Below are 71,145 nucleotides of genomic sequence, written 5' to 3' on the forward strand. Positions count from 1 at the left end.
TCTGAGAGTCGCCTCCTCTGGTCTTAGTTGCCTTGGATGTGAACAGGCAGTGATTAGGGGGTGTCACCTGAGCCCTGAGGTGGGGCCTGGGGTCTGTACTCGAATTCACAGCGCCCTGATGCCAAGTTTTAACTCTTAAAAACCTTTTCCAGCTCAAGCTACTCCTCAATATATTAATTATTGGCTGAAAAATGTCTTATTTTAATCTTGCAAATGCTAGAATTTCTGAGCTCCCTGCATTTTCCCTCAATTCTGCTGCAAGCTTGACTTTCCTTCCTGAGCTTATCTTTTTCTTGAGGTACTTTATCAAATGCAGTAGCAAAGATTATTCACTCTGGAGACATTTTGCTTGGAAAGCTTTTCGCCCAAAGCCAGGACTGCATTAGCTATGTTTCCTGCTTTCTAAGTTTTTACAGGAACCCATTTTAGTGATATTTTTTACCATTATATGTCACAAGTTGCCATTTCCCGACTTTCTAAAGTAGTTTATTCACCGCCCAATCTATCAGCCAGTGCCATATATTAATACTTTAGGTTTTATTACGTCAGCACCTACTTTTGGCACCAAATTCTCTATTGTTCAGCTATTGTTATAATAATGCTGTGTACAAATGGCCCCACCAATCCCGGTGGTTTAGAAGAAGCTGTTTGTCTCTTACACCTATGTTGGTGTGCTTCAGGCTGCAGGTGCCTCTCAGGTGTGTGGCTTGGCTCTCATTCTGAGACCTGATGGAAGAGGCAGAAGGTCCCCCTGGGGCACGTCCCAGGCCAGGCGTGCAGCAGGGCGAGGGGAAGCACATACTTACCTGTGCTCAGAACTGCACCCACTGTCCCCTGCCACACTCCAGTGGTCGCAGCAAGTCCCATGGCCAATCCATGGTGCTGGGGCTGGAAGGGAAGGAAGGACTGAGTGTACAATGCCACCTGCCACAGGAATGGCTCAAGGATGAAGGCAAAGTTAACACCAGGAGTTGCCCTGTCCCCCTGCTCCTGAAGCCCTTGGCTTTGCAGAGACGATGTGGTGCAGTGGAAAGGACGTAGTGCATGGCGGGCCAGCTCGGCCGCCCTGACACACTCTGTGGCTAGCAGGCCTCTCCTCGGTGTCCCTGGAGCTGCAGCTTTGACATGAGGGTAGAAGATGAGTGGGAGGTGGAGGGGCATTTCCAGCCAACTCTATACACCAAGAAGCACTAAAGATTAACAGGTGACTGTCTGGGAAGAGCCAGCTATGTGAGAGACACTGGCAGACACCACTTCCTGGGCCTTCGTCTTCCCTCTGGATGGATGGGTGGAGGAACAGGGACACCAAACCTGACATTGCTCCATACTGAGTGCCAGCCATGGCCCCACCTTGCACAGCCCATGCCTCAAGGGGGCCATGGCTAGCGCTGTCTGACAAGAGGATGCTGGGCAGCTGGGTGGGAGCAGAGGACTAGGTGAAGGCTGGGGCCTGTGTACCCCAGTTGAAGGGAGCTAGATTTAACCCCCTAAGACCCAAGAAGCATCCATCTGGCCACCCCAGTCTAATTGGCTGGGAATTTGGTGGTGGTACAGGTGAGAAGGTCCCTGTTCGTGGAGCTTGCAGGCTCTGGAAACAATCCCACCACATCTGTTGCAACACCTGCAGCCATCTTCTTGTGTCTTTGCTTTGTGCTGGGCACTTCCATACAGAACACTTTACAACATCCGTAGTAGGCTGAGGGTAACCCTCAAAGATATATGTCCACATCCTAATTCCCAGCGCCTGGGACTGTGACCGTATTTGGAAAAAGGGTCTTTGCAGATTTAATTACGTGAAGGGTATTGAGTTGGGGAGATCATTCCTGCCTACCTGGGGGGCTCTAATCCAGTGATAAGTATTCTTAGAAGACAGAAGACGAGGAGGCCGTGTGACCGCAGAGGCAGAGGCTGGAGTGCTGTGGCCGCAAGCCAAGAAATGCCTGCAGCCCCAGACTGGAAGGGGCAGGAAGGGCCTCCCCTGGAGTCTCTGAAGGGAGCCCTGCTGCCTGGTTTTGGACTTCCGGCCTCCTGAACTGTGCGAGAATAAATATTTATTGTTTTAAGCTGCCCATTTTGTGGTAATTTGTTAAAGGCTGCTGCAGGAAACTAACACGGCATCTTATTTATATTATGAAACCCAACATGGTAGGTATTTGATGCTCCTTTGACAGGTCACGAAACCAGGGCCTGGAGTTTGGGTCATTTGACGATAATAGTTGCTAATGGCAGAATCAGAATCCAGTCTGTGCTTCGGTCCTTGAACCAATCTACAGGCAAAGAGAAGTTCAGCGGAAGGAGCTCGCCCTGATGCGCTGGCTTTAACACAGGTGAGGGCTGGACAGCCTGCCACCTATGGGCTGCTGAAATGAAGTAGTTAGGCACCGAGCCTCTCTGCATCCGGCTGATGGTCCCTAGAGGAAGCGGAGGTCTTGGGCTGGTGCCACGTGCACCCCGGCTGATGGTCCCTAGAGGAAGCGGAGGTCTTGGGCTGGTGCCCACGTGCACTCTGGCTAATGGTCCCTAGAGGAAGTGGGGGTCTTGGGCTGGCGCCCACGTACAGTCTCAGGTAGGGCTCAGCCTTAGTATGGAGTTCCCATGCCTGGGGCTTCTCGGTGTGTAGAACTGGCTGGAAATGCCCCTCCACCTCCCACTCATCTTCAGAATGGGCCTCCCACTGAAGCCCTGTGTCTGACTAGGGAGACCCAAGTCCTTGCCCCCTCTGGCAGCTTGTGAGAGACCACAGCAGGGAGGACGGGGGCCTCGCTGGGGCTGGGGAGCCCAGAGGAACAGGCAGGGGGCCAAGGGCCTGAGATGCTGTATGCCTAGTTCATGGTTCCTGTTCCTTTCCCTTAGAAGAAAAAGGAGAGTAGTTTGGGGACAAAGAGTGGGTGAAGAGACGGGGCCTCTACCAGCGGCCGATCCGTTCTTTCAGACCCTCGTTTTGTCCTCACAGCAGCTCTCGGGGTCGGCCTCCCCAACTCCCTTTGTTGGATGAAGACGCTGAGAGTCAGGGGTTACAGAGTCAGCTTGAAGTCACAAGGTGCTGAGCGGAAGCCAGGGACTTGAGCTCAGGGCCAGGTGAATCCTGGATGTTCCTGGCAATCTGCTCCTGAAGGGTGCAGCAGGGCTCTCTGCTCCAGCTCTCCCATTTCCTGTGACCTTTGAAGTAGTGCCTGCAGGAACCCTGCGACCCTCCCAACCCCAGTATGCCTGCTCCTGGTCCCTGGGCTCAGCAGAGTCACCATCCCAGCCCCAGGACAAGTGTCCTCCTTGGTGGCAGACATGTGGTCATTGCTGGGGCGATGCAGCAAGATGTGGTCACACAGCCAGGTCCAGACCTTGGGCACCACGCTGCTCATGCCCAGGACCTCCTATGCTCCAGACTCTGCTGGGGAGCACCTGGTCCTGGTTGTGTCGGCTTTGAGTCCGTCAATTTCTGCTGTCTGGTTTCCTGTCATAGCTCCCACTTCTCAACCCTGCCTGGGTAGCTTCTCTGACATCATCAGGCAAGACCTTAGAGTTGCATGTTTATATGATGGCTTTTCTACCATCCACGTGGGTGTGCACATGTATGGTGTGTGTGTGGATGCGTTTCTCTACAAGTACAGAGCACGTGTTTGCGTGTATTCTGTGTGTGCAAAAGGCATATTTAACATATCTGGTGTATATACAGGGTATCTATAAGGTTTATGTGGTATGTGTGCATACTGTGTATGGTGTACTTGCAGGATTGTGTGCTGTGTGTGCAGTATTGTGTGTGCTGCAGCATTGTGCATGTACGTGCTGTGCTGTATGTGCATGCAGTATTGTGTGCAGAATGTGTGTGTGTGTGCACGTGTGCTGTAGTATGTCTCTGTGTACACAGTGTATTGTGTATAGTACGTATGTGTGTGCAGTGTGCATGTGTGCATATGTGCATGAATCTGTGCTCTGAAAAGAAAGCCAACACAGTGGCTGGACAACATTCTACCAGTCCCTTGAGGGTATCAAAAGCCCGTGTATTCAGTCACACAGAGGAGCGTTTGAAGACTTCAGATGAATGACTCAGGAGCCCCCCTCAGTCATCTCAGCAGAAGACAGAGGCAGGACTATCTGTGAAAGGCCTTGGGAGGACCTTCTTGTGAAATCGGGTGAATCCTGTGCATGACATACGCAGGAGACCACAACGTTCTTGAGAATGTTATATCAGCAGAAACACTGCCAACTGGGACTGAAGGGAACAGAGAAAGTATGAAATGAAAGATGAAAGAACACTCTTGGAGTCTCTGAAATTCTATCAGAAGGAAACAGGCTGATAAACCCACTCAGTGGCAAGCGCGTGCTACCTTTCATGAAAAAGGAAGGAGGACTCCAAGGGTGGAGCCATGAGCCCAGAGGTTGGATCTGGGACCTACAGAGGATTATTTTCTCCGGCCTTGAAATCTAATGTTTGCTTAGCTGGATTTTCAAAGTGCTTGGGACTGGGGACTCCTTTATTCTTTCCATTTTCTCCCTTTTTGAATGAGAATGTCTATAACTGTCAACATATGTCTGTCCTAATATTATGTTTGCGAGCAGATCATTTGTTTCTTGAGTTCTGCAGGTTTACAGGTGGAGAGGAATTACGTCTCTGGATGGATTCTACCCTAACCCTAACCCATTCCTAGTTTACATTATGAAATTGGGACGTTTGAATTGAGTAAATTTGATGAGATTTCTGGACTTTGACTTGATGCTGTAATGAGGTAGACGTTCACAGACGCTGGGGTGCAGTGGCGTCCATGTGAGTCTTTGGAAGCCAGGGACCAACTGCAGGCAGCAGGATAATGGCCCCCAAAGATGTCCACATCTCACTCCCCACTACCTTATGTGTCGAGAGGGAGTCTACAGGTGTGATTAAATTAAGGGTCTTGAGGTGGGGGATTATCCTGGATTAACCAGGTGGCCAGTGCAATCATGACAGTCCTCACAAGAAGGAAGCAAGCAGAGAAGATGTAACTTCTTCAGAGAAGATGGCACCAGAGGAGATGTAAGTACGGAAGCAAAAGTCAGAGTGATGCGTTTGCTTTGGAGGTGGAGGGAGGAGCCCAGAGGCATGGAAGATAGGAAGCCTCTAGAAGCTGGAAGAGGCACGGAAGTGTTTCCCCCCAGAGCCTCCAGAAAGAAGAGACTCTTGCTGACACCTGGTTTAGCCCAGTGAAACCCATGTGGGACTTCTGATTCCCAGAACTGTAAGATGATAAATGTGTGTTGCTTTAAGCCACTAGGTTTGTGGTAATCAGCTGTAGCAGCAATAGGAAGCGAATACAGGGATGAACATCACAAGAGCAGGCCAGGAGACAGGCGTCCCGGAAGCCGCAGGAAGAACACGCTTTCTACTGCTCCTACTGGGTGCTGCTGCTCAGCCAAGATGAGGGCTGAGGATTGACGCCAGGGTTAGCCTTTGCCGGTAACATCAGCAAAAGCATGTTTAGTGGAGTCGGGGCGGTAAAAGCTTGGTTAGAGAGGACTCAGGAAAGACTAGGAAGAGAGGAAGTGGAGACGGAAGGCTGTGTTCCTAGAGGGGCATCTTGAAAAAGAGCAGACAGGCAGCAGCTGGGGGCCCCTGGCAGGCAGGAGAGGGGACAGCACGACTGTTGTTGAGGGTGGCCCCACCGAGGGGCAACCAGAGCTCCTGGCCAGCCTGGAGTGGGGGATGGGGGCGGGTCTGGCTGGGCAGCACAGTTGGATGGGAAGATGGTGTGGTCGGAGCACGTGGACATTCTTTTCTGATTGCTTCTATTTTCTCAGTGAGATGGGAAACAATCGTCTCCTTTCTCCTAAATGTGCTGAGCAGGCTTGAGGGATGCCTGGACTTCAGCAGGAAGCAATAGTCATGCCTCGCACATGCGGCTTTCAATCCTGTTTGGTTGGAGAAATAATATACCGCCCAACTAGTTTGTTTTAAATTAGACAAACACCGCGGAGCCTGCCTGCTGCTGGAGAGGGCTCTGTTTGGAGTGGGACTCTCGGCGGTGCTGAGGTCAGCTCTGTTTGACATTCCTGATGTGTGAAGGGCGCACTTAGAACAACAGCACCAGGCCCTGGGCGTGCAGCTCCCTGGAGCTGCTCCAGAGGCCCCGCCTGAGAAGCGTTCCAGTCCTAGAAATTTCTCCCCAATCTTAAACATCTGTTGGTGCTTGTGGAAAATAAGGTTGGGATTGTTTTGCTCATGGCCCGTGAAAGCTGCCATTGCATGGTCTGTAAAGTGCTGGTGACGAACGGTTCACGCTGACAGGCTGAGCCTCGGCCCCGGCCACGTGGGTGAGGCCCCAGCTTCTGCTCAGTCTGCTGGTTCAGCTCTCCATGGAGTTAAGTCATGGCAACCGAGGAACACAGGCATTTGGGGGAACAGCTCTGTTCCCTCCGCCTTGTCCTGGGACGAGCTGCGTAGACGTCTGTTACCTTGATAAACCCAAACCTCTTGGGGCCAGGAGCCCTGTGCCTTCCTTCGTCCCTCTGTCCACCTGGCCTTCCATGAGCCTCTAGGGTGGGGCTGTCTCCTTTCTCTCCTGACTTCCCAAAGCACAACTCAAAGCCAACTCTTCCACCCACCGTGAGTCTCATTCCATGTCTCCAGTGGGCGAGACATGTCAGTGTTTTGTTTTATTTCATTTGCTTTGTTTTTTCAATCAAACCGAGGCCAGCTTGGAGTCCCATTTCCCTTGCGACGGTGGACACAGGGATCTCAGGAGTTTGGGGGTGCCCCTTCTGGTTGCAAGGGACCCTCTGGACCCTGTGCCTCCCTCCCACCAGCCTCCCCTGACATGGCCTCCGTGCTTCTCCTCTCCCGGTGGTCTCCACCCTCACTAGGGCTGAGAACCTGGAATGTTCTTTCCTGGCCTCCTGCCAGTCCCCTTCCCACCAAGCCCCCCAGTCCCTGCTGAGCGCCACTGCCTGGCTCAGCTGCTCCCCCCCCGTGCTGGTCTGAGCCCCGTCACCCACGCCACACGACAAAGGCTTCTTCACGAGAGACGGCATCGCCCCCCGCGTGGAGGCGCCCTTCAGGGCAGGAGCCTGTTTCTCGTGGAAGTGTCTTAAGCCCTACAGTGGTGCCCAGCACACAGCTGAATGAGAATCAGAGCCCTGAGAGCAAACCTTGGCCCCTCACGGTGACTACAGCCCTTCCAAAGAGGGGTCACATCAGGCTCACAGTGACCCTCTCCACGCTGGGGATCTAGGAACTGTCTGATACGTGTTCACGGTCACGTGGTAGGACTGACGCACGAACTCAGGTCTGTTGATTTCAAAGCCTGTGTTCTCAGTCACTGGGTAGCAGTTGTTGTTTGAGCCGACAGAGTCTTCACACACACATACACCCCTCACACGTCTGTCCTGTGTGTCCAGCCGTCTGCAGTCTCTGTACCTACCTCTATCTGTCCATCCGAAGTGCGGTGAGTTCACACACAACCTCCAGTCCTGGAATGCACTTGCACCTGCCTGGCCCAGGGCCTGGCTCACTCCCATATCTGCCGGAGCCCTGGCTGGGCCGCCCGTCTCTGCAGTGCCCTCCCGCTCAGCCAGGTTGCCTGGGAGAGCTCTCTGCCCAGCTGCCCCACGTTTCCTCCTCGATGGCTGGCTGGCTTCTGGATCAGGGCCTCCCTCTCAAAGGTCTTCACCTTGGTGTTCATTTCTTGCCTGACAACCCCAAGCTGTGTCAAACGCACTGACTGGAATGGCCCCTTTGCATCCCCACTGGAGGTAGCTGTTTATCTGCAGGGAGGAGGAGTGACACTCACCGAAGGGACAGGGACTCTCTCGTCTGATTCTACCCCCACGGCGATGTTGTCGAGATACAGCCGCAAGGCCAGGAGAGGGGCTTCTGGAACCCGTGGCTGCCTCCGGCACAGCCCTCTGGGAGGCCTCTGCTTCTGCCCTTGGGGAAGAGGGTGTGCAGGCCATAGACCCACACAGTGGCACCTGGTGTGAGGACCTTCTGAAGGTGACCATGGGTTGGGGGATCCTTTGGATGGATTGCAAAATGGCCAGGTGGCTTTAGTGACACCTTTAGTATAGAACAAACTTCAGAGTCAACCGTGTTCCTGGGAGACGGACGTCTTCACTTTTCTGGTGCCACAACTGCCTCTTTGTGGAAAGAAAAACTGAAGTCACTTTGCCTGTTTGTTTTCAAGGCCCTTCGGGCTCCAGGGTAAGTTTCTGGTTTGGAGGGAGCGCCTTTGCTGCTGAGTCCAGCCCTCCTTGACAAGGCCTCTGTCCAGCTTTCTCTTAGGGACCCTCAGAGGGACATGGGGTCAGGGACATCATCAAATGCTCGACGCCAGCCTGGGGCCGCCCCGAGGGCTCCGAGAGGAGGGGGGCTCCTGTGTGGTCCGGCGGGCGGGGGGTGGGACCTGGCTGGTCGGCAGTGGCTTCCCTCCAAGGTCCTGCCAGGAGCTGAATCCCACAGCCACAGCCATCAGTGGCTGATCGAAGGTTGTTCCAGGGTGGCCTGACCAAAGGCAGGCTCCCAGCCATTGCTGGAAACTGGCACAGGAGACCTAAGTACCCTCCCTCTGACCAGGTTAGGGGTACTGATGGGGAGCCCCTTGGTGGAGGCAGGGGCCACCTCCTCTCCTTACCCCAAGGGACCCAGGCCAGGGAGGAGCCCTCTCTCCCCCAGGGCCAGGGGGACCCCGGCTTGCCCCCACACTGGCACCTTGTGGCACCAGGGAGAGACCAGGCCTCCTCGGGGACATGTGCCAGGCTTACGGGGGCTTTGGTCAGAGGGGCAGCCACCCCCGCTCACCCTGAGCACGTGACCCCAGAACAGGGCATCATTTCTTCAATAGAAGAGGAGGCAAGACGAGCTCGGTGCCAGTTCCACGGAGGCACAGCGACATAACCCTCTGAACATTCTTGACCTACCACGGAGGCACAGTGACATAAACCTCCAAACATTCATGGCCAACCTCGACTAAACAGTCACACCCAGCCCCGAGTGGATTTACGAGAGACAGAACGTTCCCCACCAAGCTCCCCCACCGGGCAGATACTCAGCACTTGGCTCAAGAGTGGAGCAGACCCCACGAGCCAGTCGCAGGGCCTTGGGCAGGCAGCCGTCCGACCTCCGCCCGTGTGCATATAGGGTGGGGGAACCGTGGGTAAACTTGGGGTCCCACCTGGGGGGTCAAGCCCTCCACACACAAGTCCTGGTCAGAATCACTCAGAACTGACCCTCCCTGGTACCAGCCCCTCCCCTGTAACAGCCCCTCCCCTGTACCAGCCCCACCCCTGTACCAGCCCCTCCCCTGTACCAGCCCCTCCCCTGTACCAAACCCCTCCCCTGTACCAAACCCCTCCCCTGTACCAAGCCCATCCCCTGTACCAAACCCCTCCCCTGTACCAGTCCCAGTCCTGTACCAGCCCCTCCCCTGTACCAGCCCCTCCCCTGTACCAAGCCCATCCCCTGTACCAGCCCCTCCCCTGTACCAGCCCCTCCCATGTACCAGCCCCTCCCCTGTACCAGTCCCTCCCCTGTGCCAGCCCCTCTCCTGTACCAGCCCCTCCCCTGTACTAGCCCCTCCCCTGTACCAGCCCCTCCCCTGTGCCAGACCCTCCCCTGTAACAAGCCCCGCCCCTGTGCCAGCCCCTCCCCTGTGCCAGCCCCACCCCTGTGCCAGCCCCTCCCCTGTGCCAGCCCCTCCCCTGTGCCAGCCCCTCCCCTGTACCAGCCCCTCCCCTGTACCAAGACCCTCCCCTGTGCCAGCCCCGCCCCTGTACCAGCCCCTCCCCTGTGCCAGCCCCACCCCTGTACCAGCCCCTCCCCTGTACCAGCCCCTCCCCTGTACCAAACCCCTCCCCTGTGCCAGCCCCGCTCCTGTACCAGCCCCTCCCCTGTGCCAGCCCCGCCCCTGTACCAGCCCCTCCCCTGTGCCAAACCCCTCCCCTGTGCCAGCCCCACCCCTGTACCAGCCCCTCCCCTGTGCCAAACCCCTCCCCTGTACCAGCCCCTCCCCTGTACCAGCCCCCAGACCCTGCACAGCATTGACCACTGCATGGAGCTGCCACCCCTGGCCCTGGCCCTGGCCTGGGTGGGTGGGGGACCCCTGGGAGCACGGCACAGTGCTGGGGCCCCCATAGCAGATTCCCGGGAGACACATGCCCGGCTGTGCCTGCAGTTTCCCAGGGACACTGTCATGATGCCTGGCCCCTGACCTTGCCTGAAGCTCCTTGGTGTCTGGACATTCAGCGTGACCTGCTCTGAGGTTTGAGGCAGGCCCAGAACTCTGTGTGTCCACGTCATCAGCCCTCAGGGTGGGACTCATGCAGCCACAGGTTGAGAGTTCCAGGAGCAGCAAGTCCTGAGTCAGCGGGCACCTGCCCCCGATGCCACCTGCCCCAGGTGGAAGGAGACGCTACAGGGGACAAGCACTGTTGGTAAACGCGCATGTGTATGTGCACTCACACGTGTATGTTAAAATGCTTCAGAGGAAGAGCAGCCCAGGAATGCGGGGGGTGGATGGGAGGTGGAGGCGTGGGCTGCGCCCAGGGGTCCCTCCTGGGGCTGTGCGGGTGGGGGACTGAGGGAGAGCCTCCTTCCCGGGAGTGTGTGGGAGTGCCGTTTCTCATACTTTATTTCCTGTTTTAACACATGTGAGTGTCCTGAAATAAAAGCCGTTAGCCGCCCACAGGAATGAGCAGGTTTGCTGGATCACAGTTCCCCCACCTGGCGCCAGGCTGCCTGCCTGGGAGACTCGGGGTCCTCCCCAGTCCTGCCTCCCCACCTCCACACAAGGGTGAATCTGAATCCCCAGGCACCCAGGCCAGGGGAACGGAGGCAGAGCAGACCTCCAGTGTCCCCCGTGACCTGGCAGGTGGCAGTGGACATTCTCCTCCCGCAGACGCCCCCGTGAGTTTTCATCTCTGCCTGCTGGGTGGAGCCCCTGACTCGGCTGAGCCAAGGGTGGGGGGTTGGTGAACCGACCGGCCCCCTGGGTTTCTTGAACCCTTTCTCAGGCTCCGGGAAGGGGCTGAGGGGCCTGGCACCATCCCACCAACGCAGTGGTCCCCAACCCTTTTGACACCGGGGACAGGTTTTGTGGAAGACAATGTTTCCGTGGGTGCTGGGGAGAAGACGGGATGGTTTCCTCCTCAGATCATCAGGCATTCGATTCCTGTAAGGAGGGGACAACCTGGATCCCGCGCGTGCGCCGTTCCCATTAGGGTCCGCTCCTGTGAGAAGTTAGTGCTACTGCTGATCTGACAGGAGGCGGAGCTCAGGCGGTCATGCTCGTCCACCACTCACCTCCTGCCGTGCGGCCGGTTCCCAACAAGCCACAGCCTGGGGACCCCTGCTCTGGAGGACGGCGAGTGTCTCTCGGTCATCCCCAATGGGCCAGTGATCCTGCTGGAGGGGCTGGGGCTGCACAGGCCACAGGCTCAGTTGTGCTGCTGGCCAAAGATGTCCACTGAAGTGGCTCCAGAGTCCCTCAAGGAAGCCGACGTCCACTTCGCTTCCTCCTCCCAGCCCCACCTTCACTTCCGGGACCATGGAGCTCATGGGGCCTGCACGCCACGGAGTCCCCGACTGAGGAGCGAGGAGGGCTCTTGTGGGGGCAGATCTGGGTGAGTCAGGAGACCCTGTGAGGCTGGACTGGGCTGGGCTGGGCGTAGGGGCTGGAGCGGGGAGGGTTTCTGGGACTGGAGTGGAGACTTGAGGTGGGGTGCGGGTCAGGTCAGGGTCAACCCTGAAAGACTGAAATCAATGGGGCGCTGGCCACCTTGGGTGTGAGGAGAAAGGTCTCTGGGACTGACCAGGTGGAGACCAGTTTCCTGGATTGAGCATGAGACTGACCAGGTGGAGGCCGGTCTCCTGGGATGGGCACGAGACTGACCAGGTGGAGGCCGGTCTCCTGGGATGGGCACGAGACTGACCAGGTGGAGGCCGGTCTCCTGGGATGGGCACGAGACTGACCAGGTGGAGGCCGGTTTCCTGGGATGAGCACGAGACTGACCAGGTGGAGGCCGGTTTCCTGGGATGAGCACGAGACTGACCAGGTGGAGGCCGGTCTCCTGGGATGGGCAAGAGACTGACCAGGTGGAGGCCGGTTTCCTGGGATGGGCACCACAGGGACTCGAGCCCCGTCTTAGGCTGTGTCCCGGCGGCCTGGAAACTTGCCGGCTTATGCGTCATGGAGTCCCAGGAGTCGGTCGAGGTGCAGGAGGGGGCCTGGGTGGGGCTGAGTCAAGGGCTCCGGCCAAGCCCCTGTGGGCCAGGAGGTATTTGCTTATGCCCCGTGGCCTGGAGGAGCTGCTGCCTTGACCACATCCCACTGGGGCAGGGCGGGCACCACCCTCTGGGACAGGGAACCTGGGAGGTGCTTCAAGTGGTAATTTGGGCAAATTTGAACTCAGCTGGATTTTCAGTTTGTTGTTCTTTGATGGAATTCAGGTCTGTGCCAGCGCTGGCCGCACCACCAGGAGGCCTGGCTCGAAAGGGACGCCAGCTTGGCATCTCCCACAGGGCCGGGCGTGTTGGGAGCCGGGGGTGGCTGGGGGCTGGCCTGAGCTTGAGCCTGGCTGCCTGTGTGGAGGGAAGACCGCTGCTGCCAGCACAGGGCCGAGGCTCTCACGGCTGAGGAAAGGCTCAGGACAGGCCTAGGCTCCGGGGTCCTCAGCCCCCTCCCAGCAGGGCCTGGCCCACGCTGCCAGACCTGGGATGTGCCTCCGGACCTCCCCACCTCGGGCCTCCGCCCATCCCAGCCTCCTCCCCTAGACGCCTCGGTCTCGCCCCTGGAGGAAACCGGGAGTGTTTCTTTTGGAAATGACCCCAGTTTGTGGTTGTTCTTTGTGGACACACCCCCTGCTGGGGATGAGAGGTCCCCCTGGACCTTGGTTTGGGCGGGAAATGGGTTGTGTCCCATGTTAACCTAAATCATGTTTTCCTCTTTACATTCCAGAGTCATACTTGAGGCCAGGCTCAAATCCTGCCTGCCTTTGGTGGCTCTGATATTCAGGGCTGGCTTTTCTGAGAATACCCAAGTGAGGTGCCTTGGGATGCCCCTGACTTGGAGACACAGAGGAGGCTGGGCACCCCTTTTCCCCGACGCACTGAGCCAGGTCAGCAGAAGTGCTGGGAACCTCTTGTGGGGTGGGAATTGAATCCCCGTGCTCGGTCCTGGCACCCCTTGGCGGGTGACAGGAGGGTATCTTGAAGGCCGCTGCGCTGTGGCAGTTACGGCTTTGACTCTGAGACGGGCGCCTGGGTGAGGACCTGGTATCCTCAAAGTCCCCGTGGCTGACCCGTGGAGAAGACTCTGATGGGGGAGGGCGCTGGCTCCCAGAAGTCTCCCAAGGTCCAGGAAGGAATGGGGGGAAGAGGGGAGGAGGGTGGCCTCACAGTCACGGCGACCTCTGGTGAGCAGAGGGTCCTTCCTGAGCTACCAAATCCTCACGGGGCTTGGGTGAGGGAGCGAGGACAGGCCGGGAGCCAGAGGCTCAGGAGGGGACGGCCTCACTGTGGAAGGTGCAGGGATGGTCCAGCCTGAGCCCTCTGCCCCCCACTGCAGCTCAGCACTCCCCCCACGCATACTCCCCCAAGGGGCTGCAAAATGCCAGGGTGTTGGCTCTGGGTGGAAAAGCACCTGGAACAAATGCCATGTTTCCCAGGGAAGGGGCCACACCCTCTTCAGACCTCTGGCTGCTGCATGAAACGGGAGCCCTGCCTGGGCTGCCCACCGCGCATCACAGACGGATCCCTGCAAATTTCGCAGGCATCTGGATCGAATAACAGGCTGATAGGGCGTATAAAATCAGAGACAGAACTCTCCAGAAGGCCGGGTGCGGCTCCCTGGGATTCCACACGAGAAGGCAGGGATGCTGCTGCCCACACGGGAAGGATGGAGGCTGAGTCAGAGGGAAGACAGTGGCAAGCCCAGCCTGGAGGGGAGCGGGGGATGGGGGGTCCAGGAAAAGACCAGCAGGAGGTTGGGGTGGGACACAGGGAGCGTGCTGCCCGGGGAGGTCCCCCAGAGCAGGAGGGCCGGACCCTCCCACCCCCTCCGCAGGACCCCGTCCCTGCTTCACTCCCTCACCCCTAGTTCTGAGTTGGGCCCAGCCCGAGTCTCCACCAGGCGGACGGTAGCTCCTCGGGGCAGCTGGGTGCGGCATCTGCAGGCTGAGGCAGCCACCCAGATACTAGCAGCGTCCCTGGCCTCCAAGCCCAGCCTGGGGTGAACCTTGACAAAGGCCCTAGACCCCACCCACCACCCCACCAGGGCTCTGAGTTCTCCGTGAGGACTGGTTTCCCTGGAAGGTGAACACTTGGGAGCTGGGTCCCTTGAGGATTGTTCTTCCCAGGTCTTCACTGTCTCCAGACGTGTGCCTTAGACATCTGCATGGACATCTCTTCCCAGGGATGGGGGTCTCAGGGCAGGTGCATTTAAACTTGTGATAGAGACTCCAAATCACCTTTCAAAAGGTTGTTCCCATTTGCACCCCTGCATGCGTGTGTCAATGCATCCCTTCCTCACTGAAGCAACACTAGATTTTGTCATAAAATATTTTTCAATTTCTTATTTCTATGATTAATAGGGAGGTTGGATATTTTGTGATATTCATCAGTTTAGTTGACTATGTTTTCTGTTTTCACTCTTTACCACTTTTCTATCTCGTTTGCTTTTTTCTTGTTATTTGTGGGAGTTCTTTATATATGATGGATGTTGTGTTTACATTGCAGATATTCGTTCCCAGTCTGCTGCTTATTATTTTACCTTTTAAAGATTGTTCTTTTCATCACATTTAAGTTTTTAAATTTTAAGTAGTCAAATGGTTTCCTTTAAGGTTTTGGATTTTGCATTTTTTATACCAAAATGCTCTTGTATTTTCTTCCAAAGCTTTATAATTATTCTTTTTTTTTTTTTTTTTTTTTTTGCCTGTAATGTAAGTTCATTTTGGGTCATGGGGTGAGACAGAATAGAACCATTTTTCCACATTAAATCTTAGATATTGTGAGCCCTGGAGGACACAAATTACAGCTTAGGGGCCTGGAGCATGATTCTGGAGCCAGGCTTCCTGGGCTGGAGTCCATGCCCTGCCCACGGTGGCTGGCGATGCTTTGGGGATCCTCTCGGAGCCTCGGTTTCCTCTTTGAAAGAGTGGTTGTGCAGAGTGAGAGAGCATCTTCCTGTGGACGACTCAGCTGGTGTCTCAGCCCACAGTGAGTGAAGAACCAGGGGGTCTCACAGAGCCCTGACTCAGGCCTGGGGGGACCCCTACCTCCAAGCAATTCTACCCACCCCCCGCCCGCCGCTGCTTCTTGCCTCTTCTAGAAGAGAGGAGGGTGGCGGTACGGCTGGAGGGGGAAGAAAATCTGTTTCCCAAAGCCTCCGGGTGACTCAGCCAGAGAGAGACCAAGGGCGCTCAGTAGCCCCGCCTGCCACTCCATCTGGTGGCCTCAGGACAGACAGGCGGCTTGGGCTTTCAGCTTCCTCACCTGGGCAGTGCAGGTGAGAGCACCCCACTTCCCACTCCATGGGCAGGTAACACCTTCCTGCTCTGAAAAAGGGAAAACATCTCCACCTTCCCCAGAGGCTGCACGGCCAGAGGTCACAGTGAGGCGGCCACAAGCCCCGGGCTCTCGCTCTGAGGGGACACTGTCCCAACAAGAGGCCCCTCACAGTCTGGCCTGACCCTGGCTCTGTGGCCCCTCCTTCTCCTGATCAGGCCTCTCCCAGGTCTACCAGGAACTCTGGCTGCCCCCTGACCCCACTGCTGCAGCCCCAACCCTAGGTCTGCACAAAGACTTCGGGACGTCCAGTGAGCCCCTGGGTCCTGGACCCCTCTTCCTCCTCCAGCCCCTCCTCTCCCAGCTGCTCCTGGCTGCCCTTTAACTGCTCAGAGCCGTTCAGCAACCTGGCATGTAGCTGGTACATAAGTGGTTGTTGGTTGGAGTCGAGTGAGTGAGGAGGAGATGCTAGAAAAAGCGAAAGGTGCCATGGTGCCAGCAGGGAGCAGGTGCTGGGGTGTGAGTGCTGCGGAATGAATGTGTCCTGGGATGCTGGGAGCAGGTGTGGGGTGTGAGTGCCACTGAACGAATGTGTCCTGGGATGGGATCCTGATGCCCAGCCTCCCGCCGGGCCCCCACAACCCAGAGCACACACCAAACTTTCTACAAGTCTTTCCCAGGTCCTTGTCTGAAAGAGGAGGAAAGTGTGTGTGTCCTCAGGAGCCCCTAGCCTTAAGGACAGGCACACTGGCCCTGGCAGGCAGGTGGCCCTCGGCCCCCTCGCCACCTGGCAGCCCCGCCCACGCCCGCGGTGACTCGCTGTCGGGCAGGCGTTGCCAGGGCAGAAACCAGCTCTATGTGGTCAGTGCCCCGGAGCTGCAGGAGCAGCAGAGGTCTGAACGCCTTCCTCTGTGGGCACTGCCACGGAAATTTAAAGACCTAGTGTGCCCTTTCGCAAACCGGGCTTGTTGATTCTACAGAAGGAGGTAACTATTGTGAGTTTCTTCTTTTTCAAAATGAGTGGCATCCGAACCTGACTCATATTTCCAACTTTATTAATTTTTGCGAGACTCTGGAGGATGCTCTGTGGCGATTAATGTTGCTGAGCTGAGCACGGTTGCAACACTTTCCTGTAAAACAAACTAAAGGAGAAGTTGATAGTCTTCCTCATGCAAGAAATACATAAATCAGTTAAAAATAGTTCTCCGAGCGGATGTGATGATGTCGTGGCTGTCACAGGAAACACATGAATCAGCCTCATCCTCAGTTCCAGGGAAGTGGGGACAGTCAGTGGTCCTTGGACCCCTCTTGGGGCGCTTGGGTGAGGCAGGGTCCCTCTGGCTTTACCTCATACCTGACTGGCAAAGCTGCCCAGGAGGACAACTGAAACCATGCTTGATTCTGTGGACGTTGCTAATTGCTGGGGGTTCCTTTCTTGAATTCAGACCTTCTCATGAAGCAGAGGGGCTGGCTCAGAAGCGTGGGCCTGAACTAGTCAGTGCAGCTCAGAGACGCTTGCTGTGGGGGACGTGCCGTTTGCCTGTGGGCCGGTTGTCCACCCGTCGCTGTGACCCCACTGAGGAAGCTGTGGGTGCCGCCCAGAGAGCTTGAGTACAACACCGTCTCTGCTTTACTTGTGAAAAACCAAGACCTATGTGGTCATGGAGAATTGAAACAAATTTCACACCAGGCTACATGGTCACCGAGGCCCGGGTGTTGGCACATTTCACATCCGGGAGGTGCCATTGCCGTCACTGGCTCAGCAAAGCCAGAGCCGAGGCCACTGCGACTGCCTGAGGCCCTGTGGTGGCTGGGAGCCGATGGGTGTCACTCGGTCATCACAGGGAAGGGGACGTGGCTGGAGGCGCTTGGCGCAGGCCACAGAGAAGTGACTTTTGGGCTCGAGGTCTAGAGGGTGCGAGTCAGCACAGGTGTCTTCCCCGACACCAAGCCCTAGGACCCTGAGCGCTTCCTGACCTCAGGTTTCTGTTTCTAGGGTGGGGGGTAGAGGTGAGGGGGAGCAAAGTCGGTGTTGAATATAAAGCTCCAGGAAAACTCAGCTCAGAACTGACTAGAGGGTTGGGAACCCGAGATCCCTAAGGGGACATGTGAACCCAGGGCAGCCCTGCTGAGGGAGACTGACACGGTTTCCATGCCCCTTTCGCTGGGCTGGGGCCCTCCCTCGGGAGTCTGTGCTGGGCTGGATCTTCTTCCCTACCCAGTGGCCTCTCCTGGCTGGGTGGGGAGCTCCGGGTGAGCAGAAGGGAACTAGGCTGGGCAAGAGTCTTGTTTGGAAACACACCCTTCCCAGGAAATCCCCAAACCAAAAACCCGGGGAGAGCTCCCGAAGCTCAGAAGCAGTTTTCACATGTTGGGCGGATAAGAGTTAATTTCCCCAGTGTCAATATTTTCATGGATCCTTAGAAGCTTTCTGACCCTGTGCCCTGAGCCTTAGGGTCTGGTGGCTGAAGGAACCATGGTCCCTGCTCCCCTCTCCTGGGGAGGGGCCGTCAGAGGGAGAGAAGAGCTCGCCCCGGTTCACTCGGCCAGTCCCGAAAGAGAACCAGGAGAGAGAGCAGCATAGCCCGTGTGCACAGAAGCATATGCGCAAACGTGTGCTAGGGCAACTCACACATGTCCACATGCATGCACACCATACATGCACACTTGTGTGTGCACACAGATTCACGTGTACATACACATGTCCACATGCATGCACATACACCATAACATGCACACTTGTGCGTGCACACACAGATTCACACATGTACATTAGCATGTCCATGCATAGCACGCATGCACACATCTGGCTTCACATACATACACACGTACATGCACATAAATCACACGCATGGTTTGAATTGGAGGGGAGGGTCCTAGTTGCTCCCCTGGCCTGTCCATCTAGTAAGTGTCATGCCCCACACTGCCCCATCCTGGGCTCCTGGCCAGGGCTCTAAGATTAACTAGAGTGGCCCTGTCCCTAAGAAAAGCCATGCACTTCAGGGCAGGTAAGGTGGACAGGAAGGCCTGGTGACCTCAGCCCATCCATGTGCCTCCAGAAGCCATAACTCACCTCAAGGAGGTTTTCCTGATGGAGGGAACGATCTCTGAGCAAAGAGGCAGACTTCACGGTTCAGGCGCCCTCCTGAAGGTAAGAGGCACTGGGTTGGCCTATCACAGCCACTCTCCTGTCCCCCCAGGTTCCCCCATGTCCACCAGGGACTTGAGCTCCAAAGTCTCCTGCCCTGCTTCTAGAGAATGCAAAGGCTGCCTCTCCTCCCCCGGTGTAACCCAACCCTCCTCTGTGCCCCTTGACCACACTTGCATCCTCTAGCTCCTTCTAGCACCTTCTTTTTGACTGTTCATGGGCAGGATCTGAAGCCTGCAGAGGTGACCTTTGGTGCCTTGTGCAAGGCCGGCCAGCGAGGAAGCATGACTTTTGGCTCTGCTGCCAGCTGGGCTATTTGATTTGCACACACTTTGCTGCCTCTACCTGGAGCTAGGCGAGGCTCTCTATAGAATGGGTCCTTGTCAACAAAGTGGGCTTAGACTCCGGGCAGTAGCAGTTGAGGCAGGAGCAGTGGGAGAAGCTTGGGCTAACGCCAAGCAGCCAGTCCCCTCTATGAGCTGCGCCCTTGGCCCAGGCACTGCCATGGCCCTTCTTCTGCCTTTTAGGAGCTTTCATGAGGCCTCACACAGCCCGAAGGGGCAGAGCTTACTGTGCCAATCCCCAGCATCCTCTGCAGAGTTCTCAACACCTTGTGGCTGAAAGGCCCTTCAGCTTGTCCAGGCACCCACCCCGAAAACCAGCCCTGGCATGGGGGTGCTGACCCCTCCTGGAGCAGCGGGGTGCAGGGCTCATAAGGTGGGGTCTGCCAAACATGCTGGGGTCTTGCTCTGTGCTTACTACAAGGATGCAGCCTGGAGTGCCCCTGCTCCTGGACTTTCCCTGAGACCCCAGAGCATTATGTGGCCATCACTTCTCACATTGGCTGCTTAGGGGGCTGGCCTGAGTCAGCTAGGGCCAGCGCTCACCTTATCCTAATCACCTACTGGGGGGTTTTGTAGGCTTGACCCTCCATGCTCTGGTGTTTCCCACAGACTGTGAAGTTCTGGGCTGTCCCAGGGAGGGTAGACGAGGCTGGTGTCCTAGGATCCCTCCCTGTCAGATCCAAGGTGAGGCTGCCAGGGAATGGAATCTGGCTGTCAAGTGTGGGGGCCAGACTCGCCCTGCAGCCTCAATGTGGCCCTGAAGGCCAGGGGTGGGTGGGGTGCAGCCCAGAGCTGCCTGCAGCTGAATCACCCTCTGGGTACAGGAAGCCTGACCGCATGACTTCCAAACTGATGCAACTTGGACTTCCTACTGAATCTGCGAGCGGTTAGACTACCACTTCTGAAGTCAGAGAGGCTCAGAGGGCTCACGGAGCTTTCCTTTCAATGACGATCAATCTCTCTGGAATCCCTCCAGCGTCAGCGGGGATGGTGTCAGGGTTCTCCAAGCAAGAGGGCGTAAGGAATGGAAGAGTTGAGAAAAATGAGGGTTAGAGTGACACCGTGTCAGTGCCCTGGCTAGTCTCCGCCAGCTGGACAAGCTGGGGCCTCCTCTCCGCCTTGACTGGCCTGTACTGGGGGAGGGAGCCAAGGGCAGGACCCTTTTGCACCTCTACCCTGGCCCTGGTCCATTCTTGCTCCTGGGACCTCCCCAGAAACCTCCACAGCACACACCACCAGCGCAGAGACCCAGACCGAAGTGGCCACGTGCTCCGTGTGAGGGCTCGTCTGTAAGAAGCAAGGACGCACAAGTGGCTCCTTTCCCCTTCCTAGGGGTCCCTTGCAGGGCTGGGGACCACTCTAGGCAAGGCCTCTGGGCAAGGATGACAGTCCCTGTCTGCCTCTGGGACAGGGTAAGTTCCCGCTCCTGGTGTCAGCGCCGACTGGCGCTCCAGGGACTGCTGCGGAGGTCTGCCCCTCTGTCTTACTTTCTCATAGAGGTTTTCTGTGGGACATGGGCTCCCTGCCTGGCTAGGTTGAGGAATAAGTGGGAAGGGTGGAGGAAGGAAGGGGATGTGCCAGCTGTTGCTCTGGCCCTTTTGTGTGGATATCGATCCCTGGTGAGAGGCAGACCCTGAGGTCAGAGTGGAGCCCGCCACATTCACCCGGGAGGGTGTGTCCTGGGCTGCATGGGGGGAAAGCTGGTAGCGAGGGTCATGCCATGAATGCATGGGCAGGAGCAGGGACATTTCTCCCTGCGGACACTGGTGCTCCCCAAAGCAGGGGAGATGGCACAGAGCCATGTTGTGGACACGTTTGTGAGAAAATTTCTCTGAATGTCAGAGAACATGGAAGAGATGAAGCTACCAGTTTAGAGAAACACAGGAACACATACTTCAGACACACAGCACGCACATACCAGAGACATACCCAGACACACCATACACAGAGAACGTGCCCATCACACAGAGATTCACAAGGAACCACGTCATACACACATTTTCACCCACAGCATACCCACGTCATACCCATGTGCTGACACGAGCATGCACACACGAATGCACACCGAGAACACAGGCATCACATACATGAACTCACACCAAGAGCATACAAACGCTACACACGTTCTCACACAGAACACACCCCGTCACACGAACTCACACCAAGAACATACGAACACTACACACACGTTCTCACACTGAACACACCCCATCACACGAACTCACACAGAACATATGAACACACACGAACTCACACCAAGAACATACGAACACTACACACATGAACTCACACAGAACACACCCCGTCACACACACGAACTCACAGAACATATGAACACACGAACTCACACTGAGAACATACGAATACTACACACGAACTCACACTGAGAACATATGAACACTACACACACGAACTCACACAGAACACACCCCGTCACACACACGAACTCACACTGAGAACACGGGCATCACACATAGGGACTCACGCACAGAGAACATGCAAACACCACAGGCACGTCCTCACACAGAACACCCCACATCACGCCCACACGCTTAGACACGCACATCCTCACTCTGCATCCTTGGCCTGGTGGACGGAAGATCGAGCGCTCTGGGTGGACTTTAGGCCGCAGGACGGGCGCAGATATGCTCCTCTGAGGCCCAGTGGGCTCTGTGCTGGCCCCGGCCGCAGATGGCCTCCTGCTGCGTGTGCCCTGGGTTCTGTGGCTGACCTGGCCTCCACGTCTCACCCGTGAAACACGCATCAAAGGCTGACTAGGTTTGCTAAGTGGGACCACAGCAGAAGCATGAGCCTCAGAATGTGCACGAAGGAAGAGAAAGCTGGGGGAAGTGGTGGGCTGCGTGCTGCAGTGTGGGCCTGAGTTCCGGCCACCTCCCCAACACCCTCCCGTGGCCACAGCCATCCCTGCACCCACTGGTGTGGCCTGACCCCTCACCCTGAGCCCACCCTTCACAGCCACTCGGGAACCTCAGGAAAGGCTGGGCCCCAGTGAGTGGCCACGGTGGGGCGGGGGGGTGGGTTCTACCCGGAGCCCGCCCAGGTCTCCGCTTCTGAGCACTCCTGCAGTGCCCCCTCCTGGCCACCGGGAACCGTGTGCGCCGGCCGCCAGGCCTGGGCATCTCCCCAGGCCCTAGTTCCTCTCCTCACCCAAGGGGAGGGACTCCCCGCCTTTCCATCCACCCCTCCTTGGCTCTGCAGAGCTCCAGGAAAGGTTGGCACCAGGTCACTGCACTGAGACTCCATCGGGTTCAGACAGTGGGTCAGAGTGCGACAGGGACGTGGCCTCCAATTTCGGGAGAGCAAGAAGGGCAGAGGCAAAGGTTTGGGCCCAGGGACTGGGCTCCGTTCCCAGAATCAGTCTTGGAGGTGATGAGCAGAGGGCTGGACACTGGCCTCCATGACCAGCCACTGCCCTCCCCCCTAGCTCCCTCCCCTTGCCAGTCCCAGGGTTCAGGCTTTACCTCGATAAAGTGGGGTCCAGGAAAGGCAAAGCCTCCTCCCCTGGCCACACGAACCGCGGTGCACAGGCTCCCACTAGGTAGGGCGACCAGCTCATCCCATGGACACACCAGGGGCCCTGAGGAAGGAACAGTGGCCTGAGCCCCAGACCCAAAGGGTGGCCCTCAGCAGGACCCCCAAGGCAGGGAACAGGCTGCAGAGGGTTTGGGGGAGCATCTTGGTGCATGGAAAACACCACCATGCACCAAGGTGTTGGGAAGCTGCTGTGAGTGCGTGTGGCTCTCGGGCACATTCTGTCCTGGGTGTGCTGCTTTCCCCAGGTGGCACCATCTCTCTGCCTCTGTTCCCTCTGCCTGCCCCCCGTCCCCACCCACCTCCCGCCCAGCCCCACAGGCCCTTCCAGACCACTGCTGGGGCATTCCTGGGCCTTGCCCCCTCGGTTCTTGGGGACCACCACGCAATTCTCTATGGAAACTGACTCTCACTGAAAACAAGAGTGAGTGTAACTGTCTACTTGAGAGAATCATACGGAGTTCTCAGCCAGGTCTCCAGGACAACCAGATACACCTTGCCATTCTCTCACCCCATCACCGACTAGCTTCTCAGCCCAGCCCCAGGGGGAGGTTTTCCCCTTACTTGAAATGCCTCTTGGAGCTGAAAAATCCCAGCGTTCACCCCGGCACTGACACTTGCCTCTGTAAACTTCCGCCTGCTGCTTTGCTCTCATCGCGACCGGTTGGCACTTGGCCCCCTCTTGCCAGCGGTTCCCCAGAGACAACCATCTTGCCCACCTTGTGGAAGGCCCCGTGGCCTGCCTCACCCCTCACTCACATTTTACAGCTCTCGTGGTGCTCTGCAAGAAAAAATCTGCTTTCTAGATGAGGAAAGGACCTTGGGGCAGACAAGACAGTCCCTGTTTGACTTAATTCCTTCTCTCTTCTCCCCCAGCTCTACCGTCCCCTGCCCCACACACATGAGGGAGCAGAAAACGTGCTGTGTGCACCTGTGCCTTTAGGGGCTGTTGACATGGCCGTGCTTTCATACTGCCGGTGAGGGTGGGCAGAGGGGGTGGGAGACAGGTAGAAATAGATGAAGTAGATGATGGATGGATTGCTGTCTAGAGAGGCGGTAGATAGAGAGAGAGATGGTATACAGATGATCGATAATAGGTGACGGACAGATGACAGAAGTAGATGATAGATGGATAATTGATAGGCAAATTAGAGAATAGATAGCAGTAGATGAACTAGATGATAGATGGAAAGGTAGGTAGGTAGATATATGATAGATGGTTGATAGATAAAAATAGATGAAATAGATGACATACAGTTAGATAGGTGGGTAGGTAGATAGATGACAGAAAGACAATAGACCACTGGGGGCTGAGCCTGGCCTGAGCCAGGAAGGTGAGAAAGGGACAGAGGTGAGGACCCCACAGGTCCCTGTTCTTACCCCTATTAACCCCAGTGTTTGGCCTGAGCTCTGACTGACCCTCTTTCCAAGATGAGACTCAGGAGGAGGAAGAGGGGACCTTCCTAAGAACAGAACAGGGATTCTAGTGTCTCCTTGGGGCTGGTCGACACTGCCTGCCTCGCCTGCTGTGGCCTCTCTGCACACAACAAACGACCCCCGAAGGGCTCTGTGGGTGCCCGTGCTGCCCCCATCAGCTGACACCCCTGTGAGAAAGATCCTCCTCCTCTTCCTCCTGCCTTTCTGTCCCCCATCCTCCTCTTGATGGAATTAACTTCCCTTGGTCAGCATCTTCCTGCTTCACTCACTTCCCTAAACTCCTCCCTATCCCGTCTCAATCTGTAAGAAAAATAAAAGAAAGAATATGGTAAAGTAAAGCTTTGAGCCCATATTCAGGTCCAGTGCCGATGCCACATGCCCCAAAGCGCCGTTGAGAACATGCACGTCCATGATGTTGAGTATTGCCCGAGCTGGGGTGAGATTTGCCTCTCTATGGAGCTGCCTTCCTGCAAATCAAGAGCACTGTCTCTTTTCTGGGCCTCCTGCCTGGTGCAAGGGCCCCAGCTGAGCCTTCTCCACCTCTGACCTCTGGTGGTCCCAGGCTGCCCCAGAGGGTCTTGCCCAGGCTCTGACACTCGGCCTGGGTTGGGAGCTCCAGCAGCCACGGCCCAGCCCTGGGGAGACCTTGTGGTCTCTAAGGGGGCATGTCCACTCCCCCAACTCCAGTTCATGTTGTTCCCTCCAACTCTAAGCCTTTTTCTTCCCGTGCTATTACCCAGACACCTTACCCTGTCAACAACACTGGCCTTCAAGACCCTTTGCAGCATAACTCCTCACCTCTGCTCCTCTGATGCCCGGGACAGCTTTGACCGTGGGTAGCTCTGACCTTGGGCAGCCCTGACCCAGGGTGGCTCTGACCTCAAGTAGCTGTGACCCTGGGCAGCTCTGACCCCGGGGAGCTCCCAGCATGGGAGTTGCACGCTCCTGTTTAGACAGCTACCGTCCCCCACGCTGGCGCAGCTATCCCATGTTGGAGTGCACCATTCGGGGCTGCCTGCCTGGACTGATGCAGGGAAACTTGGTTCCAGCCCTCTGCTTCCTGTGGAGTCTGAGTCAGGGGCTCTTCCCTCGGCCAGGCTGAAAGGCCTCTGTTGGTCCTTCTGTGGCGTCTTCCACAATGGCCTGCGAGAGGCTCCCCATCTCTGCAGGCAGAAGGGAGGACAGTCCATAATGTTCCTTCCAGTCCTCTGACTTGTCATTTTTCCACCCCAAATCTTGTGCTTTACCCCCATAGCGAGCTCCTGAAGGAGGAATTTTAACTGGCAAAACTCGGAACTCCATCCAAACATAGCCGAAACCATCCTGGGTGGTTCAGAGGCGGCTGCCTCCCAGACAAGCCCATAGCCCCACAGAAACGCCTGGTCCTTCGCCTGCCAGAGCTCAGGCTTTTTGGTTGAAGCCGGAGACCGGCTCAGCTCAGAGTGTGTCCTGGTTCATCCTGAGCAAGAGTTGGTGCTGTGTGTGTGACAGACCAGCGGAGTGGGTCTCTGCATGTCCTGTGGCTGGCCCTTGGCTCCCAGCCTCGAGTCCTACCCTTGGGCCAGGTCAGAGCAAGTTCAGCAGCAGGCCCGGCTCAGACACCACCCAGGCTCACGAGGTGGCTTTGTGGGGAGCAAATGAGATTGTTTTGTTTTATTTCCCTTGTAAAGTTGCTTGTCGTTAATTTAAAATTTTTAGTTCATTTCTGAATTAACATTCGGTAAAACTGCTATTTTTTGGTGTGCAGTTCTATGAATTTAACACATTTACAGATTCATGTAGCAACACTGTGGACACAGAACAGTTACATCACCCCCAGAACTCCTTTCGTAGTCGCACTCCCCCAGCGCAGCCCCGGCAGCTCTCCTGTGCTTTTGTCTTTTGTGGAGGAAATCACGCAGCTGGCAGCACTTGGAGACCAGCTCCTCCCGCTGGGTGCGTCGGACCCGCCGAGCCGAGCCGACCGTGTGTCCACAGCTCCCTCCTCGGCGGTGCTGGGGAGGGTTCTGTGCGGAGGCACCTGTGCCACTGAAGCATATTTGGGTTGTTTCCAGGGTGGGATGATTGTTGAGTAGAGCTGTTTGTGCATTTACGTTGTAGGTTTCTGTGTGAAGATAAGCTTTCATTTCTCTTGGGTAAACACCCAGAAGTGCGATTGCTGAGTCGTGTGGGAAAAGCACATACTCAGCTTTACAAGAAAACACCAAAGGCTGGCCCTGCACTCCTGCTGGTCAGGGGTGAGAGCGCCCGGCGGCCAGGGGTGAGAGCGCCCGACGGCCAGGGGTGAGAGGCCCGACGGCCAGGGGTGAGAGTGCCCGCTGGTCAGGGGTGAGAGTCGCCCGACGGCCAGGGGTGAGAGTGCCCGCTGGTCAGGGGTGAGAGTCGCCCGACGGTCAGGGGTGAGAGTCGCCCGGCGGTCAGGGGTGAGAGCGCCTGCTGGCCAGGGGTGAGAGCGCCCGACTGTCAGGGGTGAGAGCGCCCGGCGGCCAGGGGTGAGAGCGCCCGGCGGCCAGGGGTGAGAGCGCCCGGCGGCCAGGGGTGAGAGCGTCCGGCGGTCAGGGGTGAGAGGCCCGACGGCCAGGGGTGAGAGCGCCCGACTGTCAGGGGTGAGAGCGCCCGACGGCCAGGGGTGAGAGCGCCCGACGGCCAGGGGTGAGAGCGCCCGGCGGCCAGGGGTGAGAGCGTCCGACGGTCAGGGGTGAGAGGCCCGACGGCCAGGGGCGAGAGCGCCTGATGCTCCATGTTCTCGCGGGCACTCAGCATTTTCCGTGCTTACATTTCAGCCACCTGAAATGAGTGAAAAGCGTTTCATCGTGGCTGTTTTGCATCTCCCTAGTGGCTAATAGAAGCATCTTTCACGCACTGATTTCCCATCCGTGTCCCTTACTTGGTGAGGCATCTGTTCAAGTCCTTCCTCAAGTTGTAATCGGATTATTTGGTGTTTTTACTGTTGGAGTTTGAGAGTTCTTTATGTATTCTAGATACAATTCCTCTGTCAGATATGCGATTCACAAATATTTTCTCCAACTCTGTGTCTTGTGTTTTAATTCTCTCCACAGTGACTTTTGCAGCATTCATGAAGATTTTCGGTTTTCTTTTCAAAGTTTTATAAGCCACTATATTTAAAATTTTAATTTAAAAACTGTAAACCTATTATAGTTTTTAAATTAAACGGTAAACCTATTATGTAGATTTTCTGTTTAAACCTATGATTCCTTTTAAGTTAATTATTATGTAAGGCGTGAGGTTTGGGTCAAGGCATTCCTTTCCTTAAAATTCCCAAACAGCTTTTCATTTATCTTAGACAGAAGTCTTGACCTGCAGGGTCAGGCTCCCCTGCTCTCTGAGCTCCTCCTCCCCACGCAGTGCCAGCCCCTTGACTATTCTCACCATTCAGGCCTTGGCCTCCATACCCGCTTGGCACCCACCAAGAGGGTCCGGGGATCCCTCCACAGGGCAGCCTTCTGTCTATGGCGTGAAGCGGGAGCGGTGGCCAGGGAGAGCCAGGCTGGGACCCAATCTCTGCTTTAGGCTGTCATTTTGCCAGAGTTGGTGTTGGATTGAGGGACATGGAGGGAGGAAAGGAGGTCAGTTAGGGGCAAGTTTCCTCGTGCGGGTAACCAGCTGAGGGCTCGACGGGAGAGGAGAGACAAGGAGGGCAGAGCTCAGGGGAGCTGGCCTGACGAGGCGACCAGAATGTGATCACTGGATCCCTGACTGGAGGCCCAGGTGTGGCCCCAGTCTGGACAGTTATAACCACCGTGGGGAAGCTTCAGAAACCAAGAATACTGTCTGGGAAGCTGATCTGCAGAGAGAATGGGGCAGACGGAGGTGCGGTGGGGGAGAGAGACAAAGGAGAGGAGGGTAAAAGCCTGTTGCTGGTCCCACTACGTTGGGCTTGTCAGCCCGGCTTCTTCTTGTCTCATCCGTAAAATGGGCTGATGTCGCCCGTCATGGTTGGGAGGCGCAGGGAAGCGTTGTGCTGCGTGCTCGGCCGGGCTGACCCAGCAGCTCTCCGGCCTCGGGGACTCTGCAGACAGGTGTGAGCAGGTGAGGTGCTGGACCAGGGAAGGGCGGGGGGAGGACATGGCCGAGGGGAGCTCTGTGAGCTGAGCTGCCTGCTTTGAGGGGGCCCTTAAGGCCCAGGACTGAGCCCTGGAGGGACAGGCTTCCTTCCTCCTGTTGGGGCTCAGAAAACAACGCCCCAAAACGAAGGCCTCAGCAGCAGCCTCGGAAGCAAACGTTTTCTCTGACCTTCTCCTGCCCTCCTGCCTCTCGGTCTCATTCTCCCCCACGGCACCGTAGAAACCAGACTGTTTTTCCCCAAGGCCAGTCGTAGAAACCAGAACCCCTTCTCCCCAAAGCTGATCATAAAACCTAAAAATATTACTCAGTTTTCCATCTGCGTTTCTATATGAGAACTGACTACAAAGAAACGATCTGACAGACCCTGTTTGACTACAGGTCACAAGACTCCCACTCCAGAGAGGGCCCTGCCCCACGCCCAGAGAAAAAAATGCTCAAAGAGGCCAAAAAAAATCTAGACAGACCTTGCTGGGTTCCCACTCAGTCTGTTAATATTAGATCAAGTCCTTTTTGTCCAATCCTTTTTCTAGAGGACTGTTCATACCTTTTTAAACCTAAACATAAAAATGGACAATTTCCCCCATCTTTGGGTCTTTGCTTTAAAGGCTCTCATATATACACACTAAATAAATTTGCATGCCTTTTCTCCTATTGATCGATCTGTCTCACGTAGTGATTTTCACACTCCCCACGGCAGGCACAGTGGGCCTGGGGTGCAGTTGTGGCCACTCGGACCCTCCTCGGAGCTGGTTTAGCTGTGCTATGTGCTTGTGGGAATGGATTACCATGATTTCTGGGCTCTAATAAACTGTGCTTCAATCGGCTGTTGAGTTAACGAGAGGCCTCACTTCAGACCATAAACACCCTCCGTGTGGGACAGAAACACAGATCGTCACAACCAGGAGGTCAGTCGGGTGGGGATCTGCTTTGCTTACAAGGTCCAGAAACCCAGCGGAAAACCCCAGAGGCCAGTCAGTGAAGAGTAACTTGTTTCAGCGACATTGCCACACACGTGACACAAGCCACACATTGCCAGCCTCCACCTTTAAAGTCAAGAACCTGAAGCTGGATAAAGCCAGCAAGCCGCGAAAAACACCTCCGCTCAGTTTGGTTGTGGCAGGGAAAGGGAAAGAGCCGTGAAGAAAGGAGAGGGGGACGGAGAGGGGCAGCTGCAGAGGGAGGCGGGGGAGGCTGGCTGGGCGAGGACACTGAAGAGGGGACACAGCCACTCTGGGAACAGTGGCCAGCGGCGGATCTGCCTGGAATCCTGTTCCCTCCTGTCCAGGACGGGCCTATCTCTGCAGACGGACACTTGTATGACCGTGTCACCCTTTCATCTGCAAATCGAAGGGGTGGTTATTCTTCTGGTCCTACTTTAGTTAAACCTTTGGCTAAGATACTCTGGGAGTAGCAGGAGGTCTTGGAGCTGGCGTGCCCCTCCCAGGGGGTTGACTTGTGGGTTTATCAGCAGCAAGTGATAGGGTGAGTGCAGCCAAAATGAGTGGATAGGGGGAGGGGCTGGAGAACCACCACAGCTGATGCGCGCCAACGATGAGCTCTCCTGCTTGGTGCTGATGTGCCTCGGCCCCTAACCCCACTGGTGTCCAGATGAGGACCTTGAGGCTCAGACAGGTTAGGTCAAGGTGAACACCAGCGTTGAGTTTCAGCCCCAGGTCTACCTGCTGCTGCCTCCGCATCGACTGAGTTGGCCCGGTCCATTGTGAGGGTGGGTAGAGCCAGGGCCGAGGTGGGGAGGCCAAGTTCCCATGCTGCAAAGATGGGTGGGACGGCACAGCGGCCAACCATCATCCCCAAAGACACAACTCCAAATGCCTCATCCTGAAATCCCAAAGAAGACATAACTCTGGAAAAAATAATGTCAATGTTATTTATTTACATTTTAAAAGGTATGTATTTGAGAAACAAAAACACAGCAGAACATTTCATAGGCCAACTTACACAATAAAATAGGCAGTGATAACACAGGTATTTTTGCATAAACCCTGAGGAAAGTAACAACGGTGGCATGGGTGTAGCAGTTACAAGAAGACCATAAAGAAATAAGTCAAAAGAGAAACAGATACATGTGTATCACCATGGTTACTAATTGTGTGCACCCAGCCCTCTAACTGTGGCCATCTGAAGCATTAGAGATGTTAGACTTTAGGGATATTGATCTTTAGGGATTTCAACATTGGAGATTATGGTTTGGGACTGTGTCTTTCAGGATTATGATCCAAACCCAGCTGGCCCTCCCCTACCTGCCCCAGGAATGTGGAGAGAGAACATTGCAGCCGTGGAGAACAATGCAGCAAAGCACAGCAGGGGAACCGGAAATGCTCAGCCTTTGACAGGGCACTTTTAGTTCTGGGGCCTTATCTTGAGGATATTCCAACATATACAAAAAGATTCATGCACAGAGATATTTACTTTAGCATTATTTGCCATAGGAAAAAAGTTGGAAACAATACATTTTATGTTCTGTAAAATGAAAGAACAGTTAAATAAATCATGACTCGAAGACGACTCCAGGGCTGTGCACCGAAGTTCAGGGACAGAATCAGCTGAAACTGTTCCACCTGCACCTCAGCTTCCTCTGCTGTGTGTCGGGAATCAGGCAGGGGCCCAGTGAGATCACCAAAGTGCAGGCCAACGTGCAGGGCACAGGTGGGCGCCAGGGCGGGGACGCTGCACAGCCCCATGCTCTCGCCGAAAACGTGCAGAACGATTCAGAAGAACACATTTCCATCAGTTAACAAAGAGCGACGGCCTCCAGTCATGAGTGACACGTGACCCTTTGCCTGAGTCTTTTTATATTTTTCCGTATGTTCCATATTTTCTACACCAAAATAAGCTACTTTCATAGCCACAAAAACTTAATGGAAAGAGGAGGAGGAGGACGGGGGTGGGGAGTAGTAGTCATGGGTTCAAGCCCTTCCTCTCTGCATGACTTGGATAACACAGTATATTCACACAGCCGTTTCCCCATCTACAAACTTCTCAGGGGCTTTTATTAGTTGATGTCCGAGACCTCTAGGGGCTCTCTTTATACCTCATGATATCAAATGCCCACCTTTCCAGCTCCTCTTGGCCTCCTGCCCTTCCTGGAGGGAGATGCACTCACTGTAGCCGCTGACTAGATGGAGACAGACTGGCTCCTTCAGTGGGGAGGCCAGCCTGCCTCTCTCCCCAGCCCAGTCCCACTGTGCTGGCCTCAGTGGTGGAGGCAGACATGGAACCCTGGAGGAACCACTCCTCCCCAGTCGCCAACGTTTGTGGCACTGAGAAGCACCTGTGCTATGAGGGACAGTGATGGGGTTGGATACACAGGTGACCCTACACCCCCAGGCTTGGTTCTGGGCTAAACAGTGGGTGTGGATTTGGGCCTAGGCCTCAGAGAAGCCATCAGCTAGGGGGCAGGATGTTATTTAGGAATTCCAGGGCTTTCTGTATTCCAGATGTCCTGTACTGTGCATATGTGCATGTGTGTGTGTTTGCACATGGTGCGTGCATGCAAACACATGTGCGTGCGTGTATGTGTGTTTTTCTGGCTGGGGTTGCAATCGCACAGTTTAGAAGTCACTGCTCTGCAGATTCTGATGACCACCTCCCCTATTTCTCACCAAATTCCCGTTTCTTCTGTTTTCGTTCCACTGCAGAAAGCGTTCCGACAGGTCTCCTGCACTGGGGGGCAGTGGGTCCTGGTGTTCAGGTCTCTCTAGCCAGGGCCTGGAGCCCAATCCTGGTGGCTGGGGCACGGGCTGACTCCAGGTGGGCCAAAGGCACCCTATCCAACTCTTTAGAACGGCTTTTCTCTCCTCCCTATAAAACATATTTTTGTATTACAACACCACACCAGAAAAAACACCAATTGCCAGTGAAAGTAGAAAACAGGGTGTTTGTTAAAATGAAAACATTAGATCGTTGATTCATAATGAGAAGCAGTTTCATTACTTCCCAGGCCCTGTGGAAGGTGCAAATTGGTGTGTTAGTGGCTGTTTGCATCTTTTCAGTTCCTTTCGTCTTTTCTCCTTATCCTGCTGTTGATATGGTCTCTGCTTTAAGTCAAACATTGTGAGTGGATCGATGGATGTACGCGCGTGTGTGAGCGTGTGTGCACAGATGCATGAGAACTGCAGACAGAGATGGGAGGTAACCAGGGGCACCACTGTTCTCTTCTTCCCAAACATTAATGTTAGGCTGTTTTGCTTCTGTTCTTGAGAGGGCACCCACCTTACTGCTTGGGAGCCTGGAAATAGCCCCACTGAAGCCGCTCTGAGGCCCGGGGCACCTTTTCCTGGTCGTGGCCAGCTGAGCTGTGCATGGTCCTCTCCGTGGGATGTGCATGGAGCATCTGCTGGTAGCAGAGCCTCAGTTCCTCTCCTGCGTTCTCTTGCTGCAGGTGTTAGACCTGCTGCCCACCTGCGACCTGTTTACTGCCAGAGATAGACCTGTAGCCAGTGTGGAAAGCCAGATGCTTTGTCCGTACAGCCTGCGGGGCTCGGCCTTCCCAGGGTTGCCCACAGCTAGGCAGGGCCAGGACCCCCAAGTCTGGGAACCTATACCTTTCTCACCTCCCTTCCTAAAGGTGATTTTCCTTTGTGATCTCTCTCCCTGAATGATTAAACCACACTCTGAATAGAAAACTGTCTTGGAAACTGCTTTGCACGTACATCTGATGAGGTCCTCTGGAGGGCGGCCTCCACTCTCTAGCGGGCGAGGATCGTTCAGCCACCGTGGCTGTGTCACCGAGCTGCCAGACGCAGACTGTAGCCCTGGGCTCACCAGCATGCAAAGATATTTTATTCTTTTATTTATTCCACAAATGTATATTTATATTATTTGTATTTAGAGACAGCGTATGTCTCTGTTGCTCAGGCTGGAGTGCAGTGGCCCCATCTCACTGCAGCCTCAAGCTCCTGGGCCGCAGTCCTCCTACCCTGTCCTCCCACCCTGTCCTCCCAAACAAAACATTTTTACCGAGCTCACTAGGAGGGTGCTGATTTTTAAAATCTAAGTTCTTATTTCTTTTTTCTTGATGCATAATCGATGTACATATTTTCAGGGTACTTGTGATTGTTTAATACATTCATATAATTGTAAAAATCAAATCAGCATACTTGAATATCTATCACCTTAAATATTTGTCTTTGCTTTCTGCTAGAACCATTCCGAGTCTTCTCTTCTAGCTCTTTTGAAATACACGGTAGACAACTGTCAACTATGAGCTATGTAACACTAGGTCTTATTCCTTTTATATAACCATATATTTGTACCTTTTAATCAACTTCTCTTTGTCCCCCTCTCCCCACTACCTTCCCGGCCTCTGGTAACCAGCAATCTACCCTCTATCTTCACGAGATCTACTTTTTCAGTAGGTGAGTGAGAACGTTCAGTGTTCGTCCTTCTGTGCTTGGCTTATCTCACTTAACAGAATGATCCCTGGTTCCATCCATTGTGCAAATAACAGGCTGTCATTCCTCCGCATGGCGGGATAATATTGCACTGTGCATACGTACCACGTTCTGTGTGTCCACCGTCTGCTGCTGAATCCATAGGCTGATTCCGTATTTTGTTATTGTGAACAGTGCCGCAGTAAACAAGGGAGTGCAGATGTCTTTTCAATATATTTATTTTGTTTCCTTTGACTATATGCCCAGTTAGTGAAATTCCTGGATCATACAGTAGTTTTCCTTTTTTTTTTTTTTTTTTTTTTTTGAGACAGAATGTCACTCTGTCGCTAGGCTGGTGTGCAGCAGCGTGATCTTAGCTCACTGCAAGCTCCGCCTCCCGGGTTCCTGGGTTTAAGCGATACCCCTGCCTCATCCTCCCAAGTAGCTGGGACTACAGGTGCCCACCACCATGCCCAGCTAATTTTTTGTATTTTACTAGAGACGGGGTTTCACCGTGTTAGCCAGGATGGTCTTGATCTCCTGACCTTGTGATCTACTCGCCTCGGCCTCCCAAAGTGCTGGGATTACAGGCATGAGCCACCGCGCCCGGCCTACTTTTATTATTTTTGTTTGTTTGTTTGTTTGTTTGTTTTTGAGGTAGAGTCTCGCTCTGGTGCCCAGGCTGGAGTGCAGTGGCCGGATCTCGGCTCACCACAAGCTCCGCCTCCCGGGTTCACGCCATTCTCCTGCCTCAGCCTCCCGAGTAGCTGGGACTACAGGGGCCCGCCACCATGCCCAGCTAAGTTTTTGTATTTTTAGTAGAGACAGGGTTTCACCGTGTTGGCCAGGCTGGTCTCAAACTCCTGACCTTGTGATCCGCCTGCCTCGGCCTCCCAAAGTGCTGGGACCACAGGTGTTAGCCACCATGCCCGGCCCCTTTTAGTTTTTTGAGGAGCCTCCATCTGTTCTCCATAGTGGTGGTGCTAATTGACATTCCCACAACAGTGTGTGCGGGTCCCCTTTCTCTACATCCTCGCCAGCATCCCTTATTCCCCATCTTTTTGATGAAAGCCATTTTAACTGAGGTGAGATAATACCTCATCGTAGTTTTTTGATTTGCATTTCTCTGATGATTAGTGATGCTGAGCATTTTTTCATATACCTGCCGGTCATTTGTCCATCTTCTTTTGAGAAATGTCTACTCAGGTCTTTTGCCCATTTTTAAATTGGATTAATGGTTTGCTCTCGTTTGAGCTCCTGGTTATGAATCCCTTGTTAGGTGGGAAGTTTGCAAATATTTTCTCCCATTCTGTGGGTTGTCTCTTCAGTCTGCTGACTATTTCCTTTGATGTGCAGAGGGTTCTTAGCTTGGTGTGATTTCACTTGTCTATTTTTGCCTTGGTTGCCTGTGCTTTTGGGGTCCTATCCAAAAAGCCTTTTCCCAGAACGATGTCCTGGAGCACTTCCCTGATGTCTTCTTCCAGTCGTTTTACAGTTTCAGGTCTCAGTTTTACTTTAATGCATTTGATTTGATGTCTGTGTATCGTAAGGGGGACGGGAGGGTCTAGTTTCGTTCCTCTGCGTGTGGTTACCTGGTCTCCCCTGCACCACTTATGAAAGAGACTGTCTTTCCCCCACACGTTCTTGGTCGTTTTGTTGAAGATGAGCTGGCTGTAAATGTGTGATTTATATCTGGGTTCTCTATTCTGTTCCACTGGACTGTGTGTCTGTTTTACGCCATCACCAGGCTGATTTGGTTACTATAGCTTTGTAGTAAATTCTGGAGTCAGGTAGTGCGGTGCCCCTGGCTGAATCCTTGTATCTTATGGACAATTATGGACACAACCGTGTTTGTCATCTTTCCACTTCTGTGTAACTCAGGGCTGCCTACTCGGTGATTCGGATTTCTAGAATGTGGCCTTGTGTCCCGAAGGCATTGTTCGTGGTCCTCGCTTCAGATTCCTGTGTGACTCCCTCCTGTGAATGTGGCTGCCGCACGCCCCTTCCGCACACAGGCCGCCCGCAGTTTCAGGGAGGAGGTTTGACATCATCAGATCACTGGAGTTTGTTAGCAGCTGCTGCTATTCTTGCTTTGAAAATACAGATTGGAAGGAGTTTCGTTTCAGTATCCTCAGCTGTAGGATTTTTTTATAAATGTGCTATATGACAAATATATCATTTTGTCACTGGAGATTAGACCTGGAGTTTTCAATAACTAGATTTTTAGGTTGCTTGTGTTACAGGTCCAATATGTATCCACAGCCTTATTCTAAAAGTGGATGTAGTAATAATTCACTACAAATTTGCTAGTATAGTGATTGATAATGATTATGTCTACATTCCTTTTCCACTGGAAAATGTGAACTGGGAGGGTCTGCGTGTCAAACATCTTTGCCTCCCGAGACGATTCTCCAGTAAGTGCTGAGATCAGAGGCTTGGAGTGTCCAGAATGAGATCCAACAAGAACTGAGCTGAGGCAGCCTCAAGAGGAGTGGAGTGCTGTGCCTTAGCACACCCAGTTCCCGTGGGTTCCTGATTTCTGTTCCAGAGGCAGGAGATCTGGCCCTCAACCTGATTTTTCTTTGCCCATAGAACTCATATCAGAGGTGATATTTCCACATTTGTCTACAGTTAAGAAGACATGCCTGGCATTTAAAGCCTTTGGCTATGGTCCGTGGAAGTCTGTTGGCTGAAGTCGTGCCACATGTGCCTGCTGCTGTGACCCTGAGGATATCTGTCCATGGGGCTCAGTCCTCACTTTGAGTTTCATTCATACATTTGTGGCCCTCTTGGGCCAGACACATGACTAGAACCAAAGTTACAGAGTCCAAGGGACCCCATCTGAGAGCCCCAAACAGGCAGGACACAACACAGCGAGGTGTCTGAGCACTCGTTCATGCCAGACTAGAGCTGAGCAGTCTCTCTTATGCCCTTCTCAAAGAGGATTACTCACCAGACACTTGTTCAAAATGGCAAGAAACACTATTCAAGACTATTGCAATAGGTTGGGTGTGGTGGCTCATGCCTGTAATCCCAGCACCTGTGGAAGCCCAGGTGGGAGGATCACTTGAAGCCAGGACTTCAAAACCAGCCTGGGCAACAAAGCAGGACCCCATCTCTACAATGTTTTAAAAAATTATTTGGTGCAGTGGCACGCACCTGTAGTCCCAACTATGAAGGAGGCTGAGGTGGGAGGATCCTTTGAGCCCAGGAGTTTGAGGCTGCTGTGAGCTGTGATTGTGCTACTGCACTCCAGCCTGGTTGACAGAGCAAGGCCCTGTCTCTTAAGAAAAAAAAAAGCTATTGCAATAGGAGAGAGAGAGACTGAATTCAACTCTCGATACGACAGAGACAAGTGGGGATGGCCAATGAGCAGGGTGAGGGAGATGATGAAAAGTTGCCAGAGGAACTTGGTTAGATAGCAAGGGTGGGAAGATTCTCACGAAAGGACCTTAGCAGGATTCCTTGCTAGCACTGAGCTCAGCAGGCCAAGGATGAGGCTTTATCACGGAGAAGGCTCAAAGGAGCCTGAGTGGAGTTTGGTCAAGGAGAGTGTCTTTGTCATCCTAGAAATGACTCATTTTATAGGTAATTAAGTAGGGGGTTCAGACAGGTCAAAGAACTTGCCAGAAAGAGGAAATTGTGTCCATGTGGCTGGTGGCTCACACCGGGAACTGACAGTGACTTACTCTTAGAAACTCAGAGTGTGCGTGTCTCTTTGAATCCGTGTGTGTGTGTGCACGCGTGTCCCTCAGTCTCTTCTGAATTTCTCTCCCGATCCCTGTCTCTCTCTCTCTCTTTCCTTGGGTCGGTGTTTCCCTCCTGCTGGCCTCTGGCCAGCTATTTCTGGAAGTGTCAGCTGCTCTGTCGTCCTGCCCCTGTCGACCCCTGTTTCTGACTCCCTTTCTTTCCCTTATAAAACCCTCAATGCAAGTCCCACTGTCTCTGTAACTGGCCACTGCCCATAACAAATCTTTTGCTTAGGTTGTGTTTCTTTGTAGGATAGATGATGTTCTGTGTGCTTGGTTTTTACAAGATGAGCACAATACCTATGTTTCTTCTTTATTAAAAAAAAGAAAAAGCCAACCGCAAGATTAATGTCTCGTCAGGGACTGTGCCGCGCTGGAGCCTCTCCACAGGCAGCCCGAAGGAAAGTGGAGGGAGCTGCCCCTTTCCGTGGCCGGGGTGCCCACCCCAACCAGGCTGCCTCTGCCACCCAAGACACAGGTTCTCAGACAATAAGTTACGGGGATTGTTTCCAGAGACCACACCCGAAGCTGCCCACCCCCCAGAGGGAAGGCCCTGGTTAATGGCCGACGAATTTCTCCCTGAGGCCCTGAAACTGCCTACTCAGAACCAAGCCAGTTTTTCCTGCCTGTCCTGTTTGGGCAGCCAGAGGAGGCAGCTAGAAACCCATTATGCATGGGATGGGGGTAAGTGGAGGAGGGAGAGGTGGGGGGAGGAGTGGGGAGAAGGAGGGACACAGGGGACCCCAGGCTTTGGCTACGAAGGGGTCTGCCTTTCTACACTATTCCGGGACACTGATGTCCACCACTGCCGCCTGGGCGCGGGGAAGAGACTCTGCCCGGTGGGAGCAGACAAGAGGTTTGAGGATCTCAGCTCTTTCTCTTCAGTGTGTGCCTGGGAGAAGGTGCAGGTGCAGCCAGTGGGGTAGGATTGAAAAAAGGGACCCGAGAGTTTGGAGACAGTCGCCCACAGTGCACCAGCTCTCTGTGTGTCACAATCTTGCCTGTCAGGGACCACGATCCCACTTCACAGTTAGCAAATAGCAGCTCAGGGACATTCAGCAACTCGTCCAGCATCCCACCAGACAGTTACACCTTCAGGGTTGTCTGTGTCTGTTAAAGTCAAGTCTAGTTTCGGGTCTCAGAGCACCTTCCTAAAGCTGCCGTAAACCAAAAACGAAATTCTAAGCCCTACAGCCGATTGAATGGACCCCGACTCTGGGCCAAGGGGATTCCAAAGAAACCTGAAAAACTAGTTCAGGCCATGATGAGAAGGAGTGGGGGCTGGACAGGCCTCATTATACCCTCCTCCCTTCTTCGGAATTTGGGCACAACTGACCAGAAATGACATTAAAACAGAGATCTTAAGACTGACAAGGCACTCTGTAGCAATAAGACACCAAATTCCAACCTGACGCCGGAGTATAGCATCACATGACAGATAGAAGGCCGTGAAATCAATATTTTACCTCAAAATATATTTCTTTGACATATTTTGAAATGGCCCTGCCAAGCTGTCTCTTGTGGGGGACATTTACATTCTGTAGAGAACCGCCTTCCCTTTCCAGGTCTTCTTCTGATCCTGAAGAAACTGGCTGAGAGTCTGGCACCTGCTATAGGTCTGAACAGGAAACATTTGCCATGTATTGTCTCTAAGGGTGGCCACCTATGAGACTTCATCTACGTAGTAAGAACCGTGGTCTCCACGGTTTCTTATCTTAACCCAGACACGCCTTTCTATTGACAGCAGGTCTGTAGATAAAAATTCTTTCAACCAACTGACAATTAGAAAATCTTTGACACTGTCTATGACCTGGAAGCCCCATTATTTTGAATTGTCCTCTTTCCAGACCAAACCAGTGCATGACTCCTGGGTACTGACTGTGGTCTTATGTCTCCCTAAGGTGTATAAACCAAGCTGCAGCCTGACTACGTTGTACACATGTTCTCAGGACCTCCTGAAGCGGCGTCACAGGCGTTAATCCAAGAACACAACCAAGGTGAGTCTCGATCATTTTAAGAAATCTGTTTGCCAAGGTTAAGGACACACCTGAGGAAAGAACACAAAACCACAGGAAAAACTGTGGTCCGTGCTTTTCCCAGAGATGGTCTGGGGACCTCAGTAGTTAAAGGGGAAAATGTGGGTATTGGGGAAAGGGGAAGAAATGGAAACAATGGGTAAATCAGAGGCAAGTGGTGCATTCTTTTGTCTTTGGTCAGCGTTCACTGAATACACATTTTACGTGCGATGGAGGTGGAGGCAGGGATGTAGCTTTTTTATCTTTGTGTAATATCTATCTTGTTTGGGAACCAAATAGGAAGCAGGTTTGTGTGAGCCAGTTCCCAACTTGACTTTTCCCTTTGGCTCAGTGAGTCTGGGGTCCCAGGATTTGTTTTCCTTTCACACAGGTCATGGTCCTCGCATTTGGCTCAGAATATTCAAAGTTTTTTTCCAGAGTTTGGCTTTTCCCTCAGCACTGGGAATTGTGATCCAAAGCTTTTCCTGACGAAGCACAAAGTTGGAGAAACAAAACGCAAACTAAACAACAATAATCAAACAGAACAGAGTTAATCTGCTGTAGCTCAAGAGAGGACACACCTGCCCCCACCCCCCGTCCCTGGGCTCGGGTTTGCCTTGCTGACTTCTGCTGCCACCTGGTGCCGCACAGAGAAACTGAGACGAATCCACACCAGGCTCCTTCAGCCTCAGCTTCACGTCACCTGTGTAATGTGGGAAAGCTTCCCTCTCAGGAAAATGCACACATCCAACTTTGTGAAGATGCCCTTGGGGGCGCTTCAAGGATCCTAGATAAAGAACCCCCTTTCCAGAACGTCCAAGAACCTAAGTGTTCGATCTGGAGTGGTGTCAGCATGACACTGATTTCCTGAGACCCGGGGTGATGCACTGGCCTCCCATCCTCTGAAGTCACCCAGAACTGGGATGTGCTCAGGTTACGAAGCTGTCTCGAGGTGGGAACACATTAATCCAAGAGCAGATCCCTGATTCTATAAAGATGTACTAGATGCAGTGGGGGCCTTTCAAATCAGCAGGGAAGGACACCCAGAGAAACAGAAGGATAAACGATATTGGGACTGGGATAAATGCTCAGCTTTGGCCCAAATCTTAGTGACTTAACACAAGCCTCACTTATTTGCTCACGATTCTGTGACTGGACCATTTGGTTTGGCTCACAGGGCAGTGACTGCGCTTGTCTTACCTGAGCAGACCTGCATGTCTGTGGTTAACTGGGATGGCAGAGACAGAGCGACTGCCTTCCTCCAGAGCGACTGCCTTCCTCCAGAGCGACTGCCTTCCTCCAGAGCGACTGCCTTCCTCCAGACCGACTGTCTTCCTCCAGAGCGACTGCCTTCCTCCAGACCGACTGTCTTCCTCCAGACCGACTGCCTTCCTCCAGACCGACTGCCTTCCTCCAGAGCGACTGCCTTCCTCCAGAGCGACTGCCTTCCTCCAGACCGACTGCCTTCCTCCAGACCGACTGCCTTCCTCCAGACCGACTGCCTTCCTCCAGACCGACTGCCTTCCTCCAGAGCGACTGCCTTCCTCCAGAGCGACTGCCTTCCTCCAGACCGACTGCCTTCCTCCAGAGCGACTGCCTTCCTCCAGAGCGACTGCCTTCCTCCAGAGCGACTGCCTTCCTCCAGAGCGACTGCCTTCCTCCAGACCGACTGCCTTCCTCCAGACCGACTGCCTTCCTCCAGACCGACTGCCTTCCTCCAGACCGACTGCCTTCCTCCAGACCGACTGTCTTCCTCCAGAGCGACTGCCTTCCTCCAGAGCGACTGTCTTCCTCCAGACCGACTGCCTTCCTCCAGAGCGACTGCCTTCCTCCAGAGCGACTGCCTTCCTCCAGACCGACTGCCTTCCTCCAGAGCGACTGCCTTCCTCCAGACCGACTGCCTTCCTCCAGAGCGACTGCCTTCCTCCAGAGCGACTGCCTTCCTCCAGACCGACTGCCTTCCTCCAGAGCGACTGCCTTCCTCCAGACCGACTGCCTTCCTCCAGAGCGACTGCCTTCCTCCAGACCGACTGTCTTCCTCCAGACCGACTGCCTTCCTCCAGACCGACTGTCTTCCTCCAGAGCGACTGCCTTCCTCCAGAGCGACTGCCTTCCTCCAGAGCGACTGTCTTCCTCCAGAGCGACTGTCTTCCTCCAGGAGGCAGCAGGTTGGCTCTGGCTCCTTCGTGGGGCAGCTGGTCTCCAGGGCAGCAAGAGAGACCAAGCCCCAGTTCACATTCCACAGCCCCAGTGCACATTCCACAGCCTCTGTGCACATCAGACTTGTTAATATCATTGGCCAATGCAAGTCACACGGCCAAGCCCAGATCAAGGAGTGGAAAGATGGACCGTATCTCCTCCTGGGATAGGAGGCAAAGGAGGTAGGAGCGATATGTGGCCACTTATGTTTGCAATCTACCATGCTTAGCACTTTGAGAAAAGAATTAACTGAGAAACTTGTTTCAAATAGGGCATTCACTAAAATGAAGCCCCAATTGAAGTAAAACGCGTATATAAAAAATGAAACTGACAGATTTTAAGGACAGTATTGGTAAATATTTCTGTGCTCCTGGAGGAGAAGACCCTTATTGGCATGACATGTCAGAAACCACAATGGAAGAATTATTTTAACTTGCATTCATAAAAATTAAAATTATTCCTTAAAAACATGGTGAATGAAATTAAAAGTCAAAATGTAAGCTAGAAAATTATTTACAACATATGTGTCGGGAAGAGACAATACCCTTCAGACTTGAGAGTTTACATCAGAAAGGAAACAGCAAATGACATGATCCGAACTTGATAAAGGACATGAAAAATAGCCAGCACTTGGTAGGTTTTCTGAATGAATAAGTAGCCAACAGCACATGAAAATGTGTTTAATCCATTTGTAAGCAGAGAAATGCAAATTAAAACAGTAAAGTGTCATTGTCACTTCCTGAATTGGCAAAGGGTTTTATGTATTTTACTGACAGTGCTCAGTATTAGCAGTAAACAACAAATGGTGAGTAAATACGAGCTTCAGAACCTCAGGGAAATGATCTCCTCATTTCATCCTGTAGATTCCTTCTGACGTCCAGTGTCTGCTGAGCACCTACTTTGTGCCAGGCACAGCCTAAGCCTGAAGGTGCAGTCTCCACTGAGAAGGTGATATTTGCACAAAGACCTGAAAGGCCGGAGTGAACTGTGTGATACTTGTGGGTACCCTCCAGGCAGAGAGGCAGCAATGTGGGTCCCAAGGTGGGACCACATCAGACACGTTCAAGGGCTAGCTGAGGGCGAGGTGGGGAGGAGATCAGAGGCGATGGGGGCTGGCTCTGCCGGCCAACACAAGCACTCCGGGTTTTCCTCCAAATGCTGTGAGAGCAGAGGAGTAACCTGGTCTGACTTGGGTGTGAGCAGATCTCTCTGGTTGTTGTTCTGGAAAAAACCGAGGTGCCCAAGTGAAAGCTGAGATCCGTTAGGAGGCTGCCGCAACAATTCAGGCAAAATGGGTGGCGGGGCTGGGGCACAGTGGAGAAGCAATCGGATTTCAGATGTTTGGAGTCCCCCAGTGAGATTTCCTGGAGAAGGAGATGACTTCAATCTTCTGGCCTGAGTAGCTGAAAGCGTGAAGCTGTCCTTCGTGGAGCTGGGGAATCCAGAGAGAAGCGGGTTTGCAGAGAGTGTCAGGAGCTCAGTTTCAGCCGTGGATGTTCAAGGGGAGGTGCTGAGCAACAGATAGAGACACAAGCCTGTGGTCCCAGGAAAAGGTCTGGGGGTCACTAGCCCATGGATGGAGTCACAGGCTGCAAGGATCCCAGGAAAGTGAAGGTGGAAAGAGAAGAGCAGAGCACCAGGACGGACCGTGGAGCACCCTGGAGTTGAGAGCTAGTGGCCTCCAGTCAGAGCTGGGTCAGGGCCACTGTGAGTGAGCTGGGTCTGCTGTCTGGGATGGTTTATCTGCTTCTCACTTTACTGGTACTATGAGGCAGCTCCTGCTGTCTTCCAATTTGGTGTTTGTAAACTGAGGCATGAAAAGCAGGTGACAAGGATACCAGGAAGTGCACAGGTCTGAGTGGAGGATGGGGCTGTCTCCAGGGGAGCGCTTTGTGCCTTTGCCTCCACATACCTCCCCTTTCCTCCCCAGAGCCTCCATAACCCTGGCCATGGAGCACAACAGATCGCTACTGAGGTTTGGGAAGCAGGTAGGAGTGCTGGGGTCCTGAACCTCCTTGCTGGACCTGAAGGTTTCTGGCCCTTTCCCTTCTGACTTGCAGCAGGGAAACCGAGCAGAGGGGACCCTGCAGGGGCCTTCTGAGTATTCATGTAAGTTATTCATTTGTTCTGTCATGTATTTTATCATTACAGGCATGCATGGTCATAATTTTTCTGTCTTTTCTAGATGAGAAGCTGAGGTTGAGAGAAGTTACCTAATGGGCCACAGTCACACAGCTGGGAAGTGCAGAACCAATATCCACCTCACATTCGAAGGTCTTTTCTGAACCCCGTCTGCCCGACCCTAGTTATGGGTGAGGGCAGATCCGCGAATGGCAGAGCAGAATCAGTTTCCAGGGCTGAGGAGTGTGCGTTCGGGTGGAGGGTGGGGTTGGAGGGTGTGGTGGCTCCTGGATCCCCTGCATGTCGGAGCTTGCAGAGGAAGGGCCCCCAGTGCGAGTGCACAGCTAGCCCTGGCCTTATGTCCCTGCTTGGGGAGAGGCTGTGCAGAAGAGGATGACACCAGCAGGAGGTGTCCCTGGAGAGGGGCTGTTTGGAAGGAGGGTGACAACTGAAAATCAGGGCCCATGGGCATCCCTGCTTGTTTTGGAGCCATGGACACTCAAATTATGTTATAAGGCTGTTGAAGAAAAAAATGTCCACAGGACCAAGAGGGCCTGGAAGACCCCAGCTCTCCCACTGGTGTTTGCTTCTCTGCCATCAGGGTCAGCAGGCCATGCCAAGCATTGCCAGTTGCAGAGTCCGTGAGACAGGAGCACTCCCACCTCCTTGGGGCCTCTCCCAACACCACCACATATTGGCCGTATACCTGCAGCACAGTGGACAGTGACCTCAGTGGCCTGCCTCTGCACACAGCCAGCATGTAGCTGGCTCCTTTCTTCTCCCACTTGCATGCCTCCAAGCCTTCAAAACAAACTCATCTCCATGTTCTGTGAATTACCAATTTTTTTTAAAAATGAAAAAAATAGCCTGTAATCCCAGCACTTTGGGAGGCCGAGGCGGGCGGATCACAAGGTCAGGAGATCGAGACCACAGTGAAACCCCGTCTCTACTAAAAATACAAAAAAATTAGCCGGGCGCGGTGGCGGGCGCCTGTAGTCCCAGCTACTCAGGAGGCTGAGGCAGGAGAATGGCGGGAACCCGGGAGGCGGAGCTTGCAGTGAGCCGAGATCGCGCCACTGCACTCCAGCCTGGGTGACAGAGCGAGACTCCGTCTCAAAAAAAAAAAAAAAAAAAAAAAAAAGAAAAAAATAAACACACTCATCTCTGAAGGTCACACAATTTTTAAGTATCTCTTGTTTCTCCTAAAATTGCCATACTACCTTTAGCTACCTCATTAAAATTCTAGTAGACATTTTTGTGGACATCAGCAAATTAATTATAAAATTTATATGGAAATGCAAAGGGTTTGGGTTTGGGTTCGGGTTCAGGTTTGGGTTAGAGTTCGGGTAAGGGCTAGGGCTAGGGCTAGGGCTAGGGTTAGGGTGAAGGTTTTAGGGTTAGGGTTAGGGTGAAGGTTTTAGGGTTAGGCTTAGGGTTTGGGTAAGGGCTAGGGCTAGGGCTAGGGTTAGGGTTAGGGTGAAGGTTTTAGGGTTAGGGTTAGGGTGAAGGTTTTAGGGTTAGGGTTAGGGTGAAGATTTTAGGGTTAGGGTTAGGGTGAAGGTATTAGGGTTTGGGTTTGGGTTCGTGTAAGGGCTAGGGCTAGGGGATAAGTCTAGGGCTAGGGGCTAGGGCAATTGCAAATTCGGCTGCTCAGGGTATAGTGTTGTGTTTGTTAGCTTTCAGCAATGCTAATCCCGAGTGCCAGGCTGCTCTGTGATCTTTTAGAGGGAAAGCACATTTAGTTGATTATATCAAGGCCTGTGATGGTATCAGAGGTAATCTGCATAAAGCTACTTTGTTGGCACAGGCAATGGCAGGACTGAGAGTGGATAAAGGAAATACTCTGTTTCCTGGAGCTTATTTTAACTGTGGGAAGCATGGTCATACTAAAACAGAATGTAGAAAAAATCAGTGAGTCAGCCCACCAGATAGGGGAAAAAAGAAAACTGCTGATCCTGAAATATGTCCAAAATGTAAAAAAGGAAAACATTGGGCTAATCAGTGTCACTCTAAATTTGATAAAGATGGGAACCCGATTTCGGGAAATGCTGTGGGGACCGTCCCAGGCCCCGTTCCAAACCAGGGCATTTCCAGCTCAGGCCATTCCCTCCTCCCTGTACAATGTCTGTCCCCCGCCACAGCCGGGAGTGCTGCAGCAGATTTATGCTGTACACAAGCTCTGAGCCTTCTGCCTGGGGAACTCCTGCAAAAAGTTCCAATAGGGGTCTGTGGACCCTTGTGACTGGGGATGATAGGATTACTTCTAGGAAGGTCTAGTTTAAATTTAAAAGGAGTACAAATACATACAGGAGTCATTGATTTAGATTACAACGGAAGAATTCGAACTGTTATATCTACATCTGTTCCCTGGAAAGCAGAGCCAGGAGAGCGTATAGCACAACTCCTGATTATGCCATATGTGGAAATGGGGAAAAGTGAAATTAAATGAACAGGAGGATTTGGAAGCACAAATAAACAAGGCACAGCAGCTTATTGGGTGAATCAAATTACTGATAAACGTCCTACCTGTGAAATAACTATTCAGGGAAAGAAATTTAAAGGTGTGGTAGATACGGGAGCAGACATTTTAATCATTTCTCTGTAACACTGGTGATCCACATGGCCAATTCAATTTAACATAGTTTAATTTAACATAGTTGGAGTTGGTAAATCCCCTCAAGTATATCAAAGCAGTTGTTTTGCATTGTAAAGGCTCTGATGTACAACTTGGGACTATTCAGCCAATTATAACTTCTATACCTATAAATTTATGGGGGAGAGATTTATTACAACAATGGGGAGTACAAGTTCTAATTCCAGAACAATTATACAGCCCCCAAAATCAACACATGATGCATTATGTCCCTGGTATGGGACTAGGAAAAAATTTGCAAGGTTTGAAAGAACTGCTTAAGTGGAAAGACAAAGTTCCCGCCGAGGTTTAGGATATCATTTTTGATGGTGGCCATCATTAAGCCTCCAGAACCTATACCTTTAAAATGCTATCCAAATTGGCTAGAACAATGGCCACTGAGTAAAGAGAAACTGCAGGCTTTAGAGGACTTGGTTACTAAACAATTCTCGATAATCATTTTCCTAAAATGAAACTGTTTCAATTGTTGAAATTAACAAATTGGATTCTCACTAAAATAACTAAATTTAAACCAATTGAAGGTGTGAGAATGTTTTTTACAGATGGATCTAGTAATGGTAAAGCTTCTTATTCTGGCTCAAAATGTAAAGGTTTTCAGATGCCCTATACTTCAGCTCAAAAAGCAGAGCTTATAGCTGTAATTGAGGTATTGAATGCTTTTGATATGCCTATTAATGTGGTTTCTGTTCTTCATATGTGGTTCATTCCACAGAATTAAATGAAAATGCTCAGTTACAATTTCATACAGATGAACAACTGATGACTTTATTTATCCAATTGCAAACAGCAGTTAGGAGTAGAATGCCCCCTTTTTACATCACTCACATTAGGGCTCATACACCTCTTCTAGGACCTTTGACTGCAGGGAATCAAATGGCTGATCGCCTAGTTGCTACTGCCATATCTAATGCTAGACAGTTTCACAATTTAACCCATGTTAACACCTCCGGTCTCAAATGCAGATGCAGCATTACCTGGAAAGAAGCTAAAGTTGGGTGGTTCCAAGATGGCCGAATAGGAACAGCTCCAGGCTACAACTCCCAGTGTGAGCGACACAGAAGACAGGTGATTTCTGCATTTCCAACTGAGGTACCGGGTTCATCTCACTGGGGCACATTGGACAGTGGGTGCTGGACAGTGGGTGCAGCCCACTGAGCGAGAGCCGAAGCAGGGTGAGGCATTGCCTCACCCAGGAAGTGCAAGGGGTAAGGGAATTCCCTTTCCTAGCCAAGGGAAACCCTGACACACAACACCTGGAAATTGGGGTCACTCCCACCCTAATACTGTGCTTTTCCAAGGGTCTTAGCAAACTGCACACTAGGAGATTGTATCCTGCACCTATCTTGGAGGGTTCCATGCCCATGGAGCTTCACTCATTGCTAGCACAGCAGTCTGAGATCTAACTGCAAGGCGGCAGCGAGGCTGGGGGAGGGGTGCCCACTATTGCTGAGGCTTGAGTAGGTAAAAAAAGTGACCGGGAAGCTCGAACTGGGTGGAGCCCACTGCAGCTTAAGGAGGCCTGTCTGCCTCCATAGACTCCACCTCTGGGGACAGGGCATAGCCAAACAAAAGTCTGCAGAAACCTCTGCAGATTTAAATGTCCTTGTCTGACAGCTTTGAAGAGAGTAGTGGTTCTCCCAGCACGGAGTTTGAGATCTGAGAACGGACAGACAGCTTCCTCAAGTGGGTCCCTGACCCCTGAGAAGCCTAACTGGGAGGCACCCCCCCAGTAGGGGCCGACTGACTCCTCACACAGCCAGGTGCCCCTCTGAGATGAAGCTTCCAGAGGAACGATCAGGAAGCAACATTTGCTGTTCAGCAATATTCACCATTCTGCAGCCTCTGCAGCTGATACCTAGGCAAACAGGGTCTGGAGTGGACCTCCAGCAAACTCCAACAGACCTGCAGCTGAGGATCCTGACTGTTAGAAGGAAAACTGACAAACAGAAAGGACATCCACACCAAAGCCCCATCTGTACATCACCATCATCAAAGACCAAAGGTAGATAAAACCACCAAGATGGGCGAAAAACAGAGCAGAAAAGTTGAAAATTCTAAAAATCAGAGCACCTCTTCCCCTCCAAAGGGACGCAGCTCCTCACCAGCAATGGAACAAAGCTGGATGGAGAATGACTTTGATGAGTTGAGAGAAGAAGGCTTCAGATGATCAAACTTCTCCGAGCTAAAGGAGGAAGTTCGAACCCATTGCAAAGAAGCTAAAAACCTTGCAAAAAGATTAAATGAATGGCTAACTAGAATAACCAATGTAGAGAAGTCCTTAAATGACCTGATAGAGCTGAAAACCATGGCATGAGAACTATGTGACAAATGCACAAACTTCAGTAACCGATTTGATCAACTGGAAGAAAGGGTATCAGTGAGTGAAGATCAAATGAATGAAATGAAGCAAGAAGAGAAGTTTAGAGAAAAAAGAGTAAAAAGAAATGAACAAAGCCTCCAAGAGATATGGGACTATGGGAAAAGACCAAATCTATGTCTGATTGGTGTACCTGAAAGTGACGGGGAGAATGGAACCAAGTTGGAAAGCACTCTGCAGGATATTATCCAGGAGAACCTCCCCAGCCTAGCAAGGTAGGCCAACATTCAAATTCAGGAAATATAGAGAACGCCACAAAGATACTCCTCAAGAAGAGCAACTCCAAGACACATAATTGTCATATTCACCAAAGTTGAAATGAAGGAAAAAATGTTAAGGGCAGCCAGAGAGAAAGGTTGGGTTACCCACAAAGGGAAGCCCATCAGACTAACAGCAGATCTCTCGGCAGAAACTCTACAAGCCAGAAGAGAGTGGGGGCCAATATTCATCATTCTTAAAGAAAAGAATTTTCAACCCAGAATTTCATATCCAGCCAAACTAAGTTTCATAAGTGAAGGAGAAATAAAATCCTTTACAGACAAGCAAATGTTGAGAGATTTTATCACCACCAGGCCTGCCCTACAAGAGCTCCTGAAGGAAGCACTAAACATGGAAAGGAAAAACTGGTACCAGCCACTGCAAAAACATGCCAAAACGTAAAGACCATCAATGCTAGGAAGAAACCATCAACTAATGAGCAAAACAACCAGCTAACATCATAATGACAGCATCAAATTCACACATAACAATATTAACCTTAAATGTAAATGGGCTAAATGCTCCAATTAAAAGACACAGACTGGAAAATTGGATAAAGTGTCACGACCCATCAGTGTGCTGTATTCAGGAGACCCATCTTACATGCAGAGACACACATAGGCTCAAAATAAAGGGATGGAGGAAGATCTACCAAGCAAAAGGAAAGCAAAAAAAGGCAGGGGTTGCAATCCAAGTCTCTGATAAAACAAACTTTAAACCAACAAAGATCAAAAAAGACAAGGCCATTACATAATGGTAAAAGGATCAATTCAACAAGAAGAGCTAACTATCCTAAATATATATGCACCCAATACAGGAGCACCCAGATTCATAATTCCTAAACAGTATAATTGTGAATTTGAAAGTTCTTTAAGAGATTCAAGCAAGCACCCAGGTTTGAGAGCCATTGACACAAGGCAATCCTGTCACTCACAGATGAAGCTGTTAAGACATCCAGATCAGTCAGAGCTGACAGTCACTGCACACTGGCAGATGTGCCATGGGCACTGCTGGTTGTTATGACCACCATGCTTTCTCATTGGTCAATGGCCATCCTGTGTCCATAGTGATGGTTAGCGTCCATGATAAAAATTTCAAATACAATTATATTTTGCAGCTATAAGTAGAAAGATGAAAGATCTGATGAGAGTTCATTATACCACAACTGACAAGGATATCTGAGTTTTTTTTTCCTGTGGCATACAACATTTAAAATAATAACTGGAATTATGACTCATAACTCTATACCAGCACATAGCATGAATAAGGAGGACGTTGACAAATTTCCAGGAATTTTATATAATTTCTGAAAACATAACATTTTACCCATACAAATATAACAAAGGTTAGGTATCTCTTTTTATTTGTATATTTTGTATGGTTTTCCTTATAAAATATTACATCCTATTTTTCTTGCACAACATGCCCTATGTTTCTTTTTCTTTTTTTTTTTTTTTTTTGAGACAGAGTCTCGGTCTGTCCCCCAGGCTGGAGTACGGTGACATGATCTTGGCTCACTGAAAGCTCCACCTCCCGGGTTCACACCATTCTCCTGCCTAAGTCTCCTGAGTAGCTGGGATATAGGCGCCTGCCACCATGCCCAGCTAATTTTTTGTATTTTTAGTGGAGACATGGTTTCACCATGTTAGCCAGGATGGTCTCGATCTCCTGACCTCATGATCCACCCACGTTGGCCTCCCAAAGTGCTGGGATTGTAGGCTTGAGCCACTGCACCTGGCCTGTTTCTAGTAGTTTTATTTACATATATTTTTAATACTTTTATTTTCCAGAGAAAACTAGGACATACACAGTTTTAAACTGTCATATGTTAGCATTCTGTAGTAGATTAGAAAATGTATGAGTATACCATCTCCCAACATTGGGATGTGTTTTCTCATAGTACAATTTCTCAGCGTGGTAGGCAAAAATATGTTTATTAACAGGTCAAAATATTTAGTGTCTTTGTAAAAATAAGAAGCCAAAAGTATATAAACTTGAATTACTTATGTTTAGTAATTAATGTTTTAGTATTGTATCTTATTTATAAATGATCTAGATATTTAATGGAAATATTTTACTTAGCTTAACTTCAAGGTTAAAAATTACCAAAAGTATTTTGGAAACTACTATTAGGCAGATTTACTGTAAAAAACTTATTATTGAAATAATGTTTTTCACTTTTCACAAGATGGTACCAAAAGTGAAGAAGGAAGCTCTTGCCCTTCCTAAAGCCGAAGCCAAAGCAAAGGCTTTAAAGGCCAAGAAGGCAGTGTTGAAATGTGTCCACAGCCCCCCCCCCCAAAAAGATGATCTGCACGTAACCCACCTTCCAGCATCCCAAGACACTGTGACTGCGGAGGAGCCCAGATATCCTGGGAAGAGCGCCCCCCGGAGAAACAAGCTTGACCACCATGCTATCATCAAGTTTCCACTGACCACTGAGTTGGCCATAGAGAAGATAGAAGACAACAACATGCTTGTGTTCACTGTCGATGTTAAAGCCAACAAGCACCGGATCAAACAGACTGTGAAGAAGCTCTGGGACGTGGATGTGGCCACGGTCAACATCCTGATTCAGCCTGATGGAGAGAAGAAGGCATATGTTCGACTGGCTCCTGATTACGATGCTTGGATGTTGCCAACAAACTTGGAATCATCTAAACTGAGTCCAGCTGGCTGATTCTATATAGATGTATATCTTTTCACCATAAAAAAAGGAAATAATGTTTTTCATAAGAATGATGACTTAAAATCTTAAAACTTATAGATTTGATTCTAATTATCTAGTAAGTATAATATTAGCTTCTTGTAAGCACTCAAGCAGAATAGAAATTTGTTTGTTGGCTGGGCATGGTGGCTCACGCCTGTAATCCCAGCATTTTGGGAGACCGAGGTGGGCGGATCATGAGGTCAGGAGATCAAGACCATCCTGGCTAACACTGTGGAACCCTGTCTCTACTAAAAATACAAAAAATATTAGCTGGGTGTGGTGGCAGGCACCTGTAGTCCCAGTTACTTGGGAGGCTGAGGCAGGAGAATGGTGTGAACCCAGGAGGCGGAGCTTGCAGTGAGCCAAGATCGCACCACTGCACCCCAGCCTGGGGGTGACAGAGAGAGACTACACCTCAAAAAAAAAAAAAAAAAAAAAAAAAAAAGAAACTTGTTTGTTTTTATTTAATAGTGATAACTCTGAAGACATAGTTGTTTTATTACACAAAAAATATTAAATTTATCTTATTTAACTAAGTTGTGTCCAAATTGCATTCACTTGAAAAACATTTGGATCAGTTGCTATATTTCTAGGAGTTTGGGGGATATTTATTTATAAATGATTATTTTTTTTTCAAGTCAAGTTAGAACAGAACACTTTTAGAGGATTTTATAAATGAATTTTGCAGTGCTATCCAGAGTTAAGAAAAATCACATATACAGAACATACATTAATAGACATACAAATATAAATCTCATAGCTTTCATCCTGAAATTTTAGTCATGAATCAGGCATAAATATTCTGATGGTTAATTTTAGACGTCTGCTTGATTGGATTGAGAGATACTAACATAGCTGGTAAAGCAGTTTCTGGGCATAAGTGTGAGGGTGTTTCTGGAAGACACTGAGATAAGGAAGATCCACCCTGACCCAATGTGGATGGGCACTGATATGGTTTGGCTGTGTCCCCACCCAGATCTCATCTTGAATTGTAGTTGCTATAATCCCTACATGTTGGGGGAGGGACCCGGTGGGGGACGATTGAATCATGGTGGTGGTTACTGCCATGCTGTTCTCATGATAGTGAGTGAGTTCTCATGATCTGATGGTTTTATGGCTTAGCACTTCTTGCTGCTGCCATGTGAAGAAAGACATCTTTGCTTCCCCTTCTGAGGCGCCTCCAGCCATGTGGAACTGTCAGCCCATTAAACCTCTTTGTTCTTGGCTGGGTGCGGTGGCTCATGCCTGTAATCCCAGTACTTTGGGAGGCCGAGGTGGGCAGATCACGAGGTCAGGAGATCAAGACCATCCTGGCGAACACGGTGAAACCCCGTCTCTACTGAAAATACAAAAAAATTAGCTGGGCGTGGTGATGGGCGCCTGTAGTCCCAGCTTCTAGGGAGGCTGAGGCAGGAGAATGGCATGAACCTGGGAGGCAGCAGAGCTTGCAGGGAGCGGAGATCGCGCCACTGCACTCCAGCCTGGGCGACAGAGCGAGACTCTGTCTCAAAACAACAACAACAACAACAACAACAACAACAACAACAACAAAACCTCTTTGTTCTTTATAAATTGCTCAGACTCAGGTACTTCTTCATAGCAGTATAAAAATGGACTAATACAAGCACCATCCAATTACTTGAGAGCCCAGATAGAACAAAAAGGAAGAGGAAAGGTGAATTATCTCCTTCTGAAACTGAAACATCCTTCTCTTGCCTTTGACATCAGAACTTCAGGGTCTCAGGCCTTTGGCCTCAGAATGAGAGTCACACCATTGGCTTAACTGATTCTGAGTCCTTTGGACATGGACTGAGCAATGCTACCAGCTTTCCTGGTTCCCCAACTTGGAGACAGCCTATTGTGGACTTTCTCAGCTTCCATAATTATGTGAACCTTCTCTCATCTGTCTATCTACATATATCCTACGGATTGTGCCTTTCTGGGGAACCCTGACTAATGTGATGACAATAATACAAAATTCACTAGTTTATATAGAAGACTTAGTTTTTGTCTTTACCCCATTTTATGTTCGTATTATAACTGTGTTTCTGGAAAATGGAACAAGTTTTTATCTTCTTCATATGAGGGTGAAAGCTTTTTTTCACCAATGTTTTTGGAGATTTTTAAGATTTTCAAGAGTTTCTTTTGACATAATCTTATGAAGCTGAGAATTAACTTTTGTTTTATTTTTTCTATTTTGTTTTTCAGCCTCAGGTGTTTGCTTTTGCAGATCCTTGAGCACATTGAGAGCCTCCAAGGCATGGAGTGGGGTGCCTAAAGTTTCAGTGATTATAGGGAGTTGAGAGACTCAATCAGGAAAGGAAAGGTCTAAAGGAGGCAATTTGGAAGATCAAAATTTTCTCAAAAGAACTATTAAAGTTCTAAATAATTCTTGGTAAAGTCATGCAAACAGGAAAGGAAGTAGGTAGAATTAGTTCCATATTGGTGGAACACACAGTCAGCAGAGGTCTGAGAAGGGAGAATTTAGTCAACTGAGAAGTTCCCATGAAAGGAGCAAGACCAAGATCACAGACACACCATGAAACAAAAAGCCAGGAATAACTTCCAACCCAAGAGGAGAACAGAGAAGCCTCAAAACCAAAGCTAGGATAAGAAACTTCTAGCCCAAGAGTTACCTTTCAGACAAAGAAGCCTGAGATTCCAACCCAGCTTCAGAGAGTACTCACTTAAAATGTTACTCAAGCCGTAGGCTTTTTAATGACTTAGCCATGCATGCAAAAGGCATTCCCTAAGGTGGCATAGAAGATGGAGCCCCCATATCCAAAGATAGCCAAGGATAAAGAAAGACCCCTGTTGCCAGAGCCAGTGGGCAAAGGCAACAGAGAGAGAGACAAGGGTCCTTATGGGATGAGACCCTTGCAGATTTAGACTTATACAAACTCCTGAGAACTGGCAGGATGACAACCATAAATGGGGTACCAACATTTCTACTCATTGGATTACAAGTTCTCAGGCATCCAATATGATTAACAAAATGGAGATTTCTAGGGCTTCTGTGGGAGAGTATGGAAGGTCTTTTTGAACTTTTTAATTCTGTCAACTGAAGAATGATGAGCTCCATAAATTCGGAAAGGAGAGATTTCATTGTGTTTTTGTTTTTTTGAGTCGGAGTTTCACTCTTGTTGCCAAGGCTGGAGTGCAGTGGAGCGATCTTGGCTCACTGCAAGCTGCACCTCCCAGGTTCAAGTGATTACCCTGCCTCATCTTCCCAAGTAGCTGGGACTACAGGCATGCGCCACCATGCCCAGCTAATTTTTGTATTTTTAGTAGAGACGGGGTTTCACCATGTTGGCCAGGATGATCTCAATCTCTTGGTCTCAGGTGATCCACCCGCCTTGGCTTCCCAAAGTGCTTTGATTACAGGCATGAGCCACTGCACCCAGTGAGAGATTTATTTCCTGTAAAGGGTTGCAGCCTGCAGGATAGTCCTGACAGGCTAGGAAGCATAACCTCCAGCCAGAAGTCAGAAACAGACACTTTAAGGGAGAGGTAAAGGAAATAGTGATTTATACTGAGTGGCCAAATACACATATTTAATAAGCTCTAGGAGGAGTCACGCATATTTATGAAAGGAGAAATGCATGCATGTGCAATTGAGTTTCTTGCTCCTTCATGGGTCCAATATACAAAAAAATGGCAGTGTTAACATGATCCCATGGTGGAGTGTTCAGCCCTCTGACATTAACAGTTGAAGCAGAGGATATGAAAACTCGCTCTGTGCATCCTGTGTACGCTGTCCAGAACCTCTCCATCATGGGTGGTCTCATTAGGCAAGAGAGGAGAGGCAGCTTCAGGCAGTTGGTTGAAATCAGTGATGGAGTCTTTTGAAAGGCTTGTTTCTGTTAAATCCTTAGGGAAGAAAGCCTCATCATGGTTAGCAAAGGAGAGGATATAATGAGGTGTATCTGACCCTGTCATCCTATCCTGCTCAACTTGTAATAGGGGAGGAAAAATAATTCTCTCTACCTTCACAGAATTCTAAGATGGGACCATCTGTAAGTCCGAGAACTCAGTTTTGAAAGTCACTCTGGGATCCCCTCAGCCAAGAGTGGGTCTGTTCAGTCAGTTGGGAGCTGAGGATTTCATTTTCAATTATCAGTGCTAATGGGAATGTGTAGGCTGTCTTCCTGGCAGCTGAATTTGTAAGAAACTCCTTGGATGGGGTTAATGGCAGCTGTATTTTCTGGGAGCTCTGTTTTAATTAGATAAAGTAAGTTCTTGTAAGATTTCTTTCTTTATGTTTGGTATCTCAAATGTTTTCATTTAAATAATCTTTAGAACAACTCTTTTTTTTTTTTTTTTTTTTTTAAACAGAGTCTTGCTCTGTTACCCAGGCAGGAATGCAGTGGTGCGATCTTGGCTCACTGCAAGCTCCGCCTCCCAGGTTTATGCCATTCTCCTGCCTCAGCCTCCCGAGTAGCTGGGACTACAGGTGCTCGCCACCACATCTGGCTAATTTTTTGGTATTTTTTTTTAGTAGAGACGAGGTTTCACCATGTTAGCCAGTATGGTTTCAATCTCCTGACCTCGTGATCTACCTGCCTCGGCCTCCCAAAGCGCTGGGATTACAGGCATGAGCTACCGTGCCCAGCCCCGTGACAACTCTTGATGTCTGAGTGGGTTCCCACACAGTCATCTGTTGTAAGACTTTCTGATTCCTTTTTTTCCTTTGGTCATTATGAATAGGGCTTCTGTACATAATTGCATGGTAGCTTTTGTTTTGAAATAATATCAAATTAGCTGTCAAAATACTTATGAATGTGATTTTTGGATTGTAAGGTGAGACTTGTTTAGCTTTGGGAAAAACTGCACAACTTGTAATAGGGGAGGAAAAATAATTTTCTCTCTACCTTTATGGAATTCTTAGATGGGACCCTCTGTAACAAATTACAGATTACAATGAGGAAAAAGTAGACAAGTTTAAAAACATGTATACCTTATGGATACATGGGACATATTCAGGGAAAAATGAGTAAATCCCCAACAGGTGGCTTTCAATTCAAGTGTAAATGCTATCTTCAACTTAAAGAAAGAAGAATTGAGGCTCAGTAGTGGGGAGGTAACAAGCAAAAGCACAATAGACAAGGGTAAGTTTTCTTATACAGACTTAACTCCATGTGTTCTCTGTTGATAAGACTCTTTAGTGATTTAGTCATCCTTCTCTTCTTGGTGCAGAGAGAGAGAGAGACCTTTTAAATGGGGATTTCGTTTATAGATGTAAATTTTCCTTACACAAGGGTAACTTCTACTCTGTTTTCAGAACTTCCTTTTTTAGCATTTTTTCAGAGTAATCAGCTCAGAATAGTTCTTATGCCAAAGGGACATATTTTGGGGTGGCATATTCTGGTTTCCTATCATCATATTTTGGGGTGGCATATTCTGGTCTTACACACTGTCTTCCACCAGCAATGAAAAGAGTTCTTGTTTTTCCTCCAGTAATTTGTCATTTTTTAAGGGTTTAGCAGTTCTAACAGATATAGACCAGCTGTACTATCTCATTGTGGTTTTCAGTTCTCTAGTATGTTGAGCATCTTTTTGTATGTTTACTTACCATCTGTAGATCGTCTTTGGTGAGGTGTCTGTTCAGAACTGGGTGCATTTTTAATTGAGCTGTTTAACTTATTGCTTAGCTTTAAGAATTTTGTATTATTTTGAATACAAATTCTTTCTCAGATCTGTATTTTGCAAAATTTTTTTTCAATATGTGGCTTGTCTTTTTGTTCCATTAACAAGGTCTTTTCCAGAGTATAAACTTTCGTCATTTCTTCTGCATATATCAACCTTTTGTGTCATTTGTTAAAATTCATTACCAAACCCAAAGGCACATAGCTTTTCTTCCATAGTTTCTTCTAAAAATTGTATAGTTTTGCATTTTTAGTGTAAGGATGATTTTGAGTGATTATTTGTGTAAGTTGTAAAGTTTTCATCTACATGCATATCATTTCCTATGGTTTCCAACAATCGTTCCCTCACTATTTTTGGGAAAGACACAGGATAGTGGGCTCTGTTAGAGCAGATAGATGGCTAGACATGAACAGGATGGGGAGCTCCTGGAAAAGGGAAAGTCTGGGAAGGCTCACCTGGAGGGACCACGAAAAATTCACATTTAGTGGCATCTGTAAGGCTGGAGTGGATGGGCACTTGTGAGTTGTGGGTAGGAGGGAGAAGAGGTACCTATGCAGAAACACACACCCTAGAAATCCTCTTAAGATGTGCCAGTCATCATTCACTCTGCAGTAATAATGTCACAATATGGGTAGCTACATGCTGATAAGGACAAAAGGGACATTCTTAAAAGGAACCTGGCACCATAAGTACAGATTAGGGCAGAGAAGCACATTCAAAAGAGATAGGTGCAGTACATACAAACGTGACCACTGTCAGCCTGCCTGGGATGGCGGGAAGGAGCCTGGTGCCAGAGTGGATTCAGATCGATCACCACACATGTGTCTCAACCAACAGTGAGGAGGTCCCACAAGCCTAAGTGGGGCAAGTTGGGGACCTAAGGCAGTAACAGGAAAACCAAAGAAAACAGGGGCAGACCTGAGAGGCAGGAATGTGAAGAAGTCCAAAATAAAATTCCCTTCACAGGACTCTTAGGCTGCTTTCCTGCACAATCAGCCTACTCCTCCCTATTTTTCTACAATAAGCTCTTCACACTGTATTTTTTTCAATGAAGTTGTCTGCCATCTTCGTATTGCCTCTTGGTGAAAATCTGTCTTCCAAGTTAGAAAAGAACTGGGACATCAGCTCTCCCCAGTAATAGGTCCGTTTCAGTTTGAATTTCCAGAACTGGTGGCACTTAATAACTGGCGCTCTGACTTTAAGTGGTGCAGGAGGCGGCCAGTAGGGGGCGTCATCCGTCACACCTGGAGCAAGAGGGCCCTGCATAGCTCCCATCTGTGTGCTGGTGGTGTGCTGCCACGACACTGCCAGCCACAGGGCCCGGAAGGGTCCCCAGCTGCTAGCAGGGGGCGTACGACGACTACGCTGTGAGCAAGAGGATCCTGCAGTGTCCCTAGCTGCCAGCAGGTGGCGCACGGGTACCACATCATGAGCAAGAGGACCCTGCAGTGTCCTGGTTGGCAGCAGGGGGCGTGCTGCCACCACACTGTGAGCAAGAGGATCCTGTAGTGCCCCCCAGCGGCCAGAGGGGGGCGTGCCCCCACTACAAGGCAAGCAAGAGGGCCCAGCAGTGTCCCCAGCTGCCAGCATCGGGAGCACTGCTACTACACTGTGACCCAGAGAGCTCTGCAATGTCCCCAACTGCCAGCAGGCGGCGTGCCATCACTATACTGCGAGCAAGAGGGCCCTTCAGTGCCCCGACGCCAACAGGTGGCGCTGGCCACCACTCTAAGAAAGAGGGCCCTGCAGTTGCTCTAGTCGCCAGCAGGGGGCGCACTGGCATAGCACCGTGAGCAAGAGGGCCCTGTAGTGCGTGGCTGCAAGCAGGGGCACCCCAGATTACTGATGATCCGCCCATCTCTGCGCCACTCCCCCGGCGGCGTGCGTCTCTGCGCTTGCACAGCGCCCCCTCAGGCCCACGCGGCGTGCGTCTCTGTCCCTGCGCGGCGACCCCCCCGCCGGAAGCACGCGCCTGCGACTCTGCGCCTGCGCCGCCCTGCGACTGCGCCGGCCTGCGACCTTGCGCCTGCGCCGCGCCGGCCCGCCACTCTGCGCTTGCGCCGGCCTGCGCCGCGCCAGCGGGCGACTCTGCCCCTGCACCGCCCCGGCCTGCGACTCTGCGCCTGCCACTCTGCGCGGCGCTGGCGCGCGACTATGCTAACCCTAACCCTGCGACGCGCCGGCGCGCGACTCTGCTCCTGCGCCGCGCCGGCCTGCGACTCTGCGCCTGCGCAGGCCTGCTCCGCGCCGGCGTACGACTCTGGGCCTGCACCGCGCCGGCCTGCGACTCTGCGCCTGCGCCGGGACGGCTTGCGACTCTGCGCCTGCGCCTGCCTGCGCTGCGCCGGCCTGCGACGCGCTGCTGCGCGACTCTGCTCCTGCGTCGCGCCGGCCTGCGACTCTGCGCCTGCGCTGGGACGGCTTGCGACTCTGCGCCTGCGCCTGCCTGCGACGCGCTGGTGCGCGACTCTGCTCCTGCGCCGCGCCGGCCTGCGACTCTGCGCCTCCGCAGGCCTGCGACGCGCCCGCGTGCGACTCTGGGCCTGCGCCGCGCCGGCGTGCGACTCTGGGCCTGCGCCGCGCCGGCCTGCGACTCTGCGCCTGCGCCGCGCCGGCCTGCGACTCTGCGCCTGCGCCGGCCTGCGATGCGCCGGCGAGCGACTCTGCGCCTGCGCTGCCCCGGCCTGCGACTCTCCGCCTGCGCCGCGCCAGCGCGCGACTCTGCGCCGGCCTGCGACTCTGTGCCTGCGTCGGCCTGCGCCGCGCCGGCGCGTGACTCTGCAGCTGGGCCGCCCTGGCCTGCGACTCTGCGCCTGCGTCGGCCTGCACCGCGCCGGTGCAGGACTCTGGGCCTGCGCCACGCCGGCCTGCGACTCTGCGCCTGCCTCGCCCCAGCCTGCTACTGTGCGCCTGCGCCGCGACGGTGCGCGACTCTGCACCTGCGCCGAGCCCGCGCCCGACTCTGGGTTTGCACTGCCCCGGCCTGCCACTCTGCGCCTGCGCCGCGGCTGTGCCTCTGCGGGGGAGGAGTTGTATTGTCCTCAGCACAGACCCAGAGAGCATCACGAGGGTGGAGCTGTGTTCTCCTTTGCGCAGACCTTGGGGGTACCGCGAAGGCAGAGCAGCGTTCTCCTCAGCCGAGGTCCGCACGTGTGGTGCACCGCGAGGGCGGAGCAGCGTTCTCCTCAGCCTCGCTTTGGGGCAACTCGGGGCAGCATCCACGGCGAATAAACTCCTTTGTAGCCTTGAGTAATGAAGGTCAGAGACTAGTTAGAATGGTTAGTGTGGAAAACCGGAAACCAAAAGCCGCTCTCAATCTTGCGCACCGAGGTTCTCCCCTCCCAGGGCTAGGCGGCCCCAGTGCGAGGTCCACACCGTGGCCCGGAACACAAATGCAGCATACGCAGACATGACACCCGAAATACGACACCCGCAGTGCTCACGTAACAAGTACCTCTAATGCTAACGCAGTGCCTCAATAGAAAAGTTAATGTAAGATCTGCATTCCCCACGCTACCCTGGAGTGTTAAGAAAGCGGTCATAATAACACTGACATAGTCAATGCAAACATAGCAAAGAACGTAGCAATAGGGTTAGGGTTAGAGTTAGGGGTTGGAGATAGGGGTTAGGGTGAGAGTTAGGATTAGGGCTAGAGTTTTAGGGTTAGGGTTTTAGGGTGAGGGTGAGGGTTAAGGGTTACGGTTAGGGTTAGGGTTGGGTTAGGGTTAGGGTTAGGGTTGGGTTAGGGTTAGGGTTGGGTTAGAGTTAGGGTTTAGGGTTAGGGTTAGGGTTTATGGTTAGGGTTAGGGTTAGGGGTTAGGGGTTAGGGTTAGGGTTAGGGTAGGGTTAGGGTTGGGTTAGGGTTAGGGTTAGGGTTAGGGTTGTTAGGGTTAGGGGGTATATTAGGGTTAAGGTTATGGTTAGGCTTAGCGTTAGGGTTCGGGTTCGGGTTCGGGTTTGGGTTAGAGTCCTGTATCGGAGATGAACATTCTGACCTGTAGCTGATCGCAGGAGCTTTCAGGAAAGCATCAGGGGGAAATAATATCTAAATGACAAAGAGTATGAAATGGCTGTGATTATACCACAGTTGACAAGGATATTTGATTTTTTCTGTGGCATACAACATTTATTTATTTATTTATTTATTTATTTATTTATTTATTTAGAAACAGAGTCTCGCTCTGTCACCCAGGCTTGAGTACAATGGCGTGATCTCAGAACACTGCAAGCTCCGCCTCCCAGGTTCACGCCATGCTCCTCCCTCAGCCTCCCGAGTAGCTGTGACTACAGGTGTCCGCCACCACGCCCAGCTAATTTTTTGTATTTTTAGTAGAGATGGGGTTTCACCGTGTTAGCCAGGATGGTCTTGATCTCCTGACCTTGTGATCCACCCACCTCGGCCTCCCAAAGTGCTGGGATTACAGGCATAAGCCACTGCACCCGGCACAACATTTAAAATAATAATTGGAATTATGACTCATAACTCTATACTGGCACATAGCATGGATAAGGAGGACATTGACAAATTTCCAGGAATTTTATATAATTTCTGAAAACAACATTTTACTGATACAAATATAACACAGGGAAGGTTAGATACCTCTTTTTATTTGTATTTTTTGTAAGGTTTTCCTTATAAAAAATACATCCTACTTTACTTGTGAATCATGCCCTACTTTTCTTGCATGCTTTGCATGGAGTTGTTTCTAGTTATTCTATTGCTTCTAGTAGTTTTATTTACACATATTGATTATAATTTTAATACTTAGTAATCTTTTATTTTCCAGAGAAAACTAACAAGTAAACAGTTATAAACTGTCATATATTAGCATTCCATAGTAGGTTAGAAAATGTATGAGTATACCATCTCTCAACATCTACATGGATGTGTTTCCTCATCGTACAATTTCTCATTGTGGTAGACAAAAACATGTTTATTAATGGTCCAAAATATCTTTAGTATCTCTGTAAAAATAAGAAGTGAAAATTATATAAACTTGAATTATTTATGTTCAGTAATTAATGTTTTAGTATTGTATCTTTTTTATAAATGGTCTAGATATTTAATGCAAATCTTTTACTTAGCTTAACTTTAAGGTTAAAAATTACCAAAAGTATTTTGGAAACTACTATTAAGCAGATTTACAGTAAACAAATTATTTTTGAAATAATGTTTTTCGCTTTTCACAAGATGGCACCGAAAGTGAAGAAGGAAGTTCCTGCCCCTCCTAAAGCCAAAGCCAAAGCCAAAGCTTTAAAGGCCAAGAAGGCAGTGTTGAAAGGTGTCCACAGCAACATACAGAAAAGAAGATCCGCATGTCATTCACCTTGAGGTGGCCCAAGACACTGCGACTCCGGAGGCAGCCCACATATCCTCGGAAGATCACCCCCAGGAGAAACAAGCTTGACCACTGTGCTATCATCAAGTTTCCGCTGACCACTGAGTCGGCCATGAAGAAGATAGAAGAAAACAACATACTTGTGTTCATTGTGGATGTTAAAGCCAACAAGCACCAGATTAAACAGGCTGTGAAGAAGCTCTGGGACATGGATGTGGCCACAGTCAACATCCTGATTCAACCTGATAAAGAGAAGAAGGCATATGTTCGACTCGCTCCTGATTATGATGCTTTGGATGTTGCAACAAAATTGGGATCATCTAAACCGAGTCCAACTGACTAACTCTAAATATATGTATATCTTTTCACCATAAAAAAGAAATAATGTTTTTCATAAGAATGACAACTTAATTAGAATCAAATTTAAAAGCTTTAAGATTTTACGTTTCTAGTAAGTATAATATTAGCTTATTTGAGTAGAACTCAAGCAGAATAGGAATTTATGTTTGTTTTATATTCGATAGTGGTAACTTTGAATACATAGTTGTTTTATTACACCAAAAATATTATATTAACCTTATTTAACTAAGTTTTATCCAAATCGTGTTAACTTAAAAAACATTTGACCAGTTCCTATATTTCTAGGAGTTTGGTGAATATTTATTTATAAATGCTTATGTTTTTCCAAGCCAAGTTAGAATAGAACACTTTTAAAGAATTTTATAAATGAATTTTGCAACGCTAACCTGAGTTAAGAAAATATCACATATACATAACACACATTAATAGACATACAAACACAAATAGAGATTTCATAGCTTTCATCCTGAAATTTCAGGCATGAATCAGGCATAAATATTCTGATGGTTAATTTTAGACATCTACTTGATTGGATTAAGAGACACACAGCTGGTAAAACACAATTTCTGGGCATATGTGTGAGGGTATTTCTGGAAGACACTGAGATAACCCTGACCCAATGTAGATGGGCACAGATATGGTTTTGCTGTGTCCCCACTCAGATCTCATCTTGAATTGTAGTTCTTATAATTCCTACATGTCGTGGGAGGGACCCAGTTGGAGGTGATTGAATCATGGTGGTGGTTACTGCCATGCTGTTCTCATGATAGTGAGTGAGTTCTCATGATCTGATGTTTTTATAAGGAGCTTTTCCCATTTGGCTCAGCACTTCTCCTTGTTACTGCCATGTTAAGAAGGACGTCTTTGCTTCCCCTTCCACCATGGTTGTGAGGCCCCTCCAGCCATGTGGAACTGTCAGCCCATTAAACCTCTTTGTTCTTTATAAATTGCTCAGACTCGGGTATTTCTTCATAGCAGTGTATAAATGGATGAATACAGGCACCATCCAATTGGTTGAGAACCCAGATAGAACAAAAAGGAAGAGGAAAGGGGAATTATCTCCTTCTGAAATGGAAACATCCTTCTTCTCCTGCCCTTGACATCAGAACTTTAGGGTCTCAGGCCTTTGGCCTCAGAATGAGAGTTACACCATTGGCTTCCCTCATTCTGAGTCCTTTTGACCTGGACTGAGCCATGCTACGCTTTCCTAGTTCTCCAACTTGGCGATAGGCTATCGTGGAACTTCTCAGCCTCCATAATTATGTGAACCAATTCCCCTAATGAGTCTTCTCTCATCTATCTATCTACATATATCACATCGATTCTGTCTTTCTGGAGAACCCTGACTAATGTGATTACAATAATACAAAATTTACTAGTTTATACAGAAGACTTGGTTTTTGTCTTTGCCCCATTTTTTATTTGTATTATAACTGTGTTTCTGGAAAACGGAACAAGTTTTTACCTTCTTCATATGAGCGCTAAAGCTTTTTTCTCGCTAATAATTTTGGAGATTTGTAAGATTTTCTTTTGTTTTGACATACAATCTTACAGAGGCTGAGAAATAATTTTTTTTTCTGTTTTATTTTTCAGCCCCAGGTGTTTGCTTTTGCAGATTCTTGAGCATGTTGAGAGCCTCCAAGGCATGGAGCAGGGTGCCTAAAGTTTCAGTGATTGTAGGGAGTTGAGAGACTCAAATGGGAAGGGAAAGATCTAAAAGGAGGCAGTTTGGAAGATAAAAATTTTCTCAAAGGAGCCATTTAAGTTCTAAATAATTCTTATTCTTAGTAAAGTCATGCAAACAGGAAAGGAAGTAGACAGAATTAGCTCCATATTGGTGGAACACATAGTCAGCAGAGGTTTGAGAAGGGAGAATTTAGTCAACTGAGAAGTTCCCATGAAAAGAGCAAGATCAAGATCACAGAGACACCATGAAACAAAAAGCCAGGAATAACTTCCAACCCAAGAGGAGAACACAGAGGCCTCAAAACCAAAGCTAGGATAAGAAACTTGTATCCCAAGAGTTACCTTCCAGACAAAGAAGCCTGAGATTCCAACCCAGCTTCACAGAGTACTCACTCAAAATGTTACTGAAACTGTAGGCTTTTCAATGACTTAGCCATGCATGCAAAAGGCATTCCTTAAGGTGGTACAGAAGATGGAGCCCCCCTATCCAAAGATAGCCAAGGAGAAAGAAAGACCCCTGTTGGCAGAGCCAGTGGGCAAAGGCAACAGAAAAGGAGACAAGAATCCTAATGGGATGAGATTCTTTCAGATTTAGGATCATACAAACTCCTGAGAATTGGCAGGTTGACAGCCATAAATGGGCTACCAACATTTCTACTCATTGGATTACAAGTTCTTCAGCATCCAAAATGACTAACAAAATGACAATTTCATAAATTTGGAAAGGAGACATTTCTTTATTTTTATGGTTTTGTTTTTTTTTTTTTAGAGTTTCACTCTTGTTACCGAGGCTGGAGTGCAATGGTGCGATCTCGGCTCACTGCAACCTCCACCTTCTGGGTTCAAGCGATTCTCCTGCCTCAGCCTCCCAAATAGCTGGGATTACAGATGCCCACCACCAAGCCTGACTAATTTTTTGTATTTTTAGTAGAGACAGGGTTTCATCATGTTGGCCAGGCTGGTCTCAAACGCCTGACCTCAGGTGATCCACCTGCCTTGGCCTCCCAAAGTGCTGGGATCACAGGCATGAGCCACCACACCCAATGAGAGATTTATTTCCTATAAAGAGTTGCAGCCTGCAGGATTGTCCTTCTCACAGACTGGGAAGCATAGCCTCCAGCCAGAAGCCAGAAACAGATGCTTCAAGGGAGATGTAAAGGAAATAGTAATTTATGCTGAGTGGAATTGGCAAAAACATATATTTAATAAACTCTAGGAGGAGTCATGAATATTTATGAAAGGAGAAATGCATGCTTGTGCAATTGAGTTTCTTGCTTCTTCATGGGTCCCATGTACAAAAGATGGCAGTGTTAGCACGATCCCAGGGTAGAGTTTTCAGCCCTCTGACATTAAAAGGTGAAGCAGAGGACATGAAAACTCGCTCTGTGCATCCTCTGTACACAGGCCAGAACCTCTCCATCATGGGTGGTCTCTTATTAGTCAAGAAAGGAGAGGTTGATATCAGTGGTGGCACCTTTGAAAGGGCTGGTTTCTGTTTAATCCTTAGGGAAGAAAGCCTCATCATGGTTAGCAAACGAGGGGGAATAACGCGGTGTATCTGACCCCCATCATCCCATCCTGGCCAAGCTGAGAACTCAGTTTTGAAAGTTACTCTGGGGTTCCCTCAGCCAAGAGTTGGTCTGTTCAGTCAGTTGGGAGCTTAGGATTTCATTTTCATTTATCAATGCTAATGGGAAAGAGTACACTGTCTTCATGGCAGCTGAATTTGCAAGAAACTCCTTGGATGGAGTTAATGGCAGCTGTATTTTTCTGGTAGCTCTCCTTTAATTGGATAAAGTAAGTTCTGGTAAGATTTCTTCCTTTATCTTCAGTATCTCAAATGTTTTCGTTTAAATAATCTTTATAAGAACTCTTGATGTCTGAGTGGATTCCCACACAGTCATCTACTATAAGACTTTCTGATTCTTTTTTTCCTTTGGTCATTATGAATAGAGCTTCTGTAAATAACTGCATGGTAGCTTTTATTTAGAAATAACATCAAAGTAGTTGTCAAAATACTTAGGAATGTGATTTTTGGATTGTAAGGTGAGAGTTGTTTAGCTTTGGAAAAAAACTGCCCAACTTGTAATAGGGGAGGACAAACAATTTTCTGTGTTTTTGGAATTCTTAGATAGGACCCTCTGTAACAAACAACAGATTAAAATGAGAAAAACAGAAAAGTTTTAAAAACATGTATACCTTATTGATAAGACTCTTTAGTGATTTAGTTGCCCATCTCTTCTTGGTGCTGAGAGAGAGAGGTAGCTTTTAAATGGGGATTTCCTTTATAGATGTAAATTTTCCTTACACAAGGGTAACTTCTACTCTGTTTTCAGAACTTCCTTTGTTGGCTTTTTTTTTTTTTCCAAATAATCAGCTTGGAATAATTCTTAAGCCAAAGGGACATATTTTTGGGTGGCATATTCTGGTTTCCTGCCATTATATTTTAGGGTGGCATATTTTGGTCTTATACACAGTGTCCCACCAGCAACGAAAAGAGTTCTTGTTTTTCCTCCAGCAATTTGTCATTTTTTAAAGAGTTTAGCAGTTGTAAGAGGTATAGACCAGCTGTGCTATCTCATTGTGGTTTTCAGTTATGTACTATGTTGAGCATCTTTTGGTATGTTTACTTGCCTTCTGTAGATCATCTTTGGTGAGGTGTTCGTTCAGATCTGTGTGCATTTTTAATTGGGCTGTTTAACTTATTGTTCAGTTTTAAGAATTTTGTATGTATTTTGAATACAAAGTCTTTCTCAGATCTGTATTTTGCAAATATTTTCTTTCAATATGTGACATGTCTTTTTGTTCCCTTCACAAGGTATTTTCCAGAGTATAAACTTTAAATATTTATAAATATTAAGAAATTCACATTGTCATTTCTTCTGGGTATATCAACCTTTTTTGCCATTTGTTAAAATTCATTACCAAACCCAAAGGCACATAGCTTTTCTTCTATAGTTTCTTCTAGAAATTGTATAGTCTTGCATTTTTAGTGTAAGGATGATTTTGAGTGATTATTTGTGTAAGTTGTAAAGTTTTCATCTACATGTATATCATTTGCTATGGTTTCCAATTCATTGTTCCCTCACTATTTTTGGGAAAGACACAGGATAGTGGGCTCTGTTAGAGTAGATAGACAGCTAGACATGAACAGGAGGTTGAGCTCCTGGAAAAGGGAAAGTCTGGGAAGGCTCACCTGGAGGGACCACCAAAAATTCACACATTAGTAGCATCTCTAATGCTGGAGTGGATGGGCACTTGTCAATTGCGGGTAGGAGGGAGAAGAGGTACCTATGCAGAAAGAAACACCCTACAACTCCTCTTAAGATGCCCCAGTCATCATTCACACTGCAGTAAAAATGTCACAATATTGCTAGCTACATGCTGATAAGGACAAAGGGGACATTCACCCCCAGCGATGGGGCTCCCAGAAGCCAGGGGGGCGGGCCGGGGGTGGCGGCTGGGAGCCCGATCGCGGGGGGTGCCTGCACCCCCGGCAATGGGGCTCCCAGAAGCCAGGGGGGTGGGCCGGGGGTGGTGGCTGGGAGCCCGATCGGGGGCGTGCCTGCACCCCCGGCGACGGGGCTCCCAGAAGCCGGGGGGGCGGGCTGGGGGTGGCGGCTGGGAGCCCGATAGGGGGACATGCCTGCACCACCGGCGACGGGGCTCCCAGAAGCCAGGGGGGCTGGCTGGGGGTGGCTGCTGGGAACCTGATCTGGATATTTGGAAGAGTATCACAAGGGGTTGTACAGTGTCTGTGATACTGAGATTAATATCAGTCTCTCGGCCTTGGAATATTGAGAAGGATGAAACAGGGTGAATGTCCACCCTGTGCCACATTGCGAGTAATATCAGCCTGTCCCCTCCATGGATATTAGGAACAATATCCCAGACTGGGTGTATGCCTCCTGCTGTACAGAGTGCAATATCATCCTCTCCCTCCCAGGATAGTAATTACAATATCACTGGGCGGGAGCACACAGCCTGCGGATTATTATCATCCTCTCCCCCTCCGCATACTAGGAACAGTATCTCAGAAGAGCTGTATCCTCAGTGCCATATTCTTACTAATAGCATAGGCTTCTTCCGGGAATATTAGGAGTAATATTACCGGGTAGCTATCCATTCATTGCTATGTTTGGAGTCATGTGATACTCTACCCCGCTTTATATTAGGATCAGCATCACGTGGTGAGCGTACACCTACTGTGATATTAAAACTAAAATCCGGCCAGGCACGGTGGCTCAAGCCTGTAATCCCAGCACTTTGGGAGGCCGAGACGGGCGGATCACGAGGTCAGGAGATCGAGACCATCCTGGCTAATATGGGGAAACGCCGTCTCTACTAAAAAATACAAAAAACTAGCCGGGCGAGGTGGCGGGCGCCTGTAGTCCCAGCTACTCGGGAGGCTGCTGAGGCAGGAGAATGGCGTGAACCCGGGAGGTGGAGCTTGCAGTGAGCTGAGATCCGGCCACTGCACTCCAGCCTGGCCGACAGAGCGAGACTCCATCTCAAAAAAAAAAAAAAAAAAAACTAAAATCCTGCTTTCTGTCCCTGGATATTAAGAACAGCACCACAAGTAGGTTTACATTTCCTGTGGAATGAGGAATAATAATATGATTATTAATCATCAATGATCTATTTTAATAATTATCAATGATACTAAAAATTTATAGGATACCATTATTAATTACGGATAATGATTTTAAATACATGATTATGCATGCTTTCAATTAATTATTAATATTAATGTCATCAAATAATATTATTAGTTCCTAATACTAATTATTATTTGATTCCCAGCATCACTGGGTATTGATTTAAGTCACATTAATTGCTAACATCATAATATTCTTATTAATAGTGATATTACTAATAATTATTGTTACAAATCATTAACATTTTAAACCAGTATTAATTTTTACTCTCTTTATTGTGATCATTAATATCAATAATTATTATTAATATTAATATAATTACTAATATTAATGATTAATAGACTTGTTCCTGATATCCACCGGGGAGAGGACGATGTTAATTTCTATATCACAGACGGTGTACACCCCCCGTAATAGTGTTTCGAACTTCTGCTTGGGAGAGGAGGATATGACAATCAGTACCACTGGAAGTAGAAACAACCCTGGGATACTGTTCTGAATATTCAGGGAGGAAGAGGCTGATATGACTCCTAATACAGAGGGGGTTACTCCCTCTGTGGATGTGCACACTGGGGGTGTACAATCGTCTGAGAAGGAGATGAAAATTTTCAGATGGGGAGATGATATTACTCACAATATCAGAAAGAGGCTGTGAGTCCACAAGGCTCCCAGAAGCCAGGGGGGCGGGCCGGGGGTGGCAGCTGGGAGCCCGATCGAGGGGGGTGCCTGCACCCTCGGCGATGGGGCTCCCAGAAGCCAGGGGGCCAGGCCGGGTTTGGCGGCTGGGAGCCCGATCTTGGGGGGTGCCTGACCCCCCTGCGACGGGGCTCCCAGAAGCCAGGGGGGCGGGCAGGTGGTGGCGGCTGGGTCGAACCAGTTTTGACCAGATCAAACCAGATCAGACCGGATGGAACCGGTTTTGATCGGATCAAACCGATTTTGACCGGATCAGACTGGATCAAACCAGATCGAACCGGATCAGACGGGATGAAACCGGATCAGACCGGTTCAAAACGGTTTTGACCGGATCAAACCGATTTTGACCGGATCAGACTGGATCAAACCGGATCAAACCGGATCAAACGGGCTCTAACTGGTTCAAACCGGATCAGACTGGATGAAAACGGTTCAGACCTGATTAAACCGGATGGAACCGGATCAATCCGGCTCAAACTGGTGCAAACCGGATCAAACCGTTTCAGACCGGATGAAACCGGATGGAACCGGATCAAACCAGCTGAAACCGGTTCAAACCGGCTCAAACCGGTTCAGTCCGAATCAAACCGGCTCAAACCGGTTCAAACCTGATGAGACCCGATGAAACCGGTTCAGACCAGCTGAAACCGGCTCAAATCGGATCAAACCGGTTCAGTCCGGATCAAACCGGATCAAACCGGTTCAGTCCGGATCAAACCGGCTCAGACGGGATCAAACCGGATGGAACCGGATCAAACCAGCTGAAACCGGTTCAAACCGGTTCAGTCCGGATCAAACCGGTTCAAACCGGATCAGACCCGATGAAACCGGTTCAGACCGGATCAAACCGGGTGGAACCGGATCAAACCGGCTCAAACGGGATCAAACGGATCAAACCGGTTCAAACCGAATCAAACCAGATCAGACCGGATGAAACCGGTTCAGACCGGATCAAACCGGATCAAACCGGCTCAAACGGGTTCAAACCGAATCAAACCGGCTAAGACCGGATCAAAGCGGATGGAACCGGATCAAACAAGCCGAAACCGGTTCAAACCGGATCAAACCGGTTCCATCCGGTTCAGTCCGGATCAAACCGGTTCAAACCGGTTCAAACCGGATCAGACCCGATGAAAATGGTTCAGACCGGATCATACCGGATGGAACCGGATCAAACCGGCTCAAACTGGTTTATACCGGATCAAACCGGTTCAGACCGTATGAAACTGGTTCAGACCGGATCAAACCGGATCAA

At 50.4% G+C, this 71,145-nt stretch overlaps 1 protein-coding gene and 1 long non-coding RNA gene across 2 annotated transcripts; one reads left to right on the forward strand and one right to left on the reverse strand.

The window, feature by feature from the left end:
- The first annotated feature begins 11,202 nt into the window (after positions 1-11,202).
- On the forward strand, positions 11,203-16,661 carry LOC123569533 (uncharacterized). Its single transcript, XR_010582092.2, has 4 exons — positions 11,203-11,583; positions 12,918-13,077; positions 13,627-15,175; positions 15,288-16,661. It is a non-coding gene; the product is annotated as an uncharacterized lncRNA (long non-coding RNA).
- A 21,971-nt stretch (positions 16,662-38,632) lies between these two features.
- On the reverse strand, positions 38,633-41,457 carry LOC135967804 (uncharacterized). Its single transcript, XM_065532185.2, has 2 exons — positions 40,388-41,457; positions 38,633-39,672 (listed from the first exon to the last, which is right to left on the reverse strand). The coding sequence occupies exons 1-2, from the start codon at positions 41,443-41,445 to the stop codon at positions 39,609-39,611; spliced, it is 1,122 nt and encodes a 373-aa protein (XP_065388257.2). The 5' UTR covers positions 41,446-41,457; the 3' UTR covers positions 38,633-39,608.
- Positions 41,458-71,145: the final 29,688 nt, after the last annotated feature.

The sequence above is a fragment of the Macaca fascicularis genome, chromosome 16 (genome assembly GCF_037993035.2).
Source record: "Macaca fascicularis isolate 582-1 chromosome 16, T2T-MFA8v1.1".
Taxonomy (NCBI): Eukaryota; Metazoa; Chordata; class Mammalia; order Primates; family Cercopithecidae; genus Macaca; species Macaca fascicularis.

Excerpts from the sequence above, each read along its gene's own strand:
- LOC135967804 (XM_065532185.2), bottom strand. The coding sequence starts at position 41,445 with ATGTGCACTGGGGCTGTGGAATGTGAACTGGGGCTTGGTCTCTCTTGC. Across the intron at positions 39,673-40,387 it reads AGACATGCAGGTCTGCTCAG|GAAAAGCTTTGGATCACAAT; the intron begins GTAAGACAAGCG and ends GTGCTTCGTCAG.